Source organism: Vanessa tameamea, chromosome 7 (genome assembly GCF_037043105.1).
Source record: "Vanessa tameamea isolate UH-Manoa-2023 chromosome 7, ilVanTame1 primary haplotype, whole genome shotgun sequence".
Taxonomy (NCBI): Eukaryota; Metazoa; Arthropoda; class Insecta; order Lepidoptera; family Nymphalidae; genus Vanessa; species Vanessa tameamea.
Genome location: NC_087315.1, coordinates 12,017,014 through 12,089,102, shown reverse-complemented (window position 1 = coordinate 12,089,102; position 72,089 = coordinate 12,017,014). Strand labels below are relative to the sequence as shown.

Here is a 72,089-nt window from a genome sequence, read left to right as displayed (position 1 = left end):
AGATTTGTCTCGTGTGATTATGTGATAGTTATAAAAGTCATTGTTATTAATGGAATTTAATCCAGAATATCCGAGAATCAAAGTTTGATTGATGATGGTTATCGTGAGCGTTCGACCTTTCGTATATGTATATCATAGATAAGCTATGGACACATCGTTATTATTTGAAAGATTTTTTGCCGGTTTTTCTTTGATGGAATTACTTTTTATTGGTATTTTTTATGGATGGCATTCTGATACTATCGGAGAGAGATTGCGCGCAGTGTTTCACCGCCAACATCTTTATATCGAGCTACTACTGAGAATTTACTGACAAAAAACTCAAATAATTTGTTCTCGGTTAGGTTCGACCCAGGATTTAAGCCCAGGTTTTCGGAATGTTGAGCCGTTAGTTTACTACAAAATAAAGGATTCAGATGAATATGTTTGAATCCAAAATAATGGCGTTATATAATAATGTTTTTTTTTTAATTAATATTAATATAAAATAATGTATTAGTATAACACAGTAATGAAGTACAATTCCTAAACATTTCTCTCTTGTATCTGATCAATAATCTTCATCTTCAATTCATATCAATTGTAGTTCAGAAATCTTTTGTATCAAACTGTTTGGTATGCAAAGGCACGGTGGGTATTTTATCTCGATAAAAGCCAGAATTTGTTTCGTTCCGTGCTTCGAATAGTTCAATGTGTTAAAATTATTCTCATATTTTTGTCGCATAAAGTGAAATTTAAATCCCGTTGTTATGAGAAAAATCAGAGTGTTATATTTAGGTTATATTGGATACAAAATATATTATTTCAAATTTAAATTATATACTTGACCATGACCATTCCTGGCTGATTTGTAAAAAAATAACATCGTCTAATAACAATGAAATTGAGGCGGTAGCTTACAGCTATACTGAGCCTAGCAAGAAAAGAATCGTGAAAATTGTTTCATTAAAATATACCTACAGTACATTAAAAAAAAATTATAAATAAAGACGAACAGAAAACTTCCTCCTAGTTTGAAATATATTAAAATATTAATATATCCTTCCTGGCGTAAGAGGTAGGGTTTCAGTTAGCATATCATATATTTTATATTTGGAGTTAAAAAAAGCAATTGTAGTTGTATTTTTGTAGTGTGTATTAAAAAATCTACAATTAGACTCCAATTTAAAGGTAATCTTCAGACTTTTCAGATTTTTTTAACGAAAATAAATTTTCTATACATCGACAAGCTATTAATTAACCGTCTGACGCAATCGAGAAAAAACGCCCTCCAAGCCGATGGCCTTGATGGAAGCCCGATTATTACGGCAATTACGTATTATTAAATCCGTATATTCTGATCATGTATTTGGAAAATTGGACTAGTCTTTGTTGTTATACACTTTTTAATTTAATTAAGAATTGATAACATTAGGTGCTTAAATATATACAAATATGAATTAAAAATAGTTACTGTATAAATCTTGACTGCGTGAAATAATAGCAGCATTTCCCCGTTGAATCGCAATTCCGATCCTCTGGGCTAAAAACGAACCAGCCCTCCTGTCACCAGTGGAGGCAATAAGGCGAGGTGTTATACTTTTGTTGAAGCTTTTTGCATCACTACTCTAAGGGCCAAGTGCTTCGATAGCAAATGGGATAAAAAAGTCATTTGATATAAGACACAAATATTTAGTAATTTAGTTAGTAGATAAAGGGTACTCCATTTACCCTGTCTGAAGCTAAGGTCATCTGCAGTCCTTCCAATGTCAATTCGGAGACATATATTCCCATAGGATACAAGAGATTATGTCCATACCTAATTTGAATAAAAATTGGGTCACTTAACTTTTGATATTCTTTACCCAAATAATAATCCAGCGACAATTGATTGACTGTAAAAGAAAGTTTGATAAGAACCACGCGAACCAAATAGTCATCGTTTTGTTTAAAAATATGTTTTAGATTAGAATCAAGATATGCTACGTCTGTCGAACAGACGCCAACAAATATAGAGATAAATTTTAGATTTACTAATCTTGGTGACGATTCAATTATAATATAACATTTTTATGTTATTAAATAATATGTGTTTGAGTGTGTGTGTGTGTGTGTATGTGTGTGCGTGTTTATAGAAGAACATCATTATTGTAAACCTACAGTTTGTAATTTTCCAAATGGTCAATGACACTGCAATGAACGAGTGAATATTAAGTGGTTCTAAGTTGTGCAAACATTACTGAATTGCTCATATGCTTGTCATTTCGTAATTGATGCAGAATAGGTTAAAATAGGGAATTTTAGATATTTCAGTGTAGTGTTAAGAGTAGGTTTTATATTATTTAGGAAAAATCACAACACCGTTTCTAGTTTAAAGTTTTAAAGTCGTTTTTGATTTGAATTCATGACTTCATACTTGTGAAATCGATAGTATATAAAAAAAATAAAAACTATGTGACCGTCGTAAATATTTGATAAAAATGTTTGCTAGAGACCGTTTGAGCGTACCTACCAAGGGCGTAAAACGTACCGCCCAACCTTATAAGAAGTCCCTGTCTTATCTCAGTAAGAGTAATGACACGATAAAGTTACGTTGAAGTTCGTTACGTCTCTCAGATGATTATGATTATAAAAATAAATACTTGACATAACTGATACAACATTGTTAGGGTCAAATACGGATTTAAAAAAATATTGTCTTCCAATTTACTAAAAAAAAAAATATTTTTTTTAATTAAAAATATTTGTTAGGCGTAAAATAAATTATATAGAAACTATTTCGCCCCCGGATTTGCTCGCGTTTAAGGGGTTGGTTGTCACGTGTAAGGCAAAAAAGTAGTCTATGTCTTTCCTTGGAGTTCAAGTTTGCATCATTCCAGATTTCCTCAAATTCGGTTCATTGGTTTGGTAGTGAATGAGCGACAGACAGACAGACAGAGAGAGTTACTTTCACTTTTTTAATATTAGTATAGATTATCGTAAATCCTTCGTCGGTTCTGTCAGGACCGCATTTTCTCAGCGGCCGGGTATTAGTTAAACAAAGCGGAGAACTAGAAGATTAATGTTTCTTTTACTTTATGTAAGATAAAAAAAACAGCCAAATCGGATGAAATTCGGGAATAATTTTCTAAAAATTATTGTATTATACGACTAAGTAATGTTGACGATACCGTTCATTAATATCTGAACAAACAAATTAATCTTGTAAACATATCCACTCTGTTTCGATCTGGTGGGATATTAACATATTGAACAAGCGTCGGTTCTCTAATTAAGAGTTAAGCAAAGGTGAAGCGCTCTTCCAGTTTGGGCTTAAGTTAGAGGAAACCACAAACCAACTTTGCGTTCCTCGTTGCAGCTGTTATACCGAATTAAACTATTAACGTTCCTTTAGGCGTGTAAAGTTTTGCAAGCGCTTGTTATATATTTGATCAGCGCTATTTTTTGATGATGAAAATAGATTCTAGAGTTCAATGACAAATTTCGGTTTGTCAGGAATTCTTGATCCTGATAGGTTTTATAGCGTGGAGTTAATGCTTGTTGACTTCCAGGCAGGATATATTACATACATATATAAAATTGTATTTAACTAACATGACTGTATTTTTAAATATTGAAAAAGAGTAACTACTGAGTTTCTTGCCGGTTCTTCTCGATAGATTCTACATTCCGAACCGATGGTAGCTTGTAAAAGCCTACTTGAATAAAGTAATTTTGATTTTTTATTTTAAAGATCCAAGTAGACTTGTGAAAATATTCAAGGTTACCCTGTTTCGTTATGTTCTCTAATATTGGCATAATATTTTATACATATATAGTGGTCAAAAGCTGGATTCCAAATTTCAGGTGCTTTTTGAGCTCATTTGGTAGTAGTTAAAATACGAAAAATATCTAATGATGTATCTGTGAATTTTCAGATGCTGAATTTGTGTTTATAATCCATCTTGTTATTGGTGGTATAAAGACAAACCATCTGCCTCATCTTTATCCACCAATCCAAATGGAGAACTTTGGTGGAATAATCCTCAAGAAACAGATAGATTTTAATCTATTGGTTGATGTTTACGAGCTGTTACTTCTGAAGATTTCAATTTATTCCACATTTATAAGAAAATGAAGATTAATAACCGACAATTATTACGTAGAAATAACAATATAACGTTTAATAATGTATTCTATTGCATTGTATTTGTTTCTTATCATTTGAAAAAGGCTTTAACTACCATAGTAAATTATTGCTTTTAAGACTTTTACTATAAGTCCACCTCTTAGAATATAAGTATAATAACGTAAATAACTACCAATTTTTGGAAAATTCTTTATAGAGAGGCATATCGAATATAAAGGGTTCCGATATTTTAAATATAGAATTTAAACTTTCTCCATGATAATTGAGGATTTCACCTGACAGCACGTAGGACTAAAAAGTATTTATGCTGTCACGTAATCCAACTCTTGTCACAGTGTTTACTTACTCGTATTGTACACTTAGTAACCGCTGGTTACCGCTTGACGTTTCATAAATACTTGTAAAAGTTTATTTGAAGTTTTTTTTACCTGTATACTTTATAAGCTATTTAGTAAAATGTCTCATGAATTGGACCATTATTAATTCTATTCTAAGTCGCTAATAACCGCCCTTGCGACGGGAGCTCGTCATTAGTGAGCTTTGAAGGAACTTCCAGACTAATTTAAACGAAGTATTCGATAACACAATTTAATGGGCCTCGGAGACACCACTTAATCATCTATGAAATTTTACACTAAGTTTACAGGTAAATAGCTAGATTTCCCTTTTTAGAAAATGTTATCGAATAAAGTTAATAATTGTAAAACACTTTTATTTTGTTAAATTTATTTATTTATTTACAGTCGCAAAGGAATAAAAATACAGTAAGGTTTCATAAATTAAAAAAGCAAAATTTTTTTTTTGTACATACTAATAATGAACATGCAAATGTGCATGAATAATTTATCTTTATTTTATAAGCGTCAATTCCATTAGTATGAATTGCAATGTATAGAAAGTAATATTACACGAATTGCCGTCGCTGACTTTTAATTTTTAAATTTTTAAATAAAGAATTACTTTTAATTTGCTTAAGCTTCACTTATATAAATAAATATGCCACATCATAAAACTATGGCATACACAAACATAAAATCAAAATCAAAATATACTTTATTTTAAGTAGGATTTTACAAGCACTTTTGAATCGTCGCTTAACAAACTATATTAAGTGAAGCTACCACCAGTTCGGAATGTAGATTCTACCGAGAAGAACCGGCAAGTAACTCAGTACTTACTATTTTTCAACATTTAAAAATACAGTCATGTTAGTTAATCTATATATGTATGTAATACATCCTGCCTGGAAGTCAACAAGTATTAACTCTTTTTTTTATTTTTTTTATTTTAGAGGTGGCAAACGAGCAGGAGGCTCACCTGATGGAAAGTGACTACCACCGCCCATGGACATCTGCAACAACGGGGGCTTGCAGGTGCATTGCCGGTCTTTGAAATTCTACGCTTTTTTATCATCTATATAATCTTGTATCGAATAATATGCCTTTTTTACCAACGTATTTGTTATAAATGATATGAATTTATAAAACGGCAAAGTTAAAAATCTCTGCGGAATTTTACTATAGAAACGGATACCTTGCCCCTACTGTATAAACTTTGTCTGGATTTGAAACTACAAAATAAATTCCAATATAAATCGGACCAGCTGTATTTGTATGAAATCGAAAAAAAAAAATGAACAATAACTCGAACTCCTTCTATTATTAGTTCATATTCTACCACCAAAATACATACAAATTTATCTAACACTTACGATTGATGTGTATTGTTCTCGCAAACAGAATACTCCAAGTTCTCTTGGTCGTAAGAACAACTTCTTAACATAAAATAGAGCGGCGTTGGATTTGTTGAAACAGTGAAATTCTCGTCTCGACTTGTTAAGTTAAAACTTAGTTTTACTTGGACGACTTGAAGAAAACTCTATTTGTAACTTTACATTGGTCGATTGAGAACACGGAAAAAAAAACTTAAGTTAAATATAAAATTATATATATCTTTGATCCTAGCACCTTATTTTAGGATTTATATTAGGATGGATAGGATAATATATATATAATAAGAGCCGAGATGGCTCAGTGGTTACAACTCGTGCAACTTAACCGATGATTTCGGGTTCACTGACCCAAGCACCACTGAATTTCATGTGCTTAATTTGTGTTTATAATTCATCTTGTGCTCAGCGGTGAAGTAAAACATCGTGAGGAAACGTGCATGTGTCTAATTTCAACGAAATTGAAATGGAGTAGCGTGGTGGAATATGCTCCAAACCAACTCAAAGCTTACAGGCTGTTAGTGTAAGATAACCTTTATCTTATAAAAAACTTCGTACAACTATTGTGATGGTTCAGCTACTCGTGGCTTGCTTTTACGACTGCAGATCTTCTGGACGCTTCGAATGTTAGGTCTACTATAAAATAATAGTAATGATGTAAAAATGTTATATTAATTGGATAAGGTTATGCGCAAATACGAGAAAGGGGAACATAAAAAAATTACCTCTTAACAATATTAGTCTTACAAACTGTTGAGGTTTTAGTTTTGATCAATTTTGAATGTTATAAACTGGTTTGTTGATTATTGAGTTTCGGTTTATCGGTATTTTATACGGCATTAGTAACAGATGAATAGACTTCGCTAGTAAGCAATCACCGGAAATTAGTTTATCTGGAAATGTATTGAAATTGTAAGTGTATTCGGGTACGCAATTCCGATTCTCTGATAAAATATATATAAGTACATAGGTAGTACAAAGTATAGGCAGATTTATTTTGGCGCGAGTTTTATTAACTGGCTACCCGTCCCGGTAATGTATGCAAATCATACGGGTCTATATGCAACTTAGATTAAAGAAAAAATATAAAAATAAATGTTCTATTTTTTTCGTTTAGAAAAGTTAAAATTCTCGGCTTTTCTCTACTATAATAAACATGTATATAAACATTCCTTTTAAATCACTTTGTTTATTGATGAAAACCATATCTGTTGCGAAGTTTAAAGTATCGAAGCGTAGAGACGGCGGAAAGCGACTTTGTTCGATACTATATAGAAGTATAAAATATTATCATAATATGTACTTAGTAAAACTCAAAATATCGTTAGAAGTAGACATTGTTCGAAAACATAAGCGCGCCAACAAAATAAGATACGCGCTATTGTGTTTTAGAGAATGTGATCCGCCATTGTGTGACACAATGACTGAAGTGTTAGCCCCGACTGCCGCTCCGAGATTGTCACAAGTAATATAACACAATAGGGTTAAATATAGAACGATGTCATGGCTTGATTGACCTCAAGCGCCAGATTTATGGACACGATTCATCAGTGACCAGGGGTTATAAGACGACGGTTAGGAGAGGATTTCTGAATATATTTGGAAGAAAATTGATCGATATCTTAAGTGAGTAGGCATTATTCGGCCAAATTAGAATTTTGAAAATTTCATAGGCAGAATTTCTTAAGAGGAACATTTGGGTGTATTAGGTAGCGTAGAGAATATAGCCTTAACTTGTGTGAACGTGAATGATGTCCTTTTTGGGACTGATGTTAAGTGGTCATCACTAGACATTGGCGCTGTAATAAATATTAACTATTCCTTACATGGCCAATACGGGACGAACCTTTTATTAGAAAAAGTGTCATGATGAAGAATAATGAATGAACAATATTTTTAAATAGTGAAAACAATAATTTAAAACTATGAATAATTTGAATGAGCTGAGGTGGCCCAGTGGTTGGAACGCGTACATCTTAACCGATGATTGCAGTTTCAAACCCAGGGAAGCATCATTGAATTTTCATGTGCTTAATATATGTTTATAACTAATCTCTTGAAGGAAAACATCATGAGGAAACCTGCATCTCTCTAATTTCAACGAAATTCTGCCACATGTAAATCCACGAACCCATACTAGAGCATTGTGGTGAAATACGCTCCTAACCTTCTCCTCAAAAGAGAGAGGGGGCTTTTGCCCAGCAGTGGGAAATTGGAAAATTTACACGCTGTACGTGTTGTTGTAATGAATAATTTAATAATATAATAATAATAATAAATATTGGACAACATCACACACATTACTCTGATCCCAATGTAAGTAGCTAAAGCACTTCTGTTATGGAAAATCAGAAGTAACGACGGTACCACAAACACCCAGACCCAAGACAACATAGAAAACTAATGAACTTTTTCTACATCGACTCGGCCGGGAATCGAACCCGGGACCTCGGAGCGGCGTACCCATTAAAACCGGTGTACACACTTCTCAACCACGGAGGTCGTCTTTTCAGTCTATCTAAGGGAATGTTAATTATTGAATGATAAATCTACATTTAAGTTCCCTGTTATATATTTCTTTTCTACTTCGAAGGTTCGTTTATTGAAAATATTTAGAAAGTAATTGGCTTACTAATTTATTATTCCTTGAAAATAAATAACGGAAAAGCGATCTTATCAATAATTACATTTATTGAAAATTTTCCTCGTAAATCAAAATCACGTTAATTATAATTTTGTTGAATATAAGCCGGTTATTCGTAAACGGACCTTAAGAACAAATTGAAATAAAGTATTATTTTATTACTAGAGTAAACAAGTTCAGTAAACAAGATTTATATTAATTTCTTCGCTTTCGCTTTTAAACAGTTAAACGAAACATAATATAAAGTGAAATATTCCAGTATTTACCGTCAAAGCTGTATCGTTTAACGCTGTTTTCTGAAATGAGAACCAATAACTAGCTGCACGTCTTGTTATGTCAAAGCATTTTATTTCCGTTTCCAGGGAACCGTCAGCCCATCACGTCATGACCAGAGATGAAAAGGCGGCATCGTTAATAAATTATATTGTAACATATCTGTGGATATCGGCATCCAATATTAAATGTTGTTATATATACGTATAGAATTTTCTATTAATTAGTTCTGATTTTTAAGAGCTGTTCCCATTTATATATAATAATTAATGGTATTGGTTATTTTATTAATTTAAGTTCTAATTCGCGATATTTAATAAGACGTATATTATACTATACGGTTCTACTTAGTAGAACTTATTTTAAACTACGCAAATAATAGTTTGTATATTTATAATTTTTGAGTTTTTATATCAAATTTTAAGGTTTTGGGTACCTACTTTATCTATACTTCTATACTAATATTATAAATGCGAAAGTAACTCTGTCTGTCTGTCTGTCTGTTTCGCTTTCACGTCAAAACTACTGGACCGATTTAAATGAAATTTAGCACACAAATAGTCTAGAGCCTGAGAAAGGACATAGGTTACTTTTTATTTGGATAAAGTGCTGTAAGGGGTTGAAAAGGGGGATGTAAGGTTGTAAGTTGTTGAAAGTATTGTCATTTTTAGGACTAGAAGCATAAAACTTATATTTTAGTCTGTATACTTATAAACTAAAATATCACGACACCCGAATTTTGGAAATTCTACCCCTAAAGGGGTGAAATAGGAGTTGAACGTTTGTATGGAAGTCCGTATTTTTTTAAGTTAGAAACATAAAACTTTATTTTTGGGATACTGATTAAAAAGGAGTAGATACTTATTTAAGTGTTTCTGCATTTTCTACCCCTACGGGGGTGAGATAAGGGTAAAAATTTGTATAGAAGTAGGTCATTTTTTAAAATAGAAACATGAAACTTTCTTTTTGTGATACTGATTAAAAATGATTAATTACGTAGTTAAGCATTTTTCGATATTATACCTCTGAGAGGGTGAAATAAGGGATGACAGTTTTTATGGAAGTCCGTCGTTTTTTAAAATCAATAACATGAAACTTATTTTTGGGATACTGATTAAAAATGAGTAGATACGTATTTAAGCGTTTCTGGATATTTTACGCCTAAGGGGAGAAATAGGGGTTGACATTTCGTATATAGGTTAGTCTGGAAGTCCGTCATTTTTAAAGTTAGAAGCATGAAATTTTATTTTTTGGCTACCGATTAAAAATGAGTTGCTTGGCATTTAAGCGTTTTTGGATATTTTACGCCTAAGGAGGGAAATTGGGTTAACATTCGGCATACAGGTGAGTCTGGAAGTCTGTCATTTTTTAAGTTAGAAGCATGAAACTTTATTTTTGGGCTACCGATTAAAAATGAGTTGAATTGCATTTAAGCGTTTCTGGATATTCTACCCTACGGGCTGAAATACACACCAATGTGGTATACAAGGAGGTTTTAAATTTACGTAATATTTTAAGTTAATTTGTAATTATATTCATATTCTACGCGGGCGAAGCCGCGGGTAACAGCTAGTTTACTATAAAGCCAAATATTATACCTCTGGTCCGGTCCGGATGACTAATTTTAAATGGAAAAACACTGTAAATAGTAAATAATGACTAAAAGTTAGTTTGAGTAGCTTTTCTTTAAGGAATTAAGTCCTTTTTCAACAAGTGCTACTCTAAGATCGATTAATTGGATTGAAACGTGTCGTTACAGATAAAACAAATTACCTTTGATTAGCTAAGTGAGAAAGGTTTCTTAAGCACGTGGGTAAGGAAGGCAAAATGTAATTAAACTTCAAAAAGTTAATTGTAAACTAGATCTTTTTACATGTAATGTAGGTATATAATCTTTTGCTATAGTATTGTTTTTTCGTACGTGATACAAATGTACCCAATTTTGATAAAAGAAGTTCCGACTACAAGTCGCTTAACTTAGCATATATTTAAAAAATAATAAAACACAAGAAGTAGTAAGTAATTTTTTGTTAAAAATTTGTGACACGTTCATCCAACCGTGATTGCCACTTTCACTTTCAATTTATATCCTTTCTCTTTTACTCACTGTAGTAAAAATACACACCCTAAATCTTGGCCTAAATATTTTATCATAAGCTTGACAGAAGCTCACTCAAGTCTACTGAATAATTTAGAAACTAAAAGTCTTATTGCAAGGAATTTATCATTCTCACCAGAATTTTGTCACATATATTGCAACGAACGACTTTACTTGAATCTATGTAAGTGTACAGCCACTTGTGATTTTAAATTGACGTTGAAATTGTTTTTAAATGTATAAAAAAATAGCTAAAAATATGTACCAGTACTATGCATATATGTATATGCATTTATGTATAAAATAATGTCGTGACTGACACAGATTAACCTTTGCACAAGACATAAACAGTGACTCAACTGTGTAAGAAGCCTACGCTTTGTATTGTTGAAGTTGTTGTTCAATTAACTGAACTAAATGGAATGGATTGATAATGAATGAACGAAACTCATTTACGATTTCAGAGTTCTGATAGTTTTGCATTGCTACTGTAGTGCATCGACTGTATTCTCTGAAACAACAATTTATGATTTCTATACCATCGTACAGAGCTGCTATTAAGCTGTGGTTACAATGTTAAGCTTGGGTATCAAATTAATAGTTACTTAATGATACACTGGCCTAATTAAGCTGTGCCATGAGTTACCAAATAATAAAGTAAAATAATTATCATACGTTCTAATCGTTCGAATCGCTGTCTAAACCGAATTGTTCTTCGCTAATGGCTCAGAGGCTTTCATTTGCGTCTGTGGAGCCCTCCCCCCCTCCGCACAGAAATCTTACACAATAATTCCTACATTTCAGCATATTTATAACATGTACGAGTGCTTTAATTTTCAAAACTACCGATCGGTTTACTCTATCAGTATCTATTAGCCTAATATTATAATATAAAGAATATATAACTGGATTTGATATGAGTCACGGGAAAAGTATATTATAAATCATTTTGTCATAATAGTTGCCATAATACTAATATTTAATTTCTAGGACAAGTTTTCTCAAGTCGTGTCGTATCTTCTATTCCTCATAAAATACTCATACATAAGTTAAACGTGATTTAGCGATAGTGTAATGTATATGGACTCTTGATGGATTGCACTAAGTGTCTCATGGCATTATTAATGGGGAGGTTAGGGGATAGTATAGTATGTATAATGTTGGATTTTTTTGATCGATAGCAGTTTTCCTGCTATTTTGTGTTTTCATATAGACTACGCATTTGTATACAACTTGCTGGAGACTCATCTGGTGGATAGTCATTATCACCGCCTATGGACATCAGGCACACGGGGGTGGTGGGGCCTGGTTGCAGCTGCGTCCGGCCTTTAAGGATTAAATAGGCTCCTTTCTTTAATGTTCTTGAAGTCGTATCGGTAAGGAAAAACCCGGCGAAAGTTGGTTCCACATAGTGGTTGTGGGTGGCAGAAACTGCCTTACAAATCGCGCTGTTGTGGATCTCCGTACATTAAGGTGGTGTGGATGAACCTGATGTTTATATACTATCCGTTATTTGCTGCCTTGTGGTCTCTAAATAACAATTTAAATAGGCAATGATAGCTTTTAAATTACATCCCATCTTTTCTTGTGTTGTGTTTCACCAGGCATTAGCCACTGTAAATTTGACAAAGGGCTGTCTTTGGATCTCATTAAGAGATAATAAATTGATTGCAATTGAAGTAGCGGGAACAGCTTATAATTGCAACTTCTATTAATTAAGTAAAAAGTTTTAAATCAATTAACATATATCTGAATAGTAATTATTATTAGAAGGATAAATAAATTGTCAAGTTTTTTCTTTGGTTGAGCTTGACGCAATATTAAACGGCTTCGCTGCTTTGATAAAACTTTTATTGAAATTAATAAGAAAACTCGTAACAAGGTAAGGAATCTAATTTTATTTATAAATTCGCTGCTTCTAGTTGCATGCCTGATGTTGAAACTTCGAAACAAACTTTGATATTAACAGCATAGGGTGATAATGACGGTGAGGTAATAATAATAAAATTAAAATACGCAAAACATTTTCGCTATACCATTGTTGCTAAATTTAAAACTTATATTAAAAAAAGAAACAAGTTTGATATATTATACTGAACAGGATTATTCAAATGATAGAAGAGCTTGGTGTTGAAATTCGTCGAAGGTCATGCAGGATATTAGGATTGAATATTTACATAAATATAATCGTACTAGCTGTTACCCGCGGCTTCGCCCGCGTTGAATATGAATATATTTACAAATTAACTTAAAATATTACGTAAATTTAAGACCTCTTTGTATACCACATTGGTGTGTATTTCAGCCCTTAGGGTAGAATATCCAGAAACGCTTAAATGCGAATCTACTGATTTTTAATCGGTAGCCCAAAAATAAAGTTTCATGCTTCTAACTTTAAAAATGACGGACTTCCAGACTAACCTGTATACGAAATGTCAACCCCTATTTCTCCACTTAGGCGTAAAATATCTAGAAACGCTTAAATACGAATCAACTCATTATTAATTGGTAGCCCAAAATTAAAATTTCATACCTCTAACTTCAAAATGACGGACCCTTTTTTTTTTTTTTTGGGGTACATGTCAGTCACCTCCTCGTGGTGTGCCCTGGGCAACGGGGCCGGCTTGAGCTTGCTCGTCGGCCGCGGCTAAGACTGGCGGGAGGGATGCCGCGGGGCCGCTCCCAAAAGTCAACCCCTACTTTTCCCTTTAGTCGTAAAATATCAAGAAACACTTAAATACGTATCTACTCATTCATAATCAGTATCCCAAAAAAAGTTTTATGTTTTTAATTTAAAATATGACGGTGATAATGAAAAATTCTACGCGAGCGAAGCCGCGGGTAACAGCTAGTATAACATATATTATAATAGTCGATGGAACGATGGAATGCGTAATTCAAATTAGAATTCAATTTTTTTTAACTTATTTTTCTAAAAAGAGTTATACCAGCTAAAGAGACCCCAACCACTAGCCAAAGAGACCCCAACCAAAAGGACTCCGCTCGTAACAATAACTTAACGATGATCTTTAATAAGGATTTTTGTAATCCATAGATAGTTACTGCCTGTTATTCGCGTCCCTACCGTCCGACCGATGTAACATTGTACAAGCGTCTATTATTTTCAGTGTTTCTATTTAAATTTTACTTTGAAGCAATAATATATAATAGAAAAAGTCTTAAAATTTTCGGATAACGCTTGAATCTTTAGGAACTTTTGTATTATATGTATTTTTTTTACAATTTTTAAAATAATTAAATTACGAAAATAATATATGTTCGTCATTGCAAATATTTACAAAAATATAATCGAATATGATTATAAATGTAATATTGTTTTTGATTGAAAAATAGCAACTACTGAGTTTTTTGTCATGTTCATATTCATTCATTTTCGATCGGAAAAATTTACATCTGTCAAAAAGATCAAGCTATCTTGTACAGGGTACAATACAAGTGACTGTCAGAATTTTATATACGTCCTCTCGTGTCAACCGAGTGTCTGATTTAAGATACGAATGTTCAAAGTAGGGGGAGCATGTGGCTTATCCATAGCTAGATAATTTACACAGTTCTTTTATGGCTGACACTTAAATGGCCCGCTTGATAGTAAATCCTTACTACTGCCCATAGATATTAGCGCCGTATTCAATTTCTTACATAATAAATTCCAACAACCTTCGAAATATTGCATTCGATAAATTACGTATCAAAACAATTTCCATCGACGATTACTAATATACATAGATATGAAAAGTTATTGAGTTCTACAGATCTAACCTGCGTATTAACACAATGAATATGCCAATGTTTAAGTAATCATTGGTCGGTAGATGAATAATTAATTTTAATTTATTCTGTTTATGACTACTGAGCTACGAGTTGCGGTTGAACAAATTAAATATCAAAACGTTATTGCATTTTCCGTTGAAATTAATTATTCAATCGCTTTTCGATGTGAAATAAATTTCACAATCTAGAAACTTACCAATACGTATATAGTTTATTAAAATACTTAATATATTAATTTTATTTTTAATGTTATTGAATTTATGATCTTAGCTATAAATAATAATTAAAAAAAAAAGAAATGTTTATTGAAGGAAAATAATAATAAGCGAAAGAAGTTAAACTCAATGAAAATTTCATATGAATAAAGTTAAATTAAATTAGTTTACAGACCAAAGAACAATTACGTACAATCAGCTAGACGTGTTCAATTTACACAAAGGAAAAAGTGGTAACTTAGTTGGCTCTCTATTTTGCAACAATTTCGGTTGTACGTTGGGACTTACGGCGTGGTGCAATTTATAAATGGGAGGCTAAAAAAGGAACGCGGATAATTTTGAGTCGGATTCCATCACATTATTTAATAAGCTGTTCATATGTAGCAAGCATACAAACAGAACCGTCACGGAATCAATATTTGGAAAACACACGAGCTGTTTGATCCTGTTGTTAGCCCACCTTCGCTCACTACGCAACTATTAGTGACTTTGTCTATGAATTACTAATAAGGTGACCACGGTATTCGTTTTTATAATAAGATTCCACAGTTATTTTAAAGTTGAAATATTGAAAAAAAATATGTAAAAAAAAACTAACGATCGGATGAATAAATGATGAATATAATCAAAATATTCTTTATTCAAGAAGGCTCCTAAAATCAGGTTTGAATCGTTATGTTATAGTGTTGAATTATGAATTGAATGTAAAGCTACCACCGGTTCGGAAAGAAGATTCTATCGAAAAGAACCAGCAGAAACTCAGTAGTTACTCTTTTCTGCCATAATAATTACAGTGTATGTCAGTAAAGTACAATAACATTTTTATATATCCTGCCTAGAAATCAATAAATACGAAGGCAACGCTTTTTTAACTTTAATATAGGATTGTGTAATATGGCATATTTATATTGAAATAATTGAATTAAAAACATAAATATTGTGAACCAACTCGTATAACAAGCCAGACTTCTTCGTTTATTGAAAATGTATTTTGTCACTGTTAAATATGTATATAATGTATCAATTATAAACAATCTAACCTGTGACCACTGTGGAAAAATGTTTTTCGTGGAAGACAAAATTTTATGTACACCTATATCAGCAAATTTTTTTTTAAAGATTTTGTCAGGTCTTATATACGTAACTTAGAGTTATCGACACAGGATCCAGATAAACCTTTAAATCCAGATCCAAAAATTTTTTAAATTAATATGAAAATATATTTAAAATTAAAACATATGAGCTACTATTGGCATTTATAAGAATATAAATTATATAATGACGGGCATTGAAATACGGAAACTACCTTTGTGGAACATGTTTAAGGGGCATTATGCCGGTATAACCATCTTCTCAGTTACTTAAACAAAAGTTTAGTCTCTTTTTAATAAAGTCTATAGAAAAAATCCTAAATAAATATTACTGATAATTGAGAAATTATTTGTTAATAATGCGTGTTTTCAAAAATTTCGACATTTCAGTATAAATTATACCCTGTTTCAACTATAAAAATACGTTATTGTTATTTCTGTAAACTACATAAACGAGCAGATTGCTTTTTTTTTTTTTTTTTGATAAAAGAAATGTATTCCTATATATATTTTTTAAGAATATAAGGAACGAAAAACATAAATAAATGTACAATATTAAGTTTCAATCGTCATATTACTTCTACAAAACGACATCGTTAACCGAATAAATACTTATAAAATTATAAAGTGCGTTATTGGAAAACTTTTAAATTAGTTTCTATTCATGCTAAATGTATTTATATAAGTAATTAAATCCTAGATTTATATAAAATCAAGGCTAATTTGATGTAATTAACAGTGTTTGATGTAATCCTACATAGAAAGTTTTGCCTGTGGAATTAACCTTTGGAAATAATATGTGCATTTGGATTTCAAATATCCAACAAAATAACTTCCGACATAAAATCAATAAATTAATAACAAATAATGTTCTCAAATTTAGCGTCGAATTTTCATTTGAACGAGTTAGTTAGAACTATATGTATGTAACTATAGTGCTAATTTATAAGACGTGCTAAAAACGGGTTTCGTTTTCTGATTTATTCAAATTTAGTAAAGTATTACCAATTTTTAAAAGTGGAAACAAAAACGATAATAATTATAATATTATTGTAGAACGAAAACTGACTGACGAGGAAGTGACGTCACCGGACAGACGACGTGGCAGGAGAAAATGTACGACACGCGGGCGGCGAGGCGGCCATCATCAGTTCTTCATCAGATAAGAGATAAAATTGAATAGTCCTTAATGTTTTTGTCATTTTTTAGAATAAAATTATATGATTAATGTGTGTTTGTGAATAGTTTTTCAATATTTTGGTGGTGAATTGTAGATTATCATATAAGTATAGCTTATAAAATTTAGTTTCCGATTCCGTAAATTTAATAAATTCTTCTTGGGGCAAAGTATTCGTTTCTATACTAAAATTTCGAGTAACTACTGAGTTTCTTGTCGGTTCTTCTTGGTGGTATCTAAATTCCGAACCGTTGGTACGATACAGTTCTGTAAAATGATATTCAAAAGTTCTTGTAAAGGTATACTCGAAAAAGGTTTATTTTAATTTTGATTTTAATGTACGGTAGATTAAAAATTCTTCGTCTTATTTACTAATTTATATCTACTAGCGATCCATCCAGGCTTCGCACGGGTGCTATACTGATACTAAATATACTACAGAATGTCTTACAACGTTCCCAGTTTTTCAGTCATTAGACAATACGAACCGCTATGTCTCTGCGTTTTAAATCTGTAATATCTTCGAAAATATTCATTTAAATGACATGCTGTAAAGGGCCATATTGATCTATATTAATTGCACAATGTATTTGAAGTACTTAATTGGATAAGGATTAATGCTGCATTTCTTAAAATCGCTTCGAAAATACACTATTATTTCTCGTAAAAAGTAAAGGATACAAAATAGTTATTGTGGGTTATCCCTAAGAGATAGACATACCATCGCGGAATTTTTTGAAGACATTTTTAAGGTGTACAATACTCTAGTACATTATTTTGAGCTATCTCGTAGGGTTCAGCCAGCGTTTGCAATGTAAGCGCAAAAAATGAGTTTATTTGTGACATAACTTTAGAAACTTCTAAAATAATCAGTGTTTCTTTTCTATATTGTGCATGTATTATACAAATAAACCATCCTCTTGAATCAATCTATCTATTAAAAAACCGCATCAAATCCGTTGTGTAATTTTAAAGATCAAAGCATACACAGGGACAGACAGCGGTAAGCGGCTTTGTTTTATATTCTGTAATGAAGATTTGAATGTTTTTATTAATGAAACTATCAAGTGCATATTCGCGTTCAGTTCTCAACATGGGACACATATGTATGTTTTTAAAGTTCTACGTTCGTCTGTAAAGGCGTAATACTGTTGTATCGTGAAGGCAGAAAAATGATTTGACTCCGTTGTTTAACCCCTTTGAAGCTGTTGTTTTATGATTATTTTACTGGTTAATTTCAATTAAAAACAAAATCTCATTATCTCATGTTTTTACTAATTTAATTGAGTATGCCGACCACATACCATAGACATGGTCGTTGTATACTATTGTGGAGTACAGGACAAAAATAAACTTTTGTCAATTAAAGTATGTATTATTATATGTATGTATACTATATGTGTATATAAATAATTTACAAAATAAATATATATAATATAAACGCACATATCCATATATATAACAGCGAACTGTTATATATAGGTAAATTAAATTTGATTATCTTTGAAAATTAATTATTCATATCTGTTGACAACGTCCAAAAATTCTAGAGGGTATGTTTTTAAAATTGGAATCCACCAAGCAAATAATTGAAAGCTGTTTTTGTTACAACGATGAATGAATGAATGTTTACCGTTACTGAATAAAGCATTAAGCGCTTTATGAAATGATTCCAGCGCTGTGACTTTAATATCAAACGTCTTGTTATGATAATTTGCAATTTCCGAACAACAAATTTTGTTGAGCGGCTTATGAACGCTTTGTAACTATTTAACATTTAAAATTCAAGGGGTTTTGTATCCTTACTTTTGATAATACTAAGTTTTTCAAACTTTCATTTAAAATAAAAATAAACGTTTTGCTTATAAACGTTGTACAGTAAGTAGGTAATACGATACACAATATTGAGTCTTTTTTTCTCGACTGACAATTAAAATAAAGAAAGAGACCAATCATTTATTTTTAAATCGACGTCCACTAAACACCGCTTTAAATATGTGTATACCGCATTAAATGTGCTCACTAGGTGGTAGGGCTTTGTGCAAGCCTGTCTGTTTTTTCCTGTAAATTTTTTCAGTTCAATCATTTATAGGAATTCTAGGTTCTATTAGACATTCGTCATGTATTAGCATACATGACGATGATGGTGGTATTAGGTAACTATTATTTATAGCAACTGGCACTATACGTAGCTTTGCCCGCGGCACGTTCAATATCATATATTTATAACGTTTTCCGAAATGTGAGCCTTTGAGTCCATGAGGTTTGAAACGAATAGAAATTGAACGTAAATTGAATTCAGTAATTAAAAAAAATTGAGCAATACTAAGCCACTTCAGGTTTGGCTGTGCATATAAATATGTATAAAAAAATAAGATTTAAATGAAATGTCGGTTAAAAACAACATTCATAAGAGCACTAGACGTTTATTAAATATAAATGTATTTCTGTATACTCTTTGTTTTATCTTGTGCATTGGCTACGACTTAGTACAGATAAGTAATACTTATTCAACCCAATAAAATATATAGTTAGTAAGTATTTTTTTAAGTGCTTATATATTTTTATAACTTAAGCCTAAAGTCCGTATGGTGACCTATTTCGCTGTGTACATAATATATTTTTTAATTATTATTGTGCCTTTTAATTTTTTACAGACAGGCAACACTGAAGATTTGTGCCCTTAATTTGAGTTTATAATTAATCTCTTGCTCAGCTTTAAATATATCGTGAGAATACTTGCATGTGTCTAATAAAAATCTACTGTCCATGTATCTAACAACCCTCATTCGACAAGAATATTCACAGGCTATTCCTATAAATAGACCTTGGTCAATTGTATATAGCATCCGTCGTTTACGATAAGGTATTTACTAATAGCCCAAAGAACTCCGAAATCAAAGGGCTACAAAACCGATAACGTTGAAGCATAAATCTTCTGTTAAATTCACAGTTGACTCGACACTTTTGTATAGTTCGTATTTCGTCAACAATAGGGATCAAAATAAAAATGTACTTTATTTTAGTAAACACTTTTTGATCTGAATGTAAAGTTACCAATTCCGAATGTACATATATTATACCAAGAAGAATCTTGTTAAGATAACAAGGGTGACTAGTGATTTCCTAGATCTTGAAATAGTCTTCAGAAATGTCGGAGCCAGCTATAAATCAAATAAAATATAAAAGTTAAATAAATTATAGAAATATATTTGAAAATTTAAATAACGCCAAGCGAAGTCACGTAAATGCTATTCGATAAATGAGTTTTCAGTTTTCAGTGTTATAAAGGCGATTGTTGAATAATACTTTTCTAGAAAGTTTCCCAATTAGGGAATGAATATTCGAATATGAAATTAGTTCGTAATAAAAAACTTGAAAGTGCTTATTTAGTTTTGAATCAACAAAATTATAAACGCATCAAAATACTAATTTATTTCCTGTAAAGTTTGATGCATTGAGGAGTCAACTTTGGTAAATAGTTTGCCTATATTACTTTGTTCTTGGAACGAGGGTCTGCGGCTTACAGTAGAATGAGCTGGTAAAAATCGACACGTAAGGAAAAATGCAACCTTTCTATATCTATCTCTTTCTCTCAGTCTCTTTCTATCGCATGTGATTTTATATAGAAATATATATACATTTTTTGTTATTGTTTTAATTCACAAGGGACTTATTATAATAATTTCGTCATTTTCATTTAATTATTTTCAAATGTTGTTTATTTATTTTATTGTGTCTGTTACTTTATAGCGAAAACAACTTCGTGCCAACCAGGCGTCCCACGACATATAGTTTTTTATTTATCTTAGTAGACAGTTGATGTGGCAACTGATGGTAAGTAGTCTCTATCGTCCCATAAATATTAGGCCTGTGAGAAAAAAAAAGTATATTTATTCTCAGACTGGCAATTAATTGGCAACAATGACAGGTATGTAATACGTATGTGTTACTCTGTTCCTTCACATATAAAAATTGATATAGTTTAGGAGATAAATATATGGCTGGGTGGTACCAACCCAGGTATTGCACAAAGCGTTGGATTGTGTGTAAGTCGGACTACAATAATCATGTGCTTTAAATTTTAAGGTTTTTAAATCTTTAAACTAAACAGGGTGAGACACAATAATCCTTAATATGTACACACAATATATATTAAGAGCCTTATCCATCTATTCATTCACCAAAGAGCACCACCCGCCCACAAACTAAACGTAAAACTAAAAAACCAACTGTATATAATATTATACAAATGTACTTTGTATTGTGTTATTTTTTTTCTGTTTTTAATCATATGTTAATCGTTTCAACACTAATAGCGTGACAATGACAGCGTTTCATCGTTAGCGTCAGTTAATACTAATGAACATATTACTCGGAGGACACGTCTTCGGTATTAAAGTCACAGCGCTGGAATCAAAAGTTTAAGTACTTAATTTTTTTGGAAGTATTTCTATCGGAAAATAAGAATTTTGTACAATGAATGAGTAGATTTATATGTAAGTAGGTTTGAAAACTTTCATTTAATATTTTAATGATTTTACGAGTTGGACGGGGTCGCTTATTTCATACCTTTATAAAGTTTCTGTAACTGTTGAATTTCGAAACTAATATTTGATGATTAAACAGTTATGAATATTATTATATATGTATGTAGATTTATGTATGTGTAATAAATGATTTGATTTCACACACGTTTATTATTATAATAAGTGTTTGAGTAATTTAAAAGACTCTTTAAAAATGTACGCTAATTTAAAATACTATGTAAATAAGTAAAATATCAGCCTGTCTCAATACTGGGCTAACGCACAGTTTACGCTGGACCATGGAATCGGTTTGTCTATAAATATAAAACTTCAACAAAAGTAAAGACGATTTTAAGTGATTTATTGTTGAAAATCTGACTCTCGATCTATTCCACGTTATACATTCGAATTTTATTGCTGAAGTTTTATTACCTTTTTGTTAGGAATAAAATGAATTCATTCAGTACATTTAATAAAGTATTAGAAATTTATTTTATTTTATTCACTGCTGTTTGTACATATTCAGATAGGAACACTGTTATAGAAATTCTATATATTATGACACAGTATAAAACAAAGTCGCTTACCGCTGTCTCTCCCTATGTATGCTTAGATCTTTAAATTTACAAAACGGATTTTGATGCGGTTTTTTTTAAAGGATAGATTGATTCAAGAAGAAGGTTTATATATATAATGCATGCACAATATAGTAGAGAAACATTTATAATTACAGAGGTTTCTGAAGTGATGTCGTAAATAAACACATTTTTTGCGCTTACATTGCAAACGCTGGCTGTACCTTACCAGATAGATCGAAATAATGCACTACAGTATTGTACACTTTAAATACATTGTGCTTTTTACATAAATCAACTAGCTGATACCCGCGGCTTCGCTCGCGTAGAATATGAATATATTTACAAATTAACTTAAAATATTACGTAAATTTAAGACCTCTTTGTATACCACATTGGTGTGTATTTCAGCCCTTAGGGTAGAATATCCAGAAACGTTTAAATGCGAATTAACTCATTTTTAATCGGTAGCCCAAAAATAAAGATTCCTACTTCTAACTTCAAAAATGACGGTCTTCCACACTATCCTATATACGAAATGTCACCCCTATTTCCCTTCTTAGGCGTAAAACATCCAGAAACGTTTAAATACGTATCAATACAAATTTGATCGGTATCCCAAAAATAAAATTTCTAGCTGCTAACTTAAAAAATGACAGACTTCCAGACTAACCTGTATACGGAATGTTAATCCAATTTCCCTCCTTAGGCGTAAAATATCCAAACACGCTTAAATGCGAATCAACTAATTTTTAATCAGTAGCCAACAAATAAAATTTCATGCTTCTATTAAACCCTTAGAGGTAGAATATCTTGGTAATAAGAGGAGGCCTTAGCTAGCTAGCTTACGATTATAAGTGTAGTACAGGAAATTATTGCGTACACCAATTGACCAATCATATTAACGTCTTGTAATGAACGAGCCAATTATTCTCTTAATTTCATTGCCCAAATGCCGTCTCATTGGACAATGAGATTAAATCCAACACGGTTTGAGCACGAGATTTATTCGCGTGCTTTTCGCGTGGTATGATGGATTCATGATCTGCAAATGAACGACCTAGCGACGATGGATCAACGAAGAATGGTTTAACGAAATCACGTCAAATAATTTAACGAAATGGTCGTAAGCTCCCTAACAATGGGAGAGCTTATCTAAATTTGTTAAGCAAATAAAACATTAACAGGGCGTTGATATGAGGAAATTAAAAAAACTGAATTTCTCTCTCATTTATATTCATTTCGTAAACAATAAACACGTTTTGTATTAACACAAGGTCTTTTCATGTACCGAATGGAGTTTAATTAATTCACTGTATAATTGTGTTTCAAACAATTATTTTCATTGTATTCGCTTGGCCTGACCATTGCGAGTATTATTAGATTTGCGTAAACTAAATTAACTTTTCCCTAAAAATATATTTTCCGATATTTCCATAAAATTGAGGTATTAACTTGATCGTCAATATCATTATCTAAACTAAAATTCCTCTGAATTGCCAATTAATGTATTTAAATCACATTCACATGAACATTAGATTCACAGAACGCGTGCATCTTAACCCATGATTACGGGTTCAATCCCAAGCAAGCACCACTGAATTTTCATGTGCTTACATTAACGGCCTGTAAATTTCCCACTGCTGGGCTAAAGCCTCCTCTCCCTTTGAGGATAAGGTTTGGAGCATATTCCACCACGCTGCTCCAATGCGGATTGGCGAATACACATGTGGCAGAATTTCGTTGAAATTACACTCATGCCTCACGATGTTTTCCTTCACCGCTGACCACGTGATGAATTATAAACACATATATGAAAATTCAGTGGTGCTTGCCTGGGTTTGAACCCGCAATCAGCGGTTAAGATGCACGCATTCTAACCACTGGGCTATCTCGGCTCTCATGTGCAGTGCGGCAGTGGGAAATTTACAGGCTGTTAATGTTAAATTTGTGTTCAATTAAAATAAAAATAAATGCGTGTTAAGTTGAAAAAACTTTGATTAATAAGGCACTTTACTCGATAAATAATTATATAGATGATAAAAAAAGTTAGTATTACTTGATACGGTATAGTAGTAATTCAATGGTTGTATTAAATAAACAATGTAACTGGTTACCTGAAACTACTTTTTCTCAGATTCTCAGTTTCTTGGCGGTTTTTCCCGAAAGAATCTCCATCCAGTAAAATAACGATTTAAAAATGCTTGCAAGAATCTACTAGAATATTGTATATTTCGATTTGATTCAATCAACCGTAGTCAACTGGACATAACTTACCTGGACGACGGCGATGTCTTGCTGGCAGTCGTGGTGCCTATTTCATTATTACTAGTCCGCGCTTAAACTTATGACGGTGTATTATATAGCACGTAATGTCCTTCCTTCCGGTGACGCTGTTGGCCGTTTGGGCCACTATATACTATGCAATTGATAAAGGTTAGTCTTCCTGATGTAAATGGTCAACGCGATTAAAGTAACCGCCCATAAATGGGCCACTGCTAGGCTGCCTCTCTTTTAAAGAAGGTTTTAATAGTGCATGATTTGGTCTCTTATAATTGAAGGCGCAACTTGTAAACCATATATTGTTTAATACGAAGAATATGTATTTAGTTACATAATTACAAACAATGTTCAGGTCTTTCCCTCCCCCAAAAACATTTATAAGAATCCTTCTGTGGCACCTTATCCTTGGTCTAAGACTTGACCATCAGCTAGGCCACCTTCAATTTGCGATGATCTGTTTTTTTTTTTGCGCCAACTGCATCTTAAATTCAGACGGGCCTGTATGTATATAGATCTCCTTTCAATTGATTGATTAAGGCTGAAATTAACTTTTTACACATACATTATAAGTAAACATATAAGAAATAAGTAAAAATATTCTCGTGTAGAGCTAACAATTTGTACAGTCGGGGTAAGAAAAGGTTCTTCACCTTAAGATATATTTTCGTGTGCTCAGTATGAGCGATAATCTGCTTTACCGATGAGTATGACATATTACGTCGCAATGTCATTATAAGTCGCATCTAGCAAAGAGTATAATAGCTTTTAAAAGCTATAATAACAATAAGAAGAAGCCGTCAATCGGGATGACAATTACTAACTTTTCACGAAACCTCATAGCCCTTCGTGAATGCTCGTGTAACATCGAAGATAAGGACATTGTCTTGTCTCTTATAAAAGAGAGTGCATAGTAGTAATCCTACTTCCTAATATTATTATAAACGCGAAAGTTTGTGTGTATGGATCTGGCTGATTTTTCTGAGGTATGGATGGATGTTTGTTATTGTTTCACGTAAAAATTACTGAACGGATTTGGATAAAATTTTGCACACAGATAGAATATGTACTAGAATAACATATTGGATAATTTTTATTCCGGGAAATCATAAAATCTTTCGGGAACGCGGGTGAAACCGCAGGACGGAAGTAGTAAATAAAATAGTAAAAATAAATAGTAATTATGGTAAAATATATTCAGTTAAACAAATCTTATTTATTTTATTAAAAACGAGTATATCCACCATTCGTATCAATCACAGCTTGTAGTCGCTGTCGCATTGATCCAACAAGGCGAGAGCATATGTCGGTTCCTCTGAAGCTCTCCCAAACACTTCGGCAATGTTCTAAGACAGCTGCTTTGGTCCTATCGTTATTATTTATCCACCGCTGCACCATCAAACCCCATAGATTTTCGATAGGTTTTATATCCGCCGCTTTTGCAGGCCAAGGAATCACCACCAGCTCCCGGTGTCGATGGAACCACACAAAACAACGGCCGAATATTACAAGCGTTTTTATTCCAATTGTTGTAAAATTGCAAGATATTGCAAGAATATATATGACGCTGACAGACTTTGACAATTCAGTAGAAATTATTATAGCTAATTTAAATCTTGTAATGACTTATTAGGACATTAAACGTTTCATGTTGATATGACACTAGACGTAGTCCAAAGATGCTACACTATTTTGAACCAAGTTATCATACTATGTTAGTTTAATTTTATATGCAGTTGTCTGTTTAGTGCTGTAATAAAGGAATGAATTTGAAAACTGACGAAGGTTTTCTTACTCTGACTGTAAATCGTTACTAACAGGGGTACATTTTAAAATGAATCTTATTTCTATAAACATAAGGTTAGATAAAATAAATATAAATAAAACGTAACAAATATTTTATAGTTTTTTTTTATAAAATTACTTAATTGTTACATACTTTCAATTTACTGATAATTAAAAGCAGGATTAGCTTTTTAGGACCAAAATTATATTGTCAGAAAATATTGTGGCTAGTGGAAAATACCGAAAATCTATTGTCACCAAAAGACAAAGTTGTTTGCTAATAAAATATTACTTACTTTATGATAAAATAAAAAAATAATGCTACTTCAAATTTGGATTTCCACTTTAAAAGAGCATTCCAAATCAAATCAAAAAATATTTATTGCATACATTAAAAAATAAGCTTCAAATATATTTAACCTCTTTTTTTTTAAGACGGTTATACTATAAGAAGGCTAATTCTCTATAATAATATTGATTCACCGAGTTACTCTTACAAAGATCGCATTGTGATGTCTTATCGATCAAATCGTTTTAGAAATTTATAGACGACAATCCCTTAGAGGTTGGTTACATACATGAATTACTGTGATTATTTCCTGCGTTTCATTACATAAATACTAAAATACCTTCCTATAAAAGTTGTCGAAAACTGTTTAGTATATGTAGAAGCTGTAATTACAGTGCGAGGGATATATTTCAAAGGGTCCGCACATATTTCAGCGTACTATATACCTATATCCATAGAAACACTTCGTAATTTAAAGAAATTGAATTCAACAGTAACGTTATGATTCAAAAGTGCTTTTATGAGCCTACTTGAGTAAATAATATTTTGATTGATTTTGGATTGGTTTCTCTGAAACTTCGTCAAGTGCAAATCAACATCAAACTCATTTTTGGTATTTTTTTTAATTCAAATAGGTTCATTAGATTCAAATGGGCCATCTGATGGTAAGTAAATGTCGGCATGCGACACCAACTTGGAAATTAAGATGTATATCCTTGTGTCCGTAGTTACACTGGGAAAAACAAGTCGGCAAAAACAAGTAGAGTAGAGTAGAGATGCTTGGTGGAGAGAACATATGATGAGTGGGAGGTACTTGGTGAAGATAGTATTTGACATTAAAAGAATAAAATTAAAATATGTCGACTTTCACTGACCGAAATCAATTATTGAAAATAGTTGTTGATTGAGGACTCTTTGACAGTTTATGTTCGACCTTCGTATCGATTGGGCAAATAGTAATTAGGAGTTTGAAACAGATCAAAAGCTAGGAACAGTACGGAATTTTTAATTAAATTTAATTGAATTTAAACTATACAATAAATATAATATTAGTTACGTGTAACGGTCTGTAAATTTCCAATAGCTGCTTTAAAGTCACTTCACTTTTTGAGGACAAGGTGTGGAGTTCATTCCACGCTTCTGCAATGCGGTTTGGTGGATACACATGTGGCAGATTTTCTTCTGATAGGTGCAGGTTTCCTTATGATGTTCTCTTTCACCACTGAGCACAATATGAAAAGACAAATTAAGCACATAAATGCTTAGAGATGTTTGCTCGGGTCGAAACCCGCAATCTTTTGTAAATATTCACGTGTTCTTATGAGGCTATTTCCAAAATGTAAACAAATTCATAATTTAAGACGCTTTTAATAATATTGAATATTTAATTTTGAGTTAATTAGATTAAAATCAATTAAAACACATATCGTCGGATAGACGGTGGTAGGAAAACCAGTTTCTTCCATTAAGTCTCATTTCCGATACTCTGGTTTAAAAATGAACCACGGATGAACAGCAGAAGGGTTAAAATAACACAGGAAATAAAAATCCAACGCAAAGTAACTGTTTTATTACAAAAATACAAGTATAAATATAAAACAGAACGAACTTAAATACGAGTAAATTTTACAATAGAAATACAATTACAAATCTAGGAAAAACTATTGTTACTATAAAGTTACAATTCGCAGTACAGTCCCACTACTCGCAAACTGTTAGTGTTAAAACTTCACATCCTGCTAGTTTTGGATTTCGAAAGCAATTAGTATACATTGAAATGTTATATAATATCTAAATTATTTTAATATAAATCTTTTTATACTTAGCAAATCATAATTGTAATATTTAAATTTGAAGACATTTCTACGCAGGAGATTTTTTTTTTTTTATGTCATAGGTGGCAAACGAGCAGGGGGCTCACTTGATGGAAAGTGACTACCACCGCCCATGGACATCTGCAACACCGGGGGGCTTGCAGGTGCGTTGCCGGCCTTTCAGGAAAGAGTACGCTCTTTTCTTGAAGGTTCCCAAGTCGTATCGGTTCGGAAAAACCGTCGGCGAAAGCTGGTTCCACAGAGTGGTTGTGCGAGGCAGAAAATGTCTTAAAAATCGCGCTGTTGTGGATTTTCTATTATATTATATTTATTCTATGATACAAGTCGGTAACGCAAACGTCTTAAACTATATTAGTAAGATAGAACAGAAAACCGACAGAGGACAGGACCATTGAATTTACGTGCTTTCTTGGGCACGCGAGTGTTACACTAACTCCCTAACTTCCTACATAGAATTATTTTAGGAAATCTTCAATTACTATTTACTAACCGAACTCTTTCGGATTGCCAAGAGCTTCAGTGCGCCAGAAATACTAGCACTAGACTTTTATGAAATAAAATAAAGTAAAATTTTATATCTGGCTCAATGCCAGATATAAAATTTTATTATCGCGTCTATAGTATATTTTTTCACGAAGTAATTATTGTTGACCTTGGTATATTAAATTAAATTGTAAGTCATGTTTATATATACCATGTTTATAATATATATTTTATATTTTAATATATGATTAGAATTTCCTCATTGGATTTTGATCGTTCGGTATGTTATTCTTCATTTTAGAAAGCGAAATGAATTGTAAACAAATTTAATAATTCAGAGGTGTAAAAGCCATTTCGGAAATTTATAATACTACGTTAATTAAAAAAAAATAAGAAAGGATTTTTTTACAGTAACTTGTCATTCCCAGAAGACGTTTATAATGTATGTTACATGATGTCCTTAGTAAAAAGTAACATTTGATACCTTCGAACAAAAACAACCAAACTAACCTTATATATTAAATAAATTAAATTTTACACTTTAATAATTTTAATATTTATTACATTTAAACATCTATTTACGTATTTAAAAGATACATATCTTTAAAAGATAATTTAAAACTGTTAAATATAATAATAATTATACATATAATAATATCTTGACTAATTATAATCTTTTAATGCTAAATCTATTAAACTACCTTTGTTATTTAATATCATTTAACTTTGTTATTAAGATTCGTGAAACAGACTGGTTGTAATAAGTTTATTCAAAGACAGTCATAATAATCACCATAATTAACAGTCTTCAACGATATGACGAAAGTTTTAAATCCCACATCAACTGCGCGTCAAGCACAACCTAATAAAACCATTAACTGTACGATGAATAATGGTATAATAAAAGTTTATATAAGCCATGCGACACGCCCTCCCTTTTCGCGTTCTACGTTATCGGGTGGCGGTACGTTAGGAGCGGAGGCGAGAGCGGGAGCGGGCGCTTCGCTTACGCGACGTCGCGTAAGCGCGCCCGGTGGCTCGCGTCATGCACTGTAGTCGATGCGTGCGCATACCACTGCGCTGAGAAGTGTAGCTGCTGCTAAAGTTATTTGCACACATGCGATTACAACTAAATCGCGCGATGATGGCTTCGAGTCTTCTTCGGAGCCGTCTCTGTAAAGTTATATCGCGAATATTATGATTTTTTTAATCCTCTTTTTCATGTCTTATAAAGCAATCAAAAACCTAAAATTAAATAGTTGGTAGTTCGTTAGTTGAGAGTATGTTTATAAAATCTTACGTAAAAACTAATAAATGACAATAATTTTCCTACCCGTGATCAAATCCTGGTGGATCTATTATCGTCCTACAGCATTGTACAATCAAAGCAACCAAAAGGCATCCTGATGCTGCCCATAGTAGTGCTACTGCAGCTCCCGCGCCAGCTCCACTAGTGACTCCCCAACCGCGAGATGTGTGTATTGAAACAGCTGCATAACAGAAAGTTACTTTATAATTCAAATTATATAAAACATAAGACCTTCGTAAATTTAATAGATTATGTGTTTACGAGTGATAATTAAAACTAATAGACGATTAGAGGTTAATCATAAACTTCATACAGTAACTACATTTATAAATGTAAACAATATCTTAATTTATATAATTTTTAATTAACGATGTCTTCGAATTTAAGGAGTATTGAGGGCGAATATTCTTTTGTTAACAAATTAAAATTCATATAAAATAGCTCTGGTATTTAAAAGCACTAAGTCCTATCCTTTTCTTATTTAGCAGATTATTTTAAATATAAAATTACATATGCTGTTGATAAATCTATTATAATGATACGACCGAGGCTTCAGTTTTCTGAATTATTCAACTTGGCTTTTATAAGCACTTTTGAAACGTCATTTGAGGGGAATAAATTGAACGTAAAGATATCGCAATACGATGGAAATATCCAATGTTTATTCGAATTTGTACATCCAAGTTTTATATCAATTGGAAAAGATATTGATTTCTCTGTCACCTGTTTTACTATAGTTTACTGGTGCTGGTGCTGATTAAGGCTTGAGCGCTACGTTATATAGATCCGAGAGATTAGGTGAAAATTGATTTAATAGAATGATTAAATATATAGAATCATTTTATTTTATTAATACATTACTACTTTGATTGAATTTTACATATGATAAATATTTTAGTCCTAACAAAATAAAAGCTACTCACCCAGTAATCGCTACATGCCCTGAATTTACTAACGAACAAACGCTTTTAATAGTTAAATAAAAAAAAACGTTTAGTAGAAAAATTAGAAACCGCTAAATCATTTTCGTTATATTGTTCATCATAAATAACTTTGTAAAGCTTCATTTGCGGCTCAGAGATTCGTAAATTATCTACTACAATCAGGTTCGATTGCGAGTTTTCGCAAATTGAAGTAACAATAATAGTATTGGATCTAATGCAAAAAAAAAACAGTTCTATTCATTAAACCTTGGTCACGTTACAGTTCATATAGAAAATATTGATACCAGTGAAATAAACATGAGATAAAACCAAAACGTTACTACTACGTTTTCTTTTAGCTATAAAATAAAAGACCCGCTTCGCTTATCACATTAACCTATCCAGAAATCATATATATGTACACTGCAATACGCATAAACAATTATATCACCTGTGACGTTTACGTTACTTGTGTTTGCTAAAGTAAATACTGGTGGTATATTTACTTATAAAATTTAATTATACCTACGAGTCAAGCCCACGTTAAAACAAATGAACTTTCGAGTATTCATAAATATGAGGTCATGGTGACTGGGTTGGCTGACCCGTGGGTGTTACTTAATTGAATGTTAATCCGCGATGCGGGATACACGGTTACCAATAAAAATATGCAAAAAATTATAATAGGTTATATATGTGTATATATTTAATCGACGCGGAATTGTCCTTAGATGGATATAGGTTATTTTTTTTTTTTATTTCGTTAATTTTTTACGTTTTTTCTTGTCTACTGAAGTGGGCGGTCTCCAGTGACGCGGGCGGGTTAAAGTTAGTAGTATATAAGAATAAAATTTGATGTAATTATATATGTATGTAATCCTAGATGTTGAGATATGTATGTACGTTATCGTAAAATTGTAAGGATCGTTAGAATTATTAGTTACAAACTCGCTAGAATTATCATATGTAAAGGTAGATTTATTATATATTTCGGAACATACAAGACTTCCCATGGGAAAGTAAAAGTATTTCAATACAAATGTGAAAAATCATATTTGATTTTTACTTGTAATCATGTTTAAATTATGGTAATGCGGGTAAAACAAGTCTTTCTTACCCTACGGCGAAGCAACGGGAGTGTTACGATTTTACCATAAGAAACAAATGAACATAGGCTACGTTTATTTGTCTCCTAAGCTACTTAACATATTTTAACAAACGAAGAGTCGTTTTTGTCTTTAGACACTGCGTCTTAAATTCAACATTACGGAAACGGGCAATAAAAATATTTTAATGTCGAGTTGAGACTGACTCTTCCAGTGGAATCGTTCGGATGTTAATTTTTTAAAATAAAGTTTTTATATGATGCGATAATTATGTTTGCTATCTTAGTGTATTATAACTATTATTGAATAAATGATTTAAATGTCTTTTACTGAAAGTCAGTACAATTCCGATTTTTTTCCTGATAGAGAATAAATTTGTTATTATAATCATAAATATAGTTAATTCATTTTACTTACTCAATGTGATTTTTTATAAAATAAATGATTAATAAATTTTGATTGTATTGAATATAAATCAACGAAATGAATTGATGTTGAACATTTAGGTATCCTTTATACATACAATTATGAATGTACCAATTTATTGATAAGTATTATTCATAGCTGAATAAATATCATTGAAGGAGAAATGGCCAGTATAATTATAATTATATAAACATTCAACATGAATACACAAAGCAAGGGAATACGATGTTCTTTATTAAGTATTGTAAGTTGAACAATACATTTTGCGGGTAGTATGTGCCTTTCGCTAAAACAAACATAATTAAATGGGTAGAGTTGGAATTAAATAGAAAATTTAAGCAAATTTAATCTGTAGTAAAGTAAAAATAATATTTAGTTATTATCCCATTTCTGGGAGAAGCTTCTCTATTTAAGGAACACGTTTGTGACATATGCAGTTTTCAGGATGTTTTCCTTCAACGCCGAGCACGAGAAGAATAAGGAGAGAGGAAGGAAGTAACACACGTGAAATTTTTGTGATGTTAGTCCGTAAAAAAAAAACGAAACAATAAAAAAAACAAAGCCACGGACAAGATTTCTGTGGAAATATATTTTTTTCTATCATTTCATTATTCGAGGAAAAAAGAAATACGAATACAATTAAATCTAAAATTAGAAATATTCCACAACTTTTGTTCCACAACGTTTCATTTACATTTAAAACTTTCGTCTCAGTTATTTGTTCATTTCCTTTAATGCTTTTATTAATATATTGTAGAAGATGGAAGAATAGTGGGGAAAACATATAAAAAGCAGCGCCAGCACCCGGCGCGATCTCTTTGCTGTTCGGCTGTTATCGAGTCAACATCTCGGCAACGTCATTCTGTTTGTTGGGTTTTTCGTTAGATTGTTCCGTAATTGTTGTAATAGTTTCGGAGGTCTTACATTTTTTGTTTAATTTAATTTTGGTTTGTTAAATTTAATTGTTTTCACAGTAGATTCGTTTTGTAAATTGTTTTCTTGAGGGTAGTAATAAATTTGTATTTAAAAAAAATAACTTCTGGTCTTATTTTCTAAGAATATATATATATATATAAACACTTATGAAAAGTATCTAATTCTTCTCTTACATTATCAAAGATAATATTTATTTACATACAATCGCAATTTCTTGAAGAATAATTGTGGAAACTTTGCTTTGATGAATCTGGATTGACGTTTCTTATAATATTGAAATATTGATTCTAATCGGAAGACGTGGACCTAAATCCAAGTTGGATTAACGAGAATTTCAATTTGTAAATTAATATAAATGTTCGATTTTATGATTGAGGGAAAACGGTGCGAGGACATTCATGTAGAAATAATGAATTTATACGTATAAAGTTGGGGTTTCATTGATATAAATTCATTGTTCGTTGGAGTTCACCCACTCTACAAATATTCTACCACCAAATATTAATACTAATGAATGCTGTGATTTGGTTTGAAGGGTAAGTAAGCCAATGTACCTATAGGCATAAGAGACAATATCTTAGTGCCCAGGGCTACTGGCGCATTAGTGTTGTAAGGAATTGACAATATTTCTTATCGCCAATATCTTTAGTCAATGAGACCACTAACCATCAGGTGGCTCAATCGCTCGTCCATTAATGTTTTTTTGAATGTCTTGAGTTTCTGATGGAGAAGAATGTATTAAGCGGATCCGTCTATCAAGCTTATGAGCCATTCAACATATAGTTGGCGAACCAAACCACCAATGTTGGCCAGGCAATGTTAGCCGTAGAGGTTTAACCAAATTTCACACAGCATACTCTGCTATATTATATAAATACAGATAACTCAAATGAATTCCGATTATTACGAATAAAAACGATTTTAACAAATAATTACCGGCAGCTAAAACACTGAGACTTCCAGCGGGAATACCTAGACCCATGTTGAATTTCTGTCTTTCTTCTATAAACGCCACGCTCCCCATAACCATAGTAGATATGCCACATACGATCTGTAACAAAAAAAAATCTTTAAAAAAATAATTCAAATGATTACGAATTTAATGTAAAATTTATTTGGTAGAAAATAGCTGATGTGTATGAATATCTCAATGCTTTTAATACCAATGTAGATTGGAGAGATACGTTGGAATTTGTCGACCAAATATGTTGTTTATAACAAACGTCTGGATGTTATTTGTCAAGTTATGGTATTTATGGACGGTATGCGACCAATATTATCACAGACAAATAATTACGTGATCATTAATTTTATGTGATTCAATATTTCTTACTTGGGCAAATGTAGAAAAAATCCATCCATTATTTTCAATCACTTAATTGATGCTGAATTGCAGGAACGATGTGTGTGTAAACAAATAATCTTCAATACTCATACGTTGAAGTTGTCAAAGGTTCCAAAATAAAATATTTAACCAATTAATTTTCTCTCAGAACATGTTACATAAGTTTACATAAGCAAGTGGTGTATTATTCGTGTCAATATATGCCAAAAAAGTGCCCAATATTATAGGTGGAGTACCAATAATTTTGGGCACTTTTTTTATTAGGCCTAGTTGACAAGTTTTGTACTTAGGTTTGATATCATGACGAGCAATATTTTTCTTAGATCACCATTCTGTATGTATCGTAGACGCGTAAGAAAAAACAATTAGTCTTAAACTAAAGTAATAGAATAAAAAACGTCCAAATTGAGCATACTCGTATTTTGTGAGGAGCTGAGTCCTGGACTTCGTATGTCTAGCAGGAACGTCGACTAAATCTCCGTTATATACTTGGGAGTACCGTATTTTGGTCGTTTCAAGGAAAAACAGAACCTCAAATAAATAAGTCCTTCAAAAGAAGTCAGTATTCCAATATTTACTTCTACGGCTTTGCTTCGATGGTAGAAATATGTTTGTCGTACGAACTGTTCTCGTTTCGTTACAAGGAAACGTATAGCCATTGTGATCAAAATTAAAGTAATAACAAGTACCTGTTTACAAATTTAACCTTAAAATGTATTTTTATTTACTTGATTAATTAATCTGAATAAGTCTTACTTAAAAACAGTGGGTTCGAATTTGGACACAAATCACTGATTTTAATTTTGAGTATCTATTAATTTGAATTGAAATTGCAATTTAATTGTATAAGGATGCCTTGGTTCTACAAAGATGTATTTATAGGCTTTTAATCACTTTGTTGATTAAATTATTAGAGCCCAATACATCCAAAATTGAAGCTTGAAAGACTTAACTAAAAAATAATATTCGAAATTCAATTTACCAAATTCTAAAATTATTGGTTCAAATATTATTGTCATTTAGTAAAATAATCAACGATGTTGCTGACTGCGGCTGCTAACTACTTTATTAATTTGATTATATTTCATTAGGTAATAACTTGATCCAATTTGTTGAGTCTCCATAAATAACGTTAATATTTTCCATTTATATTCATTTATTATAATGGAATTTCCTATACAGCGTATTAACGTTCCATTATATTTTAATATGGAATTAAGTATGCAATATGAAAATTTTATTTATGAGTTGAAATATTTGATGGATTATTTAATGTAATAGAGCTTATAGAGCAGTGGATAAATGAAGTTTAATTGATAAATAGTAGGTCACAGGTTCAAATACTTGAGAGCACCAGTTTTTAATGTATGCTTCATTTGCAATTTCATTTAGTATTAAATCCCTTCCTTTAATAGAGATTTTAATGTTGTCCAGCAGTGGAATCTATACGAGCTTTGAGACCATTAAAATTTGGCTAACAGTAGTAATTTTTGTTTCGAAAATTTTACATTGCTTTTATACTAAAAGAGAAAATAAATAAATAAAACATGGATAAATAAACGAGACAAGATTTGCATTCAGCAAATTTTAAATTTTTCTTTGGAAGTATATAAGAAAATTGGTACCTAATTTAATTAAGTAGACTGTTTAGATATTGTAAGCGTTTACCGTTAGTAACAGTTAATAATAATTGAATGATTTAATTTTGCAAGTCTAGCAAAATTACGCGTAGGATGTCAATTTGGGAGCTTATCAATTTAATCTGTGACGATATTCACTGAACTCGAAAGTTGATGTTGAAATGGATCATACAATATCAAAAAATAATTAATTGACGTTATGCGAAATTGAATACAAGAGCAAAATATCAAAATTTACATTTAAGGAGAGAATCGAGTATCGAATTCATATAATATATAATAGCAAGATTGACAACTGGCATTTTTTTATGATGTGGGTGATTGAACTGGCAAAAGCTACTTGATGCCACCTGATGCCACCTGACAAACAAAGAAAAAGAGCTATTACGAATGTAATTAAAGAAGTGGTTCAGAATGAAACGGGAGAAGTTAATTTAAAATGCTTTTATAAAAGAAAAACAAAACTGCCAGCAAATACAACAAAAGTCAGCAAGACTCGTGTATCTGTCAATACTGGAACGATCTCACTTACTGAATTGCCTCGTTCCAAAATCCCTTTAGCGAGCAAATTGAAGGTTTTTAGTCAAAAGGTCAAAAACGAATCACAAAAGAAATTACGGCCGACGAATCCATCGAATGTACGTCAAGCAGTAATTTGGAAAGTGTCAATTAAAATAAAAAGAAAATAAACTAGATTTCTCCTAGCACAAGTAACAGACATTTACTGCTTATCCTTTGGTTAAGAAGTCAAAAATCATATATCTCTGCGAGAATTGGAATTGAGCACGAAAAAAGATGCTCTTGATGGCATTTGTGTATGAGACCTAGCTGGATTTGTAGCTACACCATAATATACAAGAATTCTGGTTAAAACTTCAATGGCTCCGCTTATTGGCGCTTTCGCTGGAAATTGCAAATTTTCTCCTCTGTACGTTGAGTTTCGGGATTTTGCATGCTTTAGGAATTCGAGTTCTTGGCTTCGTATACGAATAAACTAAGATCATATGAAAACTTGATATTTTGATTATGTTGACATAATTTTTAAACATAAAAAAGATATGAGAGATCTTTTGTTTTAATTTTTTTAACAGTGTCGTTTATTTTATTAAAAAGTAAGTGCATATTATTTTCTATTCGTAAAAAGTATCTAGTATTAAAAACCAGAAGTTGGATAATTCTTAATAATTTGTTATAATTCAGAATAAAAAAATCAGGGGTATTTAAACGTTAATACTATTTCTAATCTTACACTTACTAAACACAACATGGACACATCCAACTAATGCAATAGTTTAATTAATTAGAACTAGGCAATTATTACGAATTACGAAACTAATATAATTTAACGATAAAATGAAAAGGACCACGAATATTATAAAAGCAACTATCTAACGACCACAGCTCGCAAAGGCCCGCACAATGGCCGCGAGGTTATGCTGAGGACCTTGTGACACCTCTGACGGAGCTTTTTTCTACCTGACACTTGTCAAGCTTTGACAAATAATTGGAAGGTAGGAAATGCTGGGTAAGTCTCTAAAGTATATGTTATATTCCACGGTTTCTATCATCGTATTTTTATTTAAATTAATAGTATGTATTAGTATGTGTAGGTAGGCAAATAATCCGTCTAAACAAATTTTAATTTTCAATTATCAAAAGGTAACTTCTAGGGGTGTCTGGATCACACGTGATTGATAAGACTTTTCATACTGAGTATGTCTCAACAACTCTCTTTATTTTATTTTTATTTTTTCTGTTTTAGTGTAGCCTAAAAAGACTATTAATTAGTTATCTATTAAAACATATCAATGTGCTAAGATATATGGTAGGGATTTTAGTGTAGCAGATATTCTACCGACAAACAGTGTACCGGTTTGAAGGGTGAGTCCATGTTGGTAGTGCCTTGGTAATGTAAGGAATGGTTAGTACTGCTTACAGCGCCAATTTATATATGCAGTGGTGACTCACCATTAGGTGGCTAATTAGACCTTCCATCTATTCATATTATGAGAAAAATATTTTAGATTATTTGTTTGGGCACCACCCAAATATTTTTAAAAGTATAATAAACCTTTACATAAAAAGTAAACAGTTCTATTATACTTTTGTTGTTTTAAAATAGAACGGTTGTTAGCCGGTGAGGCTGTTTTGTATTATTACACTTTCTTTTGCGAGTATCGTATTTAATTACATTAGCTTTTTGCTTTTCGTATACAATAAATATATAAAATTACAATGAAGGTATTGTACATGAATGAAAATAAAAAAAACAAAAATCTGAATGTAATGTAATGTAAACAGATTCCATAATGTACTAGTCACTCGTTCCGACTTCAAAATATAATGAGGGTGTATATACGTTTTTAAGATTGAGTTACAAACAAAAAGAAAATACTCTTTTTTTCCGGCTAGGAAACTTGAAATTCTCGTCTTTCCTCAACGCTAATATGCATGTATTATAAACATACAACTTCCTCTTGAATTACTCTGCTTTCCGATACACAGTAGTGCACTTCTAACATACAGACTCCGAGTTGCTACTAAAAATTTTCGATAGAAAAATTCAATAACTTTCATAAGCCTGTCCTCGAGTATGAACCCATGACCTCGGGATTTGTGCCTTTATATCAAACCACTAGACCAGCGAGGCAGTTATTCTGTTTATAATGATTATATAAACGTATGTATGTGTGTAGTATTAATAAATAATCAACTAAAAGCAAGTCTAACCCTCCAAATATATTTCGTTAAATATTTTATGCCTTGTCTCATGGGATTATCTGTCTGGGGAAAAGTATTAAGTATGTTTTCAAAATATAAAGGTTCTTTAATGCTGTTTATTAGTCGTAAAGATCATTGTATTTTTGGACGCGTCATTGATTCAATTCACGGTCAATAACAGACGATTCGTTTTGACTTATCGTTAACTCCTTTTTTTGTAGTATCGGAAGACTTTTGGGGTATCTCTCGTGTTCTATCAGCCTTAATATTAAGCAGGAAAACAATAAGTATTCGATTGTAAAAAAAAAGAATCGAGAATATTTATTATTCCACTTGACTCTCTGAAGTACATATGATATGAAAATATAATACATATCACGGACAAATGAAAGGTTCCGCTGTTACAGTACAAAATACATTCAGAAATATGACAATCATTTTTATCACAACATATTCACAAAACCTCTTTTTGGTCGGAAAATATGAATCCCTTTGATATTCCGATCCCCTAGTTTCGTAATAGGATTTGTGAGGAATATTCGGGGCAAGCAATGATTTTGGGGTTTTCTTATCTCGAAGAGACAAGAAACGAATTTTTAATACAAGTAACATTATGGTTTCACGGTCGACCTACTAGTAGTTAAATATTTGTAATCTATCAGTTGTAAACCTTAAACACCCACTTCGTGTTATTGGAAAATGTTTGTATAAAACACGCGATCTTAGTTGAAAGTGCAGCTCTGTTCCCAGAAAAAAAAAACTCTATTTAAAAGTTTTCCGACATTTTTAGCTAGAATTGCACGCGGCAAGTATCAAAATTCTTAAGTTGACTAAGCTTCAGCTTAGTGCAGCTTAGCCAAAGGTGGGTTTTATCGCTCGTTTAATTTTGTGTCAAACTTTATTGTGAAACATGAACCACTATCGTATCCGGAAGTTTTTGTTTGTTTGTACCTCTGGGATATCACCATCAGGTTACTTTTCCTTCTAGTTTCTGTTGCTTGTGGTTATAACGTCAGCCATTTCACTAACATTTAGAAGTACTTGAATAATATCAAGAATACGTTAAATTGTGTCTTTTTTTAATATTATTTAAAGTCGAAAATGAATTAGACAAATTTTATATTGATATATTAGTTCCTTAGAAAGTTTGTTAAAAGATCATTTTTAAACGTAGTGGATGTTCTGTATCATTTAGAAAATTTCATAGCTTTACTTGGTGGTAGGTACCACCAACTCAGTAATATTAATACTCTACCGCCAAACGGCATTATTTTGTACTGTTGTGTTGCCGTTAAGGGGTGACTACAGCGTAACAACAGGCACAAAGGACGCTTGTGGTGACGCTTTGGCAGTTTGGCAGGCGGTGGTGATCACTTAACATCTTCTTTTAGTATTACATAAAAAGCACTTAATTAAATTAATAGTTACTTCTTTATTGTATCTCGAATCAACATCATCTAGAATCTGAGCTAGCATATTGTGTTTATTTCAAATTTGATTACTATCAAAGAATACTGTGATGAAAATAACTTGAATACCTCAGCACGTCCAATATAATTGTAAATAGTTTTTGTCGAGACGGCGCTTGAAGTCTTCCAACAAGGTAAATTTGTTCGTGGTTAGAACACGATTCAATTAAATGAATACGAGCATTATCTAGCTGACAAGTATACCCAAAGGCGACTTTATTTGAAAATTATCAAGTGAAAATAGAAATCGTGGATAATAAATAGTAACTTTCGTTTAGCTAATGGCTTTAATTAAATGGTTAGCCAATGGGAATAGTCCTTTATTGCAAAATATTATTTTAAATTCATTCAAATCGTAAGCTATTGTAAATTCGTATATTTACTTGGCGGTAGGTGTGTACAGGCCCTTCTGGGTAGGTGCTACCCACTCATCATATTTTCTACCGCCAAGCAGCAATAGTTAGTATTGTTGTTTTACAGTTTGCAGGGTGAGTGAGCCAGTGTAGCTACTGGCACAAGGGACATAGCATCTTAGTTTCCAAGGTTGGCGACCACTTACCATCAGGTGGTCCATTTGCATATATCATTAAAATAAATATATATAAGTCGCACACATTTAGAATAACGGACATCCTCTAGCGTTTTAATATAATACGTTATGACTCACATACGTGTCTGGAAGAATACATATTTCATGGGATACGTGAAAAGTTATAACAAAAACTCAGTGTTGGATATTACTGAGCTTTAAAATAGATTTTACATAAGAAATGTATGTTATATATCGAAGCGATAACGTTGGTAGACGTTTCTTAATCGCTGTTTTGTTTAGTTTCATAGCTAGCATCAATTTATGTTTATTGATACGAAGTTTTTTGCGCGGCTCGTAAGGAAAAAGCTTTATGTTCCAGGCGACCTTCCCCTCTCTTTCCTTTCTCTCTGTCTCTTTCTATTATATACGGTTTTATATAATATTATTATTATTTTTTTAATATTATTATTTGGTGGTACGCCAAAACGGCAAACGGCATGTCCCCTTGTGTACGCGTTGCTGTAATTTCACCGGCTCACTTACTCTCAAAACCGGAACATTGCGACATCATATTAATGAGTAGCACCACCACATTTAAAAAAATATATTATAAGCACAAAATCAAGAACATAGGAGCAATGGCAGTCTTATCTCTATAAAAGTTTATGTAAATTCATTAAGTTACAGAATAATATAATACTCATAATTAGATCTCGTGCCTTTTGCATTTGAAACACTTGGAGTAATTGAACACTCAGTCTTATTGTCTCCCCTGGTGACAGGAGGGGAGGGGGCTTATTCATTTTCGCCAGTGAAGCCAACCTGTACAACGTAATTTTTTCAATTTTTTGCCTCAAAATATATTTTATAAATGTCACTGACATTCCTATTAGCACATTGATATACATAAACTGACCAGTTTTATATAATATTATATGTAAAAAAATGTGATGTAGGTATTTATGTTAATAAATCACTACATGCTCGATTAAGATGAATGTCCGTGTTTATATTTTTTACATGTATACATAACTTTATGGTTAAAAATATTTATTCCTGAAAAAAATAAATTACGTTTCAATTACTTGAGCACTAGCATAACTAAAATTTCATCGTTTTTAATCATCACATTATTTTACAGTTTTAAATATTTTATTGCGACTATTAAAAGAAAGGTACTACACGATTCAATTTTACTACATTTGTTGATCTACCCTCAACTGCCTCGGAGTGGCGTGGTTGAATGAACTCTCTAAATAGAAGAGGAGGCCATTTGTAGGATTAGGTTTATTAGTATTTTTTTAAATCTTGTATTAATTAGTAACGTAATTTAAACTTATATATGTTTCGGGTAGGTGACTTCATTATTATTATTTTTTATACTATTGCTTTTATTAAGAGGGAGATATAAGTTATTAAAGCAGGCTAGAAATCAATTTATATAGTTATAAATGCGGTAACGAGAGGCTTTAAGGTTTCAGGAGAGAAGGCAAGTAATCTGATGCTATGTGAAATTGTTATAATATGATGTTACTTTCGACGCGTCCCGGTTTCGTACGGGAGCAATTTATTAATAAAGAAAATGATTATTATTTTATCGAATATAGTACATATATATACACGCATGTACACAACCCAAAAGCACACATGCATGTTTGTAAATAGATAGTATAGGACTGATGTTGGTTATGGAAGAATGAGCTCCTGTTACAGGGTTTTATAACTTACTTGGAGGTTTTCAATCTTATACATTAGAATGTAAAGAAGAAATAGATTGACTTATTATTATTATTAATAAGGCAATTGAGTTATATTTTAATTATGTATTTTTTTTTTGTTTAAATTTTTTTTTCCTTCTTTTTTAGTATAATTTCTTAAGTAAATCAAAAACTTAGTATAATATCTAACTGTTTGTAATGTCTGAGTAGACTTATTTTCTGATATATTTATTATAAATTTTTGTATAATACATTAAGTTTTCAACTTAACCCATATTTTTATAACGTACGTCGCGAAACCCGATACAAATGAATATGTAATCAATAGGGAACAAAGACAATAATTTTAATTACGTTTATATGTTCACTGTCTTCTACATACGCAACATATAAAGGATGCTTTGGGTTGAGAGGAATGTTAAAATTGATATGGGTGATGCAAATGTGTATACCTTATAGGAATGAAAGGTTAAATCTAATATATCTTTTAAGATTAATATACGTCGTCACGGTTTGTCCGGTCAACACGTAAGTTGGCGCGATTAATTATATATTTTTTCCTATCGGTTTGTAAACTATATAATTTGTGTAGTTTTCTATTAAATGCCGCTGCAATATATCAACTTCTACAAATTTTAACTGATCACCATAAAATGGTAAACGTTTACAGGCATTTTTAAATAAGGCAAAGTAAAGTAACAGTGTGATGTACATTGTAATCGAAAAAAAGTTTTTAATTAAATATTTTTTTAAATAAACAACGATCTCCGTGGTCGAGTAGTGTGTACACCGGTTTTCATGGGTACGCCATTCCGACGTCCCGGTTTCGATTCACGGCCGAGTCGATGTAGAAAAAGTTCATTAGTTTTCTATGTTGCCTTGGGTTTGGGTGTTTGTGGTACCGTCGTTACTTCTGATTTTCCATAACACAAGTGCTTTAGCTACTTACATTGGGATCAGAGTAATGTATGTGATGTTGTCCAATATTTATTTATTATTTATTAATTTTGCTGACGTGAAAATTATATTACTAAAAATGTGTATTGTGATAGATGCTCACTTTCTCCTTGTTAAAGAGAAGGATACGTCGTATAATTCCAGTACTACGCTACGGATTATTGTTTTTTTTTGTCATCGGTAGGCAGACGAGCAAATAGGCATGATGGTAAGGTGGCCATTACTGGCCATAGATATTGAAGACATTTTAATAATTTCTGACATAACCAATGCGCCACCAATCTTTATTATGTCCTTTGTGCCTGCACTGGCACATTATCCCAAACTGGAATACTGAGTGTTACTGCTCGGCGGCACCAGGTGTATTTGTGTTTGGAGTGTCGGATTGTTGGAAATATTCCATCGACACTTGTTCATTTTCTGAGCTTTTCACCTTCAAGTACGAGTTGAATTGTAAACACAAATTAAGCACTCGGGAAACCTCACGGGGAAGTCCCCGTCGAACGAAGTCCCCGTAGAAACCGAATAAGTGCAAGTGCACTTATTCGGTTTCTGACCTGCTATTAAAGTTAACACTTTTCATTCCTTGCGTTAACTTGGTTCGACTAAATTTTTATGAATACTTATTGCCTTCATGGTTGTATATTTAATGTTACGCTTATAATGAGAGTCAATATATTTGTATTAACAAGTTATTTTTGTTGTTATTGTACTTAAGAAAATATCTATTTTACCCCTATTAGTTATTAGACCACAAGTAAAAAAAGCCTTTAGAAATTTGAAGTCGTTTGAAGCCGTTAAGGTTAAAACATAAAATGAGAATTCATTAGCAGCCTGTAAATTTCCCACTGCTGGGCTAAAGGCCTCCCCTCCCTTTGAGGAGAAGGTGTGGAGCATATTCCACCACGCTGCTCCAATGTGGGTTGGTGGAATACACATGAAATTAGACACATGCAGGTTTCCTCACGATGTTTTCCTTCACCGCCGAGCACGAGATGAAATTTAAACACAAATTAAGCACATGAAAATTCAGTGGTGCCTGCCTGGGTTTGAACCCGAAATCATCGGTTAAGATGCACGCGTTCTAACCACTGGGCCATCTCGGCTCAAAATGAGAATATAACGATAGATAATATAAAGTACTAGTTTCCGCCTGCGGCATCGCCCGCGTGTGTGGGTGACTGAGTATCAAACATCAATTTATCCAAACTTTTATATTTTTCTATACATATAATCAAATTGGAGTGTCTCAAATCTCTGGAACGGCTGGATTGGATTTTGACGGGACTTTCAATGGCAGATAGTTGATGTAATAAGAAGTAACTTAGGCTTTATTTTAGAATTATAGATAATAATAAAGTGACCCTGCAATGTTCAATTACTGTCCAGTACAGCACGCAGCCCGGGCGCATGCCACCACTCCGCCGTCACGTCGTGTGGTGTTTTCTCTTGGCCTGTATAGCTGTCGGTACTTACTACTTACTAAACACTTATCTATGAATGATGTCTGCCCATTATTTTTTAAAATTTTATACATTAGTCTATAAAATACTTACTAATCCTACTAATTTATAAAAGTTATAAGATCATCCCTGTTGCTGGTATTAGCAGTGTGACGTGAAGTACACTTGGTGCATTAATATAGTGCTCTACGTATATAATATGCATTAAATCGAATACATAAAAATATTTTTTGACGAGAGAAATAACCTTTAACCTATTGAAAATAGTATTATTGAACACTCGTGATGAATGTGATACACAAAAGAATATATTAAACGCTTTTTATATGCAAATTTAATTTAATTCTTGCAAATAGAAATTCTCTTTCGGCCCGTAATGTTTAACACATGTTCGCTCTGTACGCTCACCGACGTAAATTGATTGCTAGACACGGATGCTCTTAGTGATTATTACTAAAATTTTCTATATCTCTATTAGATAAATTATTACAAACTATTCCGTGCCTAAAATATTTAAGGTCGATTTGTCGTAAGTAATTAATAAAAAAAATATTTTAAAAAGCTGAGGTGGTCAGAACATTTGCATCTTAACATATGATTGCGTGTTAAAAAACAGGTAACCACTAAATCCAGTGCTTAATTTATGTTTATAATTCATTTCGTGCTTTGCGGCGAATGAAAACATCGTGAGGAATCCTGCATGTCCATTGAAATTACGTCACACGTGTATTTACCTACCCGGTTGGAGCAGCGTGGTGGAATATGCTCCAAACCTTTTCCTTAATGGGAGAAGAGGCCTCAATTCAGTAGTGATACATTTACACGCAGTTAAATAAATAAATAAATAAAATATATTGGACAACAATCACATACATTACTCTGATCCCAATGTAAGTAGCTAAAGCACTTGTATTATGGAAAATCAGAAGTAACGACGGTACCACAAACACCCAGACCCAGGACAACATAGAAAATTAATGAACTTTTTCTACATCGACTCGGCCGGGAATCGAACCCGGGACCTCAGAGTGGCGTACCCATGAAAACCGGTGGACACACGGAGGTCGTCAAGTTCTTCAAGTTTCTTTACTGTCCTCTTTTTTAACTATTTTTTTATTTGTTAATAAGTTGTTTAATTGGTGACTCTGATTGGCTGATGTTAATCAATACTATCGCCACAAGATGCAATTAATAGCATAACAATATAAACGGAGAGTTGACAGTATTAATTGGGAGATGGACGAGAATGTGATCATAGTACAACTATCATGATTTCGACAAAACAATTCAATAAACAACGCAAAAATCGGAAGTAACAACTTGCAATATTTCACCTGAACAAATTATATACGTCGATATATATGTTACTGTAAAAGCTCGAACTACGGTAAATCTTGAGATTTTCCAGTAAAACCTAAGATTTACCGATTACCAACGGTAAATGACCATAAAACTTTGGTATTCGAATTATTGAAGTGAATGATGGTAAAATATTTTACCAACTACGTAGGGACATAGCGGCTTGTATTGTATAATGACTGAAAAACTTTAAACGTTGTAAGACATTCTATCAGCGTAGTATCATTGCGACCCTGCGAAGCCGGAGCTGGTCGCTAGTGTGCAATAAAATAACAAAACTAATTTAATTTATTATTAGTCAACGTTAAATAACAATAACATAACGCAATAATTTGAGCGATATCAATCAATTTCAACAAAACGCTCTTGAAATAATCGAACAACCAATATAGTTTAAGGTAATTTTACAATATGTTCCTCAATTTAATTAAAGGCTTTAATTAATCAAAATGATTACCTGTAATACTCGAAGTCGAAGTACCAAAGCGAGCGGGTAGGTGAGAGCGTGACGGAATATGGTGCCGTCTCTGTCTGTTGTTAGCGGTGCCGCTGATTCTTTGCGGTGCGATAGAGCTGCCTATGGAAAATAAATTAGGTTATACTTGATTTTTTTATTATTAACGCTGTAAATATTATCAATATTAAATAATTGCACGAATTTTACAGATTTTAAAGATAGCATGTTAAATTATGACAGCAGTATTAAACGAAGCGTTGTTTTAATCAACAACATTTACTTTTTAACCTGTGCAAACATTACTGGTATATGGGTTAAGAAAAAAAAAATATAACATATGTTTATAAGTTTAAATGTAACTGTTTCCCTTGAAAATGTAAAATTCTTTATCCTTTGCAAGATAATTTGGCGAAGATTTTTCTACTGATGCAGTGACTGTTAATTATTCACCGTCATAGTGGTTAGCCGTTAATAAGACATAGTGGTAGGTGCAAGTATGTTCGGGTAGGTAACACAAACTCATCACATATTCCACCGTTTGTTCCCAAGATTGGTTGCGCATTGATATTTCTTACGGTTCTAAGGTCTGTAGGCGATGGCAGTAATTTAACATCACGTGGCCAAATTACTCATCCGCCTACCAATTTAAAAAATAATAATAGACGTAAAACACAAAGCGTTTCATCTTTTGGAATAACAGTGGTCTGAACTCAATGAAATTTTATCCAAACATGATATTTTGATCGCGACATTGTTATAGAAATCTATACCTTATGGCAGAGACAATTAATACTGGTATCGCGTGTGATCAAAATTGAAACTTATATAATAATTTATCTGATGAAATACGAACATTTTATTATACACATTTATGTTACATCGACTTATTTCTATGATATATTGTTTATTATAATATTTCCACCAACCCGCATTGGAGCAGCGTGGTGGAATATGCTCCATACTTTCTCCTCAAAGGGAGAGGAGGCCTTAGCCCAGCAGTGTGAAATTTACAGGCTGTTAATATATTATAAAATAACTTTTAAAAGGTACAGTAAGTAATACAGTAGTAAATAACTCGATCTAGTTGCTAGCTGCATAAGAAGGTCCGGTTTCATGCTCGGAATGGTTCCTTAAAAGTCATTGGGTTTTTCTGTCAAGAAATTGTCAATAGCCCGAAGTACGTAAGTTGGCTATGCTCGCCCCCCAATGCCTCAAAAGGCGTTGTCTCTGTGCCGGAACGGACGGAATTCTTTCCAGTCATGCAGTAAATGAATTTTACAAATATTACATTCACATATACATATACATATACTATACAATATGATATACTATAAGTGATGAATGACATTACTGTGAAGTATCGTTATATATAGATATATTTCTAACAGAGTTTTTGAAAGATAGCGGTCTCGTGCCTTAGTGCTAGGACAACTCGACAAATCTTTATACTTTATATGCTTGTTAATTTTATTTAACAGTTAAAAAGGGGACAGCTCGAAAACGGTGGGAATCTCTGCCTGGTACAGAAAGTTAGTTGACGCATGCGCACATCACTTGTAGTTTTGTTAGGCACTATTCATTTGATATATCGAATCCACGTATACATAGCACCGTATAAATTGTTAAAGTTTATAATATATATGTTAAGTAATAAATAGGTAAGTTTATTTGAATTGTTGTTATATAGTATGTTTGATATTCTGGAAAATTCTTTCATAACATAAATTGCTTGTGTGTTTGCAACAGAAATATTTTGTTAACGATATCATAAGATAACAAACAAAATAGCTACTCAGATTTTATAAATTTACCTACAGTTTGTTGTTACCGGGCTAATAGATTCTGAAAGATTGTCAGTTAGATATATTGTGTAAATCTAATTTTCCTCGTGTCATCTCTTATACAATTAAACATACAAAACACAGTTAAAATTCAATGTGATTACTAGTTTTAACTATTTTTAAAAATATACGACCTAGAAAATCACTGAATAAAATGGCATGGAAATACAGTATAGCTGTAGCTTACATCCGGAGCGAAAAATACATATAGTATTTTTCGAGACAAAGAGTTCTGAAGAGTGAAAGGGTTCAACGGAATAAAAATATACTGTATATTTATAATCGAAGTCCTGACCAATATTTTCATATAAATAAATATTTTTGTGTACAGTTTAAACCTTCATTTTTAAGAGTAATCATACGTGTTTTATTTTTCCTGGAGTAAGAGTGTCGTCGACTTTGACTCGTATAACAGTAAATAAAAAAGATATGCAGTACAGTAAAAGCCTGTAAATCTCCCTTTACTGGGTAAAGGCCTACTGTAGAGTTGAGGAAAAGGAATATAATTTATATTACAGGGGCTCGACTACATATTCGAATTTACATGTAACAGAATGTCTTCTGACACAATCAGGACACTCATGTTTTCTTTCAGATATGAGCTCGAGATGAGATATAAATACTAAGTACACATACATTAAAATTTATTAGGCGTATCTGGAGTTTAAGCCGAAAAAAAAGTCGGTCAAAATTCAGGATTTCTATCCCCTGTGTTGTCTAGGTTGCGGTCGCTGTTAAAAAAACCCGAGTAGAATATGTAAATATGTAAGTTATGTATATTTTCTTAGGACTAGGTATTCCTCGACCAATGAGTGATTCAGAAGATGAAGATCCAAAAGCGACTATCAAAAATGAAGAAACTGACTCTTCTGGATCTAGCTTTGAAGAAGAAGAACGTGTTGATGAGCAAATTACAACATGTAAAGGTTACTTTAATTTATTCCAATATTGTGTTCCTTTATTTAAAACAACTTGATCCTCTAATTCAACAGTTGAACTCAACAAATTTGAAATACAATTTAAAATGGTGGAAAAGAGTTATGACCGAGTTTTTGCCGGTTCTATTCTATTCAATTAATTTATTACTGTGCCTGGAATATTGACAAAGACCATTTTGATTTTTGAATTTTAACTATAAAAATTATATTTTATTATATGGTTCAGCTAAAAGCGTAAAACATTTAACTTTATATTTCATAAATTACAGCCGCTGGTAAAAGCCGACTCTTTTTGACATGTTTTATTCACGAACATGGAGAACACTTAAATGTCACGTTTCAGACAAAGAAATAATGGTAATATTAAAATGCCATTCTCTGTATAGGAAAATTTACGGGATTCTCTGAAAGAATATTAAAGTTTGAGAAGTATGTCTCGGAAACAGAAATATGATTTTGTGATAACGATTGCAATACGTGTGTATTTTATACAAATGAGAATTGAAAATAAAAATATTTATGATGGAACTTATTATAATTATGAACTAAGATAGCAAAAAAAAATCCTTTATGAAATTTCATTTTTATTTTATATGTAACATTTATTTGTGTCTTATCTATAAGGTTTGTCTATAAAATATGTTTTATTAGTATTTATTTTCTAAAATATATGACGCAATATCTGAACCTTAAATCTACAGAGAACATTGAGAAAAAATGTGAAACTAAGAAACAGCATTGTTGTTTGTTTGTTTGTTTGTTTCGGAACACACACATAATATATATGTTTCTACATTGCCAAAACCTGTAGTAATTTAAAAGAAGGTACCAGTTCCTAAAACAGTTGTCTCGTAACATTGTATTGTATAATTATTTATTTAAATTGAAGTTATTATTATTGTACTTACATACATGCAGCGCTTTATTAATTTAGTAATTAAGACCTTATACTTAAAATAATATAAAATAAAAAAAGTCTAATGTCACGTCAATATTTACAACTCAAACGTTACGTCAACAGCAATCATTATTGTTGTTTATCTAAAAATATTTTGATAAATATTTGCAGATAAAAGAACGCGAGAAAAAATGACATCAACGCAACCTTTGCCTCGGAGAAAGAGATTCATACCGAAATATGATGTTGAAGGTGTATATAGACTAGTAATTGGTGAAGAAACACAAATCCAAATCGAAATGGTAGTGGGAACTCACGTTAATGCTCAATACCCTTGGAAAGGTATAAATAAATCTTTCATAATGGAAACTATTGAAATAGGTGGCGAGTTATCTGAATTTTATCCCCTGAAAGAGCACTTACATAAATATACCGGTGATGTTGTACTGATGGGTTACATTGTGGATGAATCAAACGATGTTGATGAATTCTATGTATGTTGTACAACTGAAGCGAGAGATCATTGTAAACAGCAATCCGATAGATTTATAAAGAGACAAGAGAAAAAATTAGAGAAAGCCGTTCAGAAAAAACCTCGGCCTTGGAAAAGTCTTGGTAGTGAAATTGAGTTAAAGGAATTAGAACCCATAAATACAAGACCATTGTTAGAAATAGAAATCAAAACAAAGTTTCCAAAACAGTATGAACCTGATAGATTTAGAGTAAGAGATACCAGTTCAATTCGTGATGGGTATATAGAATTGACTCCTTATAGGCAAAAGTTTAATAATGTTTTTCGACGTAGGGTCGATTGTGCTTCTCAAGCGAGTCCATTTAAAATTCATAATTATGCGCAAACTGAACTACGTTATCCTCAAAATATGTGGACTCAATCAATTGCTGACGCTATAGGAGGGGCCGACGATGCCGATGCTGGTGGAGATGTAGGTCAAAATAACACAGAAGAAAAAAAAATTAAAGAAGAAAGAAGTTCAGACGAGGAAGAGGAAAAGATAACAGAACCTTCTGATGACGTTGGCTTACAAGCTTTCAAAAACGCCTTAAAATGTATGCGTCGGCCTTCGTATATAAAAAAAATGAATAACTTTATGAATGAAAAGAGAACTGAAATGGACAGTATTGTAGAACTGAATACAGTAATGGACATTTATTGCAACGATTATCCTAATTTAGTAGCAGAAAAAACAATGGATGTTTATGATACAATGACCTTCGAAGAGTATGTTTGTTTTACTGATGTGAGAGCAAAAGATAAGTATATATCATCCGCTGTTTTTCATCCTATGTGGTCTGGAATAGTAGCCATATCATATTCTGATGATTCACCATCAGTAATGAAAAGTGTAGGTCTTCGCCCCGATCCAATTCAAAGAGCGGTGTATGGACTAAATCCCGTTTTGATATGGAGTCACATTGATAGTTTATTACCAAAATTATACTTAGAATCACCAAGGGAAGTTTTAGTACTGTCATTTTGTCCTTTTGATGAGAACATATTAGTCGGTGGATGCATTAATGGGCAAATTGTGGTATGGGATATAACGAATAAATTAGAAAATGTAGAAAAAATTGAAGTTTTAAGCGAAACAAGAGAAAAATATAAAATTGCTATGAATGCACATATGGGATGGATGAAGAACGTTCAGGATAATGCTGTTATACAGTCAACTGCTTTGAGTAATTTAATGACAAGTCATTATGGCCGTGTCACTGCTATTGACTGGCTTTCTCCTAACTTCAGCGTTACAGCAACCGGCACAACGTCTGTATTAATTGATGGTAAAAAGTCTGTTATGTTTTTCACAGGGTCAGAAGATGGTACAATTCTGATTTGGAATTTATCTGTCGAAAACGTAACGCTTTTTGAGGGTAAAAAAGTAAAGAAATCTAAAAGAATACTTAAAAGACCATCAGGCTTATTAGTTGATGTTTCGCCTTATAAGGTATTGGATCGTAATTTGCAGCCGTGTTATAAGATTTTATTGGGTGAAGCGGGACAACCACAAACTTTACCCCTTCAAAGTTTTGGGATGAATTTACCTGTAATTAGGTATAATTATGTTCCTAGAAATACTGGGACGGGGCGAAAATACTTTGAGTGTGACATATTACCACAAAGTGAATCCGAATTAAATACTATCCTTTATTGTGGATCTCAGCATGGTGGATTAGCTCGGATCACATGGGAAGGACATGAATTTAATACCGGTGAAGTAGTGAACTCGGAGTATTGTGACTTGAAATTCAAATGTAACATTCATGATGGTATTATAACTCAATCACAAAATAATCCCTTTATTAATCAAATAACGGTAACTGTAGGTGGTAAAATATTTGCTATATGGTCTGATAAATTAAATGATCGACCACTTATCTGGAAAAAGCGACCTTATCGTTTAACCGATGGAACTTGGTCATTATATAAACCTAGTTTACTATTTATAACAAATTCTGAAGGAGATTTAGAAACGTGGGATTTGCTTCTCAGGAGCGATCAGCCGATAGCGATTCAAACATTATCCGGCAACATGCTTACTAGTGTAAGCTTACATACACTTCCGTTAGCTAAAAACATTATCGGAGTAAGCGATGTAAATGGTTCTTTCAGAATGTTTTTATATCCTCCAATTTTTATGATTGAAAATCCAGCTTATATAGGTCGCATGGAAAGTATGCTTATACGAGAGCTTAAAGTGATGCAGACCTTCATAGTATGGCAAGACAATTGGATGAAAAATAACCCTGAAATTTTACTCGAAATTAAAAGAAAAGAAGGTGAGTTATTAGCCCTAAAAGAAGAAGAAAAACGTAAGTTAAGAGAAGAAGAAGAAAAGAAACAAGAAGAAGAAGCAGAAGCCAGAAGACAACAGAAAATGAAAGTTGTTGGTCCGGAAGAAAGATGGCAAAAAATAATACAGAAACTTATAGAAAAAACTATTGCTGTTAAGAAAAGAATTAATAGAGCTGAATTAATTGAACATGAAAAACCGTTGAGGGAACTGGAAGCACAGCGTCTTGAAAAAGAAAGAAGAATGCTTGAGATTATGAAAAACCAGAAAACTATTTTTAATGACACCGTAGCAATACTCTTTCCAGAAGCTATCAAAAAAGAAGCGAAAGTTAAAAAAAGTTATCTACCTCTTGATAAGATAAGTCTTAAGCGATCGTACTTAGGCGATTACGAAGAATTAAAAAGTACAGCTAGTAAAACGGTTCGGGACCAACCCTTTAAAATTAATTTCTCTTGGGAAAATACTTTGTTTGAAGGTAGGGAGCGAAGACAAGCGCTAAATGCACATGAAAGTTTTATTAAAATGCATAAAGACAGATTAGAAGAAGAAGGTACCGAGCCAAAAGTAAACACTTTTTCAGTTGCAGAGGAATCTATTATTGAGGAAATTTCAGAAAATCAAAGCAAAGATGAGATCAAGTAACTCTTTTCTATTTTTAAATTCTATTTATTTGCACACTATTTTTTATTTATACCTAAATGAGTTAATAAATAATGTTTTACTATTAAAGCCGTACTTTCATTTATAACTTTCAACTAATGCTATAATTATTATGCTATCTATGCAATTCAAGACTTTATTTAAACATTTCTTTTTTAAATATATCAGTATCAAAATGTGTAATTAGGAAACATTCAAGGCGATTCGTTTATTGAGAATAACTGCGAAATATTTTTCCAAAACTGTCACATTCGGAAATTGAGTTATAAAATATAAGGGTCTTACAAATAACGTAACATACATCCTATCTAATATGTGTCCAATAATATTTTCTTTATAATAAGAAATATTTTCAAGGGAGAGTAAGGAAAATACTTGTTGTTGATATAGGACAAACATAGTTACAATGCCTCTGTTGCGGAGAATAGGACAAGTAAGCCCTTATAATTATGTATTACAAAGCAGCAGGTATGACGAACAGACGTTGAATTTAAATGGATTTTTGTTCAAGGACTTGAGCGCCTTTAGTATTATTATTTGAATTTAAGTCATTTTGTTAATGTTGCCATGATTTAGTATATGAAGCCACATAAAAATAAGAATATTGGGTACATCATTATAAACTCGTAGAAACAAAATAACTGTTATATTTTGACCGTAAAGCATTTTTCGCAAAACTGTTTTAAATTTCTCATAATGTAGAGTATGTATTGTAGAGATGTAGAGTATGTAATAGAGAGTTCGCAATTCGACTATAATTATCATTAAAATTTTATGAAAAATATATGGTCTTTTTAAATTTAAACAGAGAAGATAATGGTACTGTTATGTATTAGCCTATTTATATATAGATCATATAATTAAAATGTATGTAATGTATTTTCCTTACCACATTCAATTGCTCCATGTCGTCGTCACACGTAAAAGTTGGAGTCGCACATAATTTACGCTTCATGGGTAATATCGTGAGATCCCACAAAAGAGATCACTTTCACATCTGAAAAGAAAAGAGGAAAATTTATTACGTGCCGTCTAGAGGCTGAAAGGAATCAGTTCCATTGTGTAATTTAAATTGAATTGGTGGGAAGATATTTATCTTAATGCTAGCATTTAGGGCTAATACGATTTACGGATTACACACGTATCTCGTAAATGAATTGTCGTTATCTTGGTAATGTCTTATTGAAAAACGAACTTATCACTTTATTTAATTTGCTAATAACAAATCCTTACTTACGAGCTAATAACAATAAAATAGTAACGGTCGGTAATTATCTTACTGCTGGGCTTAGATCTCTTGTCCATAAGATAAGGGAATTAAATATATTAGTATATATAAAAAATGAACACATCACGTCCTCGGGCTCAACTACGCAGTGTCTATTTGCCTGGAGATTACATCGTTCACATCGAGGAAATATTTTTTTCATAATAATAATATTTGTTCTAATATATATTAAAAAACTATAGTCTATATTTATATATAGACTATAGTTCCTTTTTAGTTAAATACGGATCTTATTGATTTGAAAATCCCCTTATCGAAGGTTGTCTGGAAGAGATCACAGGGAGCAATAGGCTTTTCGTAAAATATTCTATGAATACTTATTCCTCGCTACTCTTATTATATTCCTTAATTTTAAGTTATTGTTTTTTATGATATCGGTAGGCGGACGAGCAAATGAGCCACCTGATGGTAAGTGGTCACCACAGCCCATAGACAATGGCGCTGTAAGAAATATTAACCATTCCTTACATCACCTTGGGAACTAAGATGTCATGTCCCTTGTGTCTGTAGTTACACTGGCTCACTCACCCTTCAAACCGGAACACAACAATACTGAGTACTGCTGCTTAGCGGTAGAATATTTGTTGAGTGGGTGGTACCTACCCAGACGGGCTTGCACAAAGCCCTACCACCAAGTGAAAACATGTGTTTTAAACATTTGATAAATTTTGAGTTCTATGAAGTTATTTTAGCATTTTATAAATACATACACCCTTTTGTTATATACTAGTTCTAGTTATTCAATTCGGTGAAATGGATATTAAATATGTAAATATACAGTTATTCATTTTAAATATTACCCGCCAGACAAAAATAAAAACCGTAAGTAATTATATACGTCACATAACTAAAGCCATTATTACTAATACGATCAAATAGGATTTCAACAAATTATTTTGAACGTTCTTAACTATATTTTCGATGCATTTTTTGTAAATTATTTGATAAGAGATATTCTAAAATTAAAAATTGTTTAAAATCTACTTTCAGAACCGGAGCTGTACATTTAGTTCAAAATTGTAACATCACGATTCAAAGGTGCTTCTATGAGCCTACTTAAATAGAATATTTTGATTTTTATTTCCTAGTACCATGTTGGCATCGCATATAATGCCTAGGAAACATAGTATAATAATTAATTAGGTAATTGTTTTTATATCCTATGAACTATGTGTAGCTATTGGGTCTCCCGCGAAACTTTGCGTTTATTCAAAAGATTTTTAGGTATTTCGAAATCTATGATTGTTTTGATTTCATTTCATTGTAAACAGCAAGTCACACTGGCATTTGGCGCTAGAATTATGAAACCTTATTTAAATGGTTTTTTTTTTATGACAAATTAATTTGTTTTCGACAAACTTCTATTCTAACTGAACGAATGTATATTAATTGTCATAAAAAAAAAACTTCATATTGATATTTTTTTGAGAACACGTTTCAACTTGATAATTTTGTTTAATAAAAATATAGATGTGAACAATACTCTCTCTGAAATAGTAAATTGGTTTAGTGTTAATAATTTAATGTTAAATAGTAAAAAGACTAAATGTATTAAATTCACTACTCCCAATGTAAGATGTGTCAAAACGAGTGTATGCTTAAACGGGGAAGCATTAGATGTTTTAGAATCAACAGAGTTCCTTGGTATGACAATAGACTCTAAGCTCCAATGGGGCCCCCATATAAATAAGTTGGCGAATAGACTCAGCTCTGCAGCCTATGCGGTAAAAAAAATTAGACTTTTGACTGATGTGGATACGGCTCGCCTTGTGTACTTCAGTTATTTCCACAGTATAATGTCGTATGGCATCCTACTCTGGGGTAATGCAGCTGACATTAATACTATTTTTGTACTGCAGAAGAGGGCTATTCGTGCAATTTATAACCTAGGCCCAAAAGATTCGTTAAGAGATAAATTTAAAGAAATTAAAATAATGACTGTCGCTTCTCAATTTGTTTTTGATAATGTTATGTATGTACGCAAAAACATAAACGATTTTCCCAGAAATTGTGACGTACATTCTATTAACACTAGGAACAAGAATAAACTTGTTACTCCAAGTACCCGATTACACAGGGTTAGTAACTCTTTTTTGGGGCAATGTATACGTTTTTACAACAGGATCCCAGAAAACGTTCAAAATTATTCAATTATAAAATTCAAAAGAATCGTTAAAGAGCGTTTGTGTGCTAAAGGATATTACAACACTAATGACTTTTTAGTTGACTGCACACCTTGGGAATGAAATGATCGCCTCCAGGCTGTTTCAAATAACTAAAATATAATAATTATTGTACATGCAAAATGAAAAAAAAAAAAAAATATCCCGCTGAGTTTCTTTCGCCGGTTCTTCTCAGGTCCGAGGTGCTAAATTCCGAACCGGTGGTAGATTTTTGACAATCAATAAGCAAGTGTAAACACTTCTATATTGAATAAAGATTTTTGATTTGATTTGATTTGATTTGAATATATCAAAAAAAATATCTTGAATTAATTTCTAGTTTTGTAATAAGTTTAGACAACCAAAGATTAATAAAGAAGAGTAACGCGTTTTACTGATCGATTAAAGAATTAGTATTAGTATCAATAACCTTAATATACTTCATCAAATTAGTCCAAGAAAAGTTATTCCACTTAAGCGATGAATTAAATGGCTTACTTTATAAAAGCAGGTATGACATCTGAGACTAAATGTAGATCTGTTGACTTTTAAAACAAAAAAAAAAAAAAAAAAACATTTCATAAAGCTAAAATCAACGTCAAGTTGGAGCTTGTTAAAAACGACGATGAATAAGAAATTAATTATTCCTGCCGAGTCTTTACTAAATTGAGAGTGTTTAGAGAAGCAAAATTTTTTTCTATAATTTTTATGATATTCGTTTACCTTTTCGTAATTGTGCTCATTTTTTCCTTCGTATCTTATTATTATAATTGCGAACGGGTGGTAATTTACTTGCAAATACATTAAAAGAAACTCCGTAAAAAAATTGTTAAAACTCAACAGACATGAGTTAGATAGAGACGTCATTAGAAGAACAGGTTAATCTATACTTATAAAATAACATGTCTTTACTGACTGACTGAAGTTAGGGTCATGAAATTTGATGAGTAGGATTGCTTTATTGAGTTGACCCATTAGGAATGGCTTTTGGAAATTCTACCCCTAAGGTTTTGAAAGTTTGTATGGAAAACCGTCATTTTTTAAGTTAGAAACTTTAGTTTTGGGGGACTTATTAAAAATGAGTAGATACGTATCCTGCATATTCTACCTCTCAGGGGTGAAATACACACCAATACAAAGAGGTCTTAAATTAACGTAATATTTTAAGTTAATCTGTAAATATATTCAACGTCCACGCGAGCAAAGCCGCGGGCAACTGCTAGTTAAATATATTTTTCGATAGTAGGACTAATTAAAGTTTTACTCGTGGTTAAATGTTTAAAAATATACTAAAGAATAAAACTATAAGCGGTACTATAAAGAAGTTCTAAAAGGAAAGGAAACGGAGGAAAGTTCTAAAGGTACTTACTTTTAGAACTTTCCAACTACTAATAATGAGTACGTACTTATACTCATATATACAACACTTTAATCGGTGAATAGATACAGTAATTTATCTTTTTCTGCCATCAGAACTTGAACATAAGACAAAAAAAGACAAAATATATTATAACTATTCTCTTAGTAAGGAGGAAAATTAATATTCATGTCATAATGGTCTTTATTCGATACGAGAGAGAGGATAGTTTTCCTCACAATAGCATTATTTCAATTAAAGGCATTAACTAATGACACGGGTTTGTTAAGAAAGTAATGGTTCTTTTATCTTAGTAATATTACTTCCTACTTTTAACTCCTTCATATTATATTATATATATTGTTGTTTTTTTACTGTTATTATTAATATTATTTCAACTTTTTTTTTATATATTGAGCAAAGAATTTAAAAAAAATTATGATATTGATTCATTTCTAACTAAATATGTATATGAATTTGAATAAAAAAAGTTTATCTTTTAAAGGAATTTTTTTTATTTTATTTGTTAGATACAAAAAGTCTTTTTTTTTTGCAAAAGAGTCTAAAACCCCTTAGTTTTCCTTTGATTTCTTAACCCGTAGAGAAATAAGTATTTTCTTTACCGTAACTAATAACATATTTTAATTTAAGTGTATCCGCCGGCATCGGTTTTGCCTTTCAAATATCAGAGGGCTAGTACATCAAACAAATGGAAACCTTTCCTTAAAATAGATCGAATTAAAATTCTGGAAACATCTTAGGGTACCGTCGTTACTTCCGATTTTCCATAACACAAGTGCTTTAGTTACTTACATTGGGATCAGAGTAATGTATGTGATGTTGTCCAATATCTTATGTAAAATACTTTAGTAATTAAAATTAAAAGTTTACATACATCGTGGTAACTATTTGTAAAGTATTTAAAATCTATCGTCGCTGATATAGCCGGTTAGTCAAACAATCTTAGGATAAGTTATTGTCTCTTGCACTAGATCTGGAATGATAATGGTTGCCTGACCAATTCAGGTCATGGCAGGAGATATTATAGTTGAGTTGATACTTGAGTGTATGCGTATACTCAGGGGCAATCAATATTCCACTCTCGATGGGATGCAAAACTGACACGACCGGTGATAGTTCGTGCGCAAAATCAAAGGAGAATTTCTTGACGGTTCAACCCGCTTTGAACCCAGGAATTCGAGAGCTGCCACCTTATAAGCTAGCCACTGGAATAACGAAGCAGTTAATACCACCGAGAGTTGTTTCCACCTCCGGGTTGGATCAATAAGTCATTGGGTTAAAGTAATCCTTGAGATTGTACGCGGTGGCATTATTATTGTTATTAATAAATTGAGGGTTTTAACTAGTCGCTATGTTACAAGAAGCTATATATATTTATTTTAATTTAGTGTTTATATGAATCCATTATCCACAGTTACACACACACTAATACAGAGCGAATACGTAGCTTTCACGAATACCATTATCGTTAGAGGACTTCCTTGAGAAGCATTGCCACGTATACGTGGCACGTTATATAAATTTCAATAATGAATAATATGGATTTCTCACGATTGATAAATTGTTTCAATATACCTTTCAATATACTTTCAAATAGCTTTCTTTAAAAGGTATTTAAAAATATAAGTACGATTAAAATAATCTCGAAACGAACCATAGTGACTGAAAACCAAACTGTGGGATTGGGGGGGGGGGGGCGATTTGTATACATATACTTAGAATTTATGAGATATATTCTTATGAGACAAAATTATCAGTTCGAATGTAGATACACGATACATTTTCACTCAATTCGATGTAAAATAGTAAATTGTACTTTTTTAAACCAGAAAAGGTCGTATAATTAAAAAAAAAACTTAATTTGAATATTACTTATAGTTTCTTTCAGGTTAGAAAAATTATGTGATTATATTTTTTCTGAGTTACAGTTGGGTGTCGGCAGTGTTTGTATTACGGTGTCTTGGAAAATACCTAAAGCCTAAATATTACCCGTACAACAATTTTCAGTACAAATTATTCGTGAAATTGCTAAGCTGGTAACATTTTCTTAAGGCTTAGCCTTCAAGATTTGAATACGGCAGGCTTATTCATTATTTCACCAAGTAATTAACAAAGCGCTACAGCTGTATGTGGATGTTGGGTATATTTTAAAACAAATGTTCCATTTAAATAAAAGCTTACAAAATTTAGATAATTTTTAAAGGTTGGAGAATAAAAATAATAAAATAAATACTAGTGAATTAAAAGTGAGCTCAGTAGACGCGTTGTTATAGTGCAAAATGAAAATACTTTTTATCCATTATTATTACACTTATTGGAGAGCATTTTTAAATGGGACGACGTATAGGCGCTAAAATAAAAAACTATTCCAATTGGTTCTCGATCGGAGGAGATATCTACCAAAATAAATACAACACGAGATGAGGCGACTAATTTTCTATCGTTCAAGTTCAATTGAGGTGATTTTTATTCTTGAAATACCTATATGACCTCTTTATAAAAGACAATTCTCGAATCGGTTACATCATATTTTTTTATCAGTGAAAATTAAATGACTGAAGGTTTAATATTGTAATGTTCAAATAAGTTGGTTTTATTTACTTTTTTTTGTATATGAATTATTAAGGATTAAATTTGAATTAAGTAAGTAGGATAGAAAGTAAACATTTGACAGTTCTGTATTAGATAGTAATTTTTAAATAAGCAATAATGTAAAATGTTACAAGTATAATGTTTAGTTTAATTAAAGTTTGAAATATAACATCTTCATATAAGTTTCAAGTTTCATGCATATTGTACGAAAATGTCGTGTCTGAATTTATGTAAATTCTTTCCATGTTGGAGAATGGGAGCTTGTCATTGTGCATGTTTAAATTTTTTGTATTTATAAATAATAAAATATTGAAAGCGTGATTAAATTTCTTGGATTAATTTATATTTACTAGAAACTTATTGGAACGAAGTTTTTCTACACGGCTTACTGTAGAGAGAACTGGCAGAAATTATCAGGTAAAGAAAAAGCGTTAGGCCTCTTCTGGCCGACCTTTCCCTCTCGTTTTCATCCTCTCTACCTCATTCTATGGTATCCAGTTTTATTTAATAATATTCAAACTTATTTTTTGTTATTGTTTTAATCATTTCTTTATTCTTGAACGTTGTTAAACTATTTAAGTGGGTAGCCTTTTATATAAAACATAATACATAGTGAATTTAACTTCTTTTTAACCGGATGTCTGACACCTCTCGAAATTTCAATTTATTAAAACCTAACCTGCAGCTTACAACCGTATCTAGAAAAAGCATACCTTGAATTAAAAACTCAAAAATAGAAGAGGTACGTAAATGAGACATGTAGGTATAATGAACTAGTAATATACTAGACAAAATAGTAGCTACATAGTGTTAAAGTGGCTAAAGATAGTTACGTAATATCATTCCTAGGTTTTTTGGTTTTCTGCAAACGATTAATTAAATCGCTCCAGATAAACCTATCAACAACAGCCAAGAATAACGCTTCAAACAATGAAATTTAATAGAGAATTCTTGATGTGTTAAATATGAAGACCATTATCTATTTCTGGCTCACTTCGCCTTGCAAATATCTCGTAAAGTATAAATATTATGATAGTGCGTGCGTAAAACACGCATATATGATGATCTTCAGGCATTCAGTACGAACAATTGTGTTGCTTCAAATATTATGTAGGTTTGATTTATTTTTAAATTTAGAACATGATTGCTCTCGGTGCTCTGTTCACGATCGCAATTGAATAGTTTCTAGATAATGCTACTCCTGTGCTAGACCGAGTTGAATTCCCTTTTGGGAACCTACGGTATACTTTATAGTTGGTTATTTTTCTTTTCTCTTTCTGAGTACGCGTACTTATGTATATGTTGTAGGAAAGATTGCGTATTTAGATGAGCTGTCTTCTAATTTTGTCCTGTAATCCACTGTTGGACTAAGGTCTCCTATTCCTTTGAGGAGAAGGTTTGAAGATTATTTCTCCACGCTCGTGCAATGCGGGTCAATTGATACACGTCACGTGACAGAATTTAATTTAAATTCAACATATGCAGATGTCCTCACGATGTTTACCTTCATGTTGACCACGTTGACATTCACCGCCAAGCACAAGATGAATATCAACCCTCAGTCAAGATTTCCAAGAGTTATAGCATTACTCAGTATTTTTGTATTTCGGTTTTAAAGCCGATTGAGGCAGTGTAACTACACAAGGGATTACACTAAAGAAGTAAGGTATGGTTCATATCGCTTACCGTCGATAGATCTATAGGACAGCCTGCTTACATATTTTGAATAATATAAAAACACAAATTTCTTGATAACATTGTTCTAAGAGTACTTATAATATAATTGGACAAAGATAATTATGATTTTGTTTCCTATTTTGTATAAAATACCAAAGCTTAATTTATCTTATTAGTTATGACAAACTTATACATCACCAAAGTCTTTGAACGATGGATTCTCAAATTGTCTTCGTTATAAATAGTTCTATATCCGTCTTATTTAATGGCATCGATTAAACAATATTCGTGAATATGAGGGAATATTCGCACGCATGAGGCTTTAGTGTGACAAAACATTGTCTTCGATATTTATTATAACATTCAAGGTTTGCAGACTCGTCGTAAATGTCTAGATGGTTTATATAAAGGGCGTATGATAATCTACATGTATTTAAATTCATTTTGTGGAAAAGAGTAACTACTGAATTCTCTGAATGCTCTATTTAGCATGATGCTAGTTAGCATTTACATTTCGAATTGGTATTTAAATTATAAGTCTACATGTTAATTGATGATACAAATAAAGTTGTTAAAAAAATTGTATTGTCATTAGCGTTGCCTGATTTGTTCGAACTGATTGAGCCATCTCCATTCCTTTATCGGACTACTGGGCAGGCAAAAGTTTCATCCATACTGTAACGGACTATACTATACAATTTACATATATACGTGAAAATTGTTACTTTAATACATTTAAAAAAAAACATAACATCGGTTGCAGTGCCACCTACTGGGTTCAATATAAGCCGTTCGTAAACCCAGTTAAGCACATAATAAAATTTTATCAAAATTGGTCGAGTTATTTTGGACAGTTTACATACATACATACAAACATATATAGAAACATAAAAACATACATTCAAATAAATTCATTAGATTGTATAGTAAATGTATACATATACGTGGAATAATAAAGGAAATTAAAAGGAATGTCATTATATTAAACACACTTTTTTTCATACATTTTTGGTGAAATCGTTCGTGTAATCAAGGATATGTTCGTATATTGGCGAAGAAAATGACGTGCCACTTTTTGAGGAAAAATCTCGGCGCCAGCTTCTTTCCATACAAAATTCTATAGATTTCAGGTTGACCCGCGCCGAATGTCATACTCGTCATCATCGTTGCGGCGCATATATAGGGGTATGATGCTTGACAGCTCGGTTCAATTTGGACGCGAGGAGCGATGCGCTCGCCGTATCGGCCGCGTGCAATAATGTATATCAAATTACATAAATAGAAATGATGCTAGGCAGTGCAGCTGTGTGGGTTATACTGCGAGGCTGCTAGCTATGGTTGATTATGATTATGATTCTAAAATATGGGAGTGGCGCAGATCCGTGTGTCGGTGTAGTTGCCTACTCATATATCAATGGTGGATGCATGGCAAAATATAATTATAATGAGAATGTGCTTCATGCACTTTACCTATAAATAATACAGATGATTATTACAAATGACGGTATGGCAGGCCGTCATATGAATGAGTGTTCTCAATGAGACATCATATTTATTATATAAAAGCGATATAAAGAAGGTCGGGGTTCACCTCGAATATAATATAATAATGAAATTAATGTGATATAGAAACGGTTTGATGGTAGCCGACTTACGAGAATATCTAATTAAAAATACGTATGTACTGGGCGATACATACTGATGGTAGAGGTGTTAAAGGAAATGGGACCGGTATCTCATACATCCGATTACTATTATTCGAATTAATTAAACAAAATATTGTATTAAAAACATATTTTAAAGATAACCCTGGTTTTATTTGACTCCTCTATAGTCGATTGAACTTATAATCTCTGATGTTCTAAAAGAACACGGTTATTACCCAAAATCAACGTTATATGGATCCTAACTAAATAGACGAAATCACGAGCCAAACCGATATTTAAATATAAGAAATATAAACGTAAAATTATATTTTAACTAAGATAGGCAGGGAATAGTCACAATACGTTGTTGACATATCCAAAAGGCGAACTAAACGGTTTGATAACTCATTTTTGGTGAGAGTCGCCAAGATTTGGAACGACCTGCCTGGGTCTATTTTTCCTGATAAGTTGAACTCACGAGGCTTTAAGAGTAGAGTGAATAGGTTTCTTTTGGATGGGCGTGTACCACCTTCGTCTTCATCTACACTTTTCATCAGGTGAGATGGAAGACAAGCCTATTCCATTACAACTATTTTAAAAATAAAAAAAAATGTGCAAATACTGAGATTTAAGTCAAACAAATCATATATTGCAGTAGGTATTTTAGTTTTAATGAATCAGAGAAGTCCACGTAGTATTCAATTAGCCAAAATAGGCTTCAATTCATTCAAAGCTTACTTTAATTTGAAAGTTGAATACCGTTGAAAGCTTCATTAAAATTCATTCATACGTATCCCTTGAAGGTGGAAGTTCAGTGAGCGTTGATATTCAATTTGTGAAATTTCTTTGTCTAATTCTTTTAATTCGAATTTAAATTCCAAATCGGTTTGACTAATGAGGTTCAATATTTTCTCAACTATAATTTTTGAAAAGGTAATAATTGATATTTAGAAGTTTAGTTTTAAATGTAATAATCGAATTTAGTTTTTTTAGTTTTAAAGGTAATAATCGAATTTATACATATTATCATATCTGAGTTGATTATTAAGTAATTGGCGTCAAATTTGAACATTGTGTATTTAGAATCTATATTAGCTACTGAGCAGAATCTCTTTCTAATAACAGCGTTTAATTTAGATAATAGAGTTTTATTAACAACGGTGTTCCATTTAAAATCAGCAGAAACGCAAGTAATGGAAGTTAATCTAATCAAATAACTGAAACACTTATTAGTGCGGTAAATAAGTGAATCATGTACTGATTCCCTCCCAATTGTCTGAGTCTGTATTTCCCGTTAGAAAAACGTCGGTGTCTTCAAATCTAGAGTTAACGGGTATCAGTAAATATGAGATATAGCATGCGTTATACATCGTAGACCGTGTCGTTGCTTAACATGAGATCAGACATCGGACAAATGTTAGGGTAAAAAAAACATTACATATATGGTGACCAAACTTTAATTTTATTTGGCACCAACTACGCAGTAGATATAGGGTAGATGTGCATGAGTGACAAAGATAGCTATAGTCTCTTTTCTCTTATTCTCATAATCCGATAGGAGGGCAATTCGACACTGTTCCAAAGGTTTTGGGATACACGAAAGAATAAACATCGCCACTTTCTAATGCCACAGAATAACCTTGTAGCTTTATTGGTTCGTCCTGGGGTTTAAGCTAAGGTTTCACTTATCAGTCTGCAGCTTCTGACCTAACCAATAAACTAATTAAGCATTCAAAGCAGTCAATAGAGTACCACACGTTTTACGGTAAATAATTCATGATTATGTGGAAACTCAAGCGGAGCTTACGTAAGATAATTCTCATCAGTAACGAATTCGGTTTTAAATTTTACATTATATTAAGAAAAACAAATGAAAGTTTGCATTGATTCCACTGAGCTAATAGAATTGTGAATTTTTAATGTAAAACCTTTGTGAAAGATCGCTCAGCGGTTTTAAGACCTAAAAACTAGTTCAAATGTACCTACGTATTCGATTTAAATATTTGCATTATCCATTTGGTTTAAAGTTTTTTTTGTTACAAGATTTTATAATTAATCATACCTTTACTCTTAACAACTCTACAAAATACACACATTTACAAGATAGGTGCGCAAATGGGCCACCTGATGGTATGTGGTCACCACCGCCCATATACATTGTTGCTGTAAGAAATAATAACAATTAATTACATTGTCAATACGCCTACAAATTTGCGATTTAAGATGATATGTCCCTTGAGCCTTTAGGCACACTACCCTGTGCTCACTCGCCTACTTCATACCCAATTCAGACAGGAACACAAAGATACTAAGTATATACTGCATAAGTATTTTTTAGTAATTGTTGTGCAAATGGAAGGAATAGTTTACGTTTTGTTAAAAAAAAGTAATTAGATATACAGCACATAACGAATATTTAATACAATTTGATTTAAGAACCTTTTATGTACATATATGGTTATAGGTTGTTAATTTTGTGCCCAGGTATAGTTTATAGTAATAGTTGGTACATATATTTTTAATAGCGTTATTTTATAGGAGCAATATTTCAATACCGAAACCATTAAAAGTATTTCATTGACAATCGAGTTAAAGTTCGAGGAACAGCTAAAGTTCTTGTTTAACCTATAGGACGCTTTTATGAGGCAGGAAAGCGTTCTCTAGGGGACAGTCAAAAGCGTAGCCTTCTCGATAAGGTCTAAAGGAGCTATGTTCAATTTTGTAAATAAATATAAAAGAAAATATTATTATAGGTAACATATCCTTTTATTACGAAATTGCTGTAAATAGTTTACATATCGTCTCAACCAATCAGAGTAACATAAATATTTATAAACATAAATAAGTAATTCTCACCGAATTAACACGATTCACGCGCGGCGTATTTCTGTTCACGTCGTTTAAGAAGACGAATATTTAAATTATGAAGCGAATATTTCAAAACGTACTTGTTGTTCTTTAAAAGAGCATATTCAACTACATAAACTCTTCAGCCTCATAGATAACACAGAGTTAATAACTCTTGTGGGACAACGTATACGATTTTACAAGAGGTAACGTTCTCAGATAACGTTCAAATATATTTAATCGTAAAATTTATAGCAATCGTTAAGGAACGTTAAAGGATATTGCAAAACTAATGATTTTTAGACGATTGCATCTTGAGGGTGTAATCTTAGGCGAAACCGGGCTATTTCAAATAAAATAAAAAATATATATGTCGTGGGATACCCGGTTGGATTGAGTTGCTTTCGCTATTAACCTTTATATTAATAGCCTAAGACGATTATGGGACGACAGCTGCACATAAAAAAAATGATCATGGTCTCATTTTAAAGAGCTGTAGCCGTAGATGTGCGGTAAAATAAAGAAGATTCTTGATAGCACATTACTAAATTGTAAAAAATTAACAAAATTTTAATTTTACAGAGCGAAAAAAAGTTACTGGCCGAATAGAGAACTGTACTACGGCTGCATGAGAAAAATAAAAAGAAATACGTAAACAAAATTAAAGTAAATTGTTATCGACAAACTCCAACTCTAGCTGTATACTACTTTAAAAATATCATTTAAATAATGTTCATCGTTTTGGCGCCAAATGGAGATGAGTGACTTGCAGTTTACAACGAAATTAAATCAAAACAAAACCTACCATAGGTTTTTAAATTCCTATAAAATATTTTGAATAAACGCGAAGTTTCACGGGCGACCCACTAGTTATGTATTAAATAACAGATACAATGAAATAAATTAGTAACGTTTGAGATTAACTAAAGGACAAGTCTTCCCACCGCCGAAAGCATTCTTGCCACCATTGCACGCGGTCATGATTTATACAATAACTAGTTTTAATTCTTATTTGTAATATAATTCTTATGTAACAAAAGCAAACTAAATAAACAAAGGTGTTGTGACATTTTTAAATTGCATCTATAGCTTGGCCAAAATTGTAATAAGGCTATTTTGACCTTTCGTGTCAACCTGACCTTTCAGAACATTAAAGTAATTCGGATCTCGAACTCACTTCGCCGCGGTATTTGCGGGAAAATTTCAAATATTTAGGGATATCTGAGCCATCACATGAATATAATTTATAAGGTAGCGGCTCAATCGATATCAGCTAAATTTTAAATTAGTTGGATGCCGAATATCATTCCATGGAATCCTATTTTATCTATTATGTATGAAGGAATGTAAGAAATTTTATTTGTGTTGGTTGAATAATTCTACCTTTGCTTAAATTGACGGTAAAGATTAATTAACACTATAAAAAAAGTGTCAATTTTGTTTATATATTATTTTAGAAGTAAATGTTGAAAAAGAATAAAAATGTTCGCGTCGTTTTTAAATTTTAAGAACCTGTAAAATTGCAGGGAATTTGAGCGACAGCAAATAGGATTTGGAAAACATTGTGTAAGTTTTATAAAACATAAAATTTTGTAACACAATTTCAGTAAAATTTTCCGTTAGCTGAATATTTTACTTGAAATGTTGCTTAATACCTACGTCAGTTCGGTAATTGAATGAAAAGGTCTGTGCTTTTGCGACGGTTTCGTTCAATATTGTCAGAATTATCGTAAGTTAGGTTAAGGTATTGAAGGAAATGATTGGAGAACACTAAAACAGGCGGAAGCGACGGACGAGCCTAATGCTTTCTGAAAGTAGGAGCACTTTGAGTATTTGTGTAGAAAATGTTTACCTTGAATTACTTATTTATGAATCCAGATTGCTCAATGGGCAAAATGCTTATTTTACACGAAAATACAAGCTCAAATACGGACAAGCATTTCTGATTTTCATGTGATTAATTTGTATTTACGAGTACACCATAGCTTACATTAACAGCTTGTAAATTTCTTATTGCTGGGCTAAGGCCTCCTTTGAGGAGAAGGTTTATATTCCACCACGCTGCTCCAATGCGGGGTGGTGGATACAAATGTGGCTGAATTTAGTTGAAATTAGACACATGCAGGTTTCCGATGTTTTCCTTCACCGCCGAGCACGAGATGAATTATAAACACAAATTAATCACATGAAATCCAGTGGTGCTTGCCTTGGTTTGAACCCGGAATTATCGGTTAAGATGCACGCATTCTAACCACTGGGCCATCTCGGCTCTTATACCGTACCATCATTACCATAGCTTATGCAGACAAAATTATAAGATAATAAGAAATTGTCCGTATATATGATATTATTCCTTTTATCTCATTTTTCAAAATTGTCACGGGGTAGATTTCTATTTTATCCCCTTCGAGCCGAGGAGACACAATTAGTATAAATAACAAAACAAACTAAAAAAATACTCTGTTGATATCAATTTCATTGTTTCAATATGGTTTAAACGTATCCATATCAAATATAATTGACGTAACAAATTGCTTTTAGGCTCCGGAGATACCCCATAAATATGAGCAGCATCTTACTCCATATTAGCTTATTGATTCACTCCCGAGAAAAGTCATGTTATATATTCTTAGTGATAAAAAACATATAAAAGAAAGTCCTCTCTTGAATAAAAACGTCTTTTGGGAAAACTGTTTTCATAGGCGTGTCTTTATTCAAGGGAAACAGATATGTGAATGGCCCACTAGACGGTAAGTCAGCTGTAGCTAAAGAAGAAGAATTGACTATGAATAATTCAGCATGGTTCGGATTTCTGATTTTTGGTCTCAATTTTACAAAAGAAATAAACATATTTGGACGAGTATATTACCAATAATTTTCGTTATTATCTTGAACATTATTCGGTGAACTTGGTAGTGGGATAAAAATTATCGTTCCTCCTGAAGATATGTCCATATTTTATTAGAATACTGGAATAGGTGGAATTTGTAGACATTTAATAAAATAACTTTGGCTTCTGTCGAAGAGATCGATACAGAGGTGAATCCGACAAATGCTCCATGTATGACATGATGGTATAATTATTAAACATCACGTCATGCCAATTGTAAATAAAGAGCTATAAAGCGCTCGAATACAAATGAATAAATCTTGATATGAATCAGAATTTAATGAGATCTATAGGTTGAAATCGCAAACCATACTTAATTAAAGAACCTATCAACATTCGACTGTAATGAATTTAGCAAATATGGCATTTAGTAATTATTAGAAAGTATGTTTACTACATTTCAGACGTTTTAAGTATAAATCATTTTACTTGATATATTTATTTTTTTAAACAGGCATTCGAACAGATGGGTACATAATGATAAGGTCATCTTCATTTACGGATTTTCACTAAAATATGTATAAACCAATCCTTATCATATATAAAACACAAGGATCGATTTTCGATCGGCAATTGTTCGATTTGCAGTAACAAAACAACAGTAGCACAGTGTACACCACACAGTTGTGGCATATCATCAATCAAAAGTAACAAGTATATCACAAGTTTATCGCGTTAGCAGTATCGTTGTACATAATACGAATTTTAGTGAAGCCGCAATGGCTCTGTTGAATAAAAGAGACAAAGACAAGGACAGCAGACATACAAACAAGGGAACGTCAACTTAGTCTGTAACGATAAAAACACATCTCATTTATATGTGCTTGTAGCTATGGGATCTGAGATTCGTTGTGCCTGTCATAACACTGGCGTAATTACTCTTTATACAGACACACCGTAATGCTGAATTTAATGATTGACCGTAGAAATAATGATGAGCTCACGATACTAAGTACACGTAAACAATCCTAAGAATAGGGATATGAAATAAAAAAAATATTAATTTTACATAATTGCCACTATATCAAGAATGCGTAATATTTTAATGTTAACACATGCTACCATACAAAATATCCTCGTGTCCGTTAGCAACAACTTTGTCTTTCGTACATTTGAAAATAAAATTTAAAAGTAAAAAGTTAACAACTCAAAAATTCCATTTTAACGTTTACAGTTTTGGTATTTATAGAAATTC

The 72,089-nt window shown here is 32.0% G+C and overlaps 2 protein-coding genes across 2 annotated transcripts; one reads left to right on the top strand and one right to left on the bottom strand.

The window, feature by feature from the left end:
* Window positions 1-29,585: 29,585 nt before the first annotated feature.
* Window positions 29,586-55,417, bottom strand: LOC135193354 (uncharacterized). Its single transcript, XM_064215287.1, has 5 exons — window positions 55,304-55,417; window positions 47,265-47,384; window positions 34,540-34,654; window positions 30,237-30,393; window positions 29,586-30,076 (listed from the first exon to the last, which is right to left on the bottom strand). Exons 1-5 carry the CDS (start codon window positions 55,367-55,369, stop codon window positions 29,947-29,949), a joined length of 588 nt encoding a protein of 195 aa, XP_064071357.1. The 5' UTR covers window positions 55,370-55,417; the 3' UTR covers window positions 29,586-29,946.
* LOC113395713 (dynein axonemal intermediate chain 3) lies at window positions 51,121-54,396 on the top strand. Its single transcript, XM_026633388.2, has one exon. It carries the CDS (start codon window positions 51,133-51,135, stop codon window positions 54,394-54,396), a length of 3,264 nt encoding a protein of 1,087 aa, XP_026489173.2. The 5' UTR covers window positions 51,121-51,132.
* Window positions 55,418-72,089: the final 16,672 nt, after the last annotated feature.

What these genes read in the sequence shown, in the direction of transcription:
- LOC113395713 (XM_026633388.2), top strand. Translation starts at nt 51,133, where the DNA reads ATGACATCAACGCAACCTTTGCCTCGGAGAAAGAGATTCATACCGAAA.
- LOC135193354 (XM_064215287.1), bottom strand. Translation starts at nt 55,369, where the DNA reads ATGAAGCGTAAATTATGTGCGACTCCAACTTTTACGTGTGACGACGAC. An exon ending in TTCGACTTCGAGTATTACAG is followed by an intron (nt 34,655 to 47,264) that starts GTAATCATTTTG and finishes TTTTTGTTACAG; the next exon opens with ATCGTATGTGGCATATCTAC. An exon ending in CCACCAGGATTTGATCACGG is followed by an intron (nt 30,077 to 30,236) that starts GTAGGAAAATTA and finishes ATAACTTTACAG; the next exon opens with AGACGGCTCCGAAGAAGACT.